Source organism: Lactuca serriola, chromosome 3 (genome assembly GCF_051521515.1).
Source record: "Lactuca serriola cultivar US96UC23 chromosome 3, Lser_US96UC23_V15, whole genome shotgun sequence".
Lineage (NCBI taxonomy): Eukaryota > Viridiplantae > Streptophyta > Magnoliopsida > Asterales > Asteraceae > Lactuca > Lactuca serriola.
Genome location: NC_136410.1, coordinates 19001628 through 19073716, shown reverse-complemented (window position 1 = coordinate 19073716; position 72089 = coordinate 19001628). Strand labels below are relative to the sequence as shown.

General features: G+C 34.6%; 5 protein-coding genes across 5 annotated transcripts; 2 read left to right on the top strand and 3 right to left on the bottom strand.

Moving 5' to 3' along the window:
* Positions 1-32339: 32339 nt before the first annotated feature.
* On the bottom strand, positions 32340-33518 carry LOC145091602 (uncharacterized). The gene is made up of 3 exons (XM_079029355.1): positions 33081-33518; positions 32733-33009; positions 32340-32638 (listed from the first exon to the last, which is right to left on the bottom strand). Exons 1-3 carry the CDS (start codon positions 33483-33485, stop codon positions 32439-32441), a joined length of 882 nt encoding a protein of 293 aa, XP_078885481.1. The 5' UTR covers positions 33486-33518; the 3' UTR covers positions 32340-32438.
* A 3803-nt stretch (positions 33519-37321) lies between these two features.
* Positions 37322-39210, top strand: LOC145091600 (uncharacterized). The gene is made up of 7 exons (XM_079029353.1): positions 37322-37671; positions 37774-37920; positions 38004-38102; positions 38186-38377; positions 38464-38583; positions 38664-38735; positions 38842-39210. The coding sequence occupies exons 1-7, from the start codon at positions 37432-37434 to the stop codon at positions 39064-39066; spliced, it is 1095 nt and encodes a 364-aa protein (XP_078885479.1). The 5' UTR covers positions 37322-37431; the 3' UTR covers positions 39067-39210.
* A 445-nt stretch (positions 39211-39655) lies between these two features.
* Positions 39656-40893, top strand: LOC145091601 (Phosphoenolpyruvate carboxylase family protein). The gene has a single exon (XM_079029354.1). The coding sequence runs from the start codon at positions 39707-39709 to the stop codon at positions 40772-40774; it is 1068 nt and encodes a 355-aa protein (XP_078885480.1). The 5' UTR covers positions 39656-39706; the 3' UTR covers positions 40775-40893.
* A 3117-nt stretch (positions 40894-44010) lies between these two features.
* Positions 44011-47022, bottom strand: MTA (mRNAadenosine methylase). Its single transcript, XM_079029352.1, has 6 exons — positions 45907-47022; positions 45638-45820; positions 45182-45537; positions 44885-45101; positions 44696-44775; positions 44011-44601 (listed from the first exon to the last, which is right to left on the bottom strand). Exons 1-6 carry the CDS (start codon positions 46987-46989, stop codon positions 44361-44363), a joined length of 2160 nt encoding a protein of 719 aa, XP_078885478.1. The 5' UTR covers positions 46990-47022; the 3' UTR covers positions 44011-44360.
* Positions 47023-59786: 12764 nt separating this feature from the next.
* OPT7 (oligopeptide transporter 7) lies at positions 59787-66087 on the bottom strand. Its single transcript, XM_079029350.1, has 5 exons — positions 65340-66087; positions 65086-65183; positions 61264-61833; positions 60897-61152; positions 59787-60788 (listed from the first exon to the last, which is right to left on the bottom strand). The coding sequence occupies exons 1-5, from the start codon at positions 65895-65897 to the stop codon at positions 59997-59999; spliced, it is 2274 nt and encodes a 757-aa protein (XP_078885476.1). The 5' UTR covers positions 65898-66087; the 3' UTR covers positions 59787-59996.
* Positions 66088-72089: the final 6002 nt, after the last annotated feature.

Below are 72089 nucleotides of genomic sequence, written 5' to 3'. Positions count from 1 at the left end.
CTCTCTCAACTATCATCCCGTCTTTCACCCGATCTCCCGAAAATGTAAGTGTTTCTCGACTTGATTTGTTGTTATAACATAACACCTAGGGTTTATACATCATTTCATCCATTTAATTTTTTGTTTTACTTAGATCTTCAAAACACCAAGAACACACACTAGTGTTCTTGGACCTTAAACCCCAAATCAAGCTTCTATCTTGTAAGTACACTTGCCTTAGCTTCTTGGGTGCTTAATATGAACTTGATAACACTTGAAAATCATCAAATAACACAAGAACAAAGGAGTCTATGGACAAGGATATTCTTGGGCCATAAACCCCTTTTTAAGTGGTAAAATGGACATTAGTCCCTTCCTAAGCCTTGGATGCCAACCTTGAACCTTCCTAGAAGTGTTTAAGACCTTAAACAACAATCAAAACATGTCCCTAAGAGAGTTTACAGCCGTGAACACATAAGAATATGGTCATTTTGCCGTAAACTCCACAAAGTGGTCTTATTATGCCCCTAATGCTTTCCTAAGGCTTGGACTTGATCATTTGATGACCAATCATGACTTGTAAGACCTCAAAACACAATTTGGCACTTAGTACCATGAGTTTACGGCCCTAAACTCATGGGGAAATGGTCATGGGCCGTAAACTCCATAAAGGGGTGGTTCATGGGCCATAAACTCCAATGCCAAGTCATACAACCCTTAGGTGCAACCCTTTGGTGCCTATAGCACTTGAATCAAAGTGTTTCCATGAACTAGGGTGTCTTAACTTGATTACTTAGTTATTAATTGACTAATTAGATTACATATGTGTTTATTATATGATAACTAGGACTATTGTGTGTGTTCAAGTCCTCACTTGACACCTAGCACCTTGTCTGACACTTCCGAACAAACCACTCACTGCAGGTGAGTTCATACCCCTTGAATTAACCTTTTAAATGTTTTTAAATGTCTATAAATGCTTTATGGGTGGGGGGGAATACAAGTTGAATCATGTTTAGTTATTATATCAATCACATGTGATAAATAACTAACATGCAAATAGATTTGCTATACGTTAACTTTTTTACCAAACAGATTTCTTCAAATGTTTATCTTAAACGTTTTTATATGTTTAAAACTCTTTATTAAACTGTTTATTATACACTGTAGGTTTCATTTCAAACTCTTTTACAATTGTGTTTCAAACAAAGGTTTCTTTATACTTAAACTGTTTTATCAAGCAAATACTTTCAAACCATTTTATAAACTGATATCAAGTCATCGTTTCTTAGTATTAAACTTTCAAAGGTTTTACAAAACTTCTTATATGCTTTTATATTGTCAAAAGCATGCGTAGATATGTATAGTTAAATAAATAATGTTTAAAGGACTTAGGATGGTTAGCTCGCTTTATTTCCTTTTCCTTGTTGGGATGTGGCCTTAGGGCATCGGCTGCTCATCCGAATGTCGTCTAAATATTAGTTATATATCATGTATACATATATAGACATAAAAGTTCCTCCAGTCAGTTCAGTACCTTTGGGTAGCAAAGGCATACTTTCAATTTTACACGTACACCATTAGTAACTATTATAGGTATAGTTAGGAGATACTACTTACCATTCCAAGTACAAGGAATCCCACAAGAGTCAGTTCATTCATGAGTCTTTACATAGATACGCTTACACGAATATGTTTATAGATACACTTACACGAATACGTTTACATAGATACGCTTACATGAGTACATTTACATAGATACGCTTACATGAGTACGTTTACATAGATACGCTTACATGAGTACGCTTACATAGATACTTTTACATGGATACTGTTACGTAGATACTATATGATGAGTTACTATTACATATTATATGTGTAGATACTATTATATAATTCTCTTTTTATCTTTATTTTGTAATACATTCACATAATCGATGAGACAGATTAGACTTAATATCCTAGTACCAAAGGATACTTTGCGGGACTAACCATTCCTATAACCTCTGTTAGCTACAGAGGTAAATGCACATCTACGAATGTCTACGGTTGATACCATTATAGGTATACTTTAAGGGACTAACTATTCCTACACCCAGCTATTAGCTATAGAGGTAAATGTACATCTACAGATGTCTACAGTTAACACTGTTAGTTATCCTAGTACAAAAGGATAATACTTAAGTTATTTATATTATTACCTTTATCTTGTGACACATTCACATAGCCGATGAGGTGAATTATATTTGAGTATCCTAGTACCAAGGGATACAATTTCTTATATTAATAATAATAGTTGTACAGTCGGGTCTTGGTAGAAGGCTAATTTCAAAAAGTCGGGTCTTGGTAGAAGGCTACTTTCAAAACAATCGGGTCTTGGTAGAAGACTACTTTCAAAACAGTCGGGTCTTGGTAAAAGACTACTTTCAAAACAGTTAGGTCTTGGTAGAAGATTTCTTTTATACTAATAGGAATCATATGGATTTCTAGGGGTTTTCAAACGCTTGCAACTACTTACAAACATTTTCATACTTATACTTTCTTTCAAAACAATTTCAAGTCTTTCATTACAAGTTTTACAAATCAAATACACATTAATACTTATGAATTTACCAGCTTTTTGGCTGATACTCGCTTTCAAAATAACTTGTATTCTCAGGTCACAAATAGACAGGTACGACGACCAAGTTTTGTGAAGACGGAGCAGTCCAGACTCGTCTTATATTCTAATTATTCATTTTATTGTTGTATATTATGAAAGAGCACACTTGTAATTAAAACTATACTATTAATGCAATGGATGATGTTGTTGCTTTTTTACTACTTTACATTGTTGTGATACATCACATGACGTCCTCCGTCCCAGAACGTTTCCGCCGTTCTCGGTTTTGGGGTGTGACATGCTTCGATAATACTTTATCTAGGTTTCTTAAACTCATACACCTTTCCTTAGATAGCTCACATGTGTGTCTAAACTATTTTAGAACTTTACAGCAGTAAGTCCTGAATGTTCAAACTTGTTGCCATTTCTCACAATTCGAACTATGAAGAGGAATTTTGCAATCATAATCGAAATTGAGAATGCAATTAACACAACTGCTATATCCTCAAAATCTTCTTAGTGAAAGTGTTTCCTCACAATCATTTTCATGAAGTGGAGAGAAACTTTATGTCACTTAGATTTTATGGTATATGTGTTGGATAAGGTGTCTAAGTCCATAACAATTTCTGGTAAATACTTGACCCGACCCGGCATGGTCCATTTGGGTTGCATGGCACCATGCAATTGGATAAACTAAATGAGAGAAATAACACATATGGTTTATTAATATATTATAAGTTCTAATATATTAATAATATTATTTAATTAGTTTTGATCAAGAATTAATTTAGAATTAATTAAGTGATCAAAAAAATAACTAATTAAATATATGGGTAGATTATGTAAATCTTCCATATCTTATATAGTGGGGTAAAAGGCTCCATGGATTATCAAGTTGGGTTCCACCCATAGGATGCTCCATGGAGTTAACCCATGGATTGAGAAATGAAGAGTCATGTTACATTAGGGTTTTACCTAATGCAACACACTATATAAGGACCATGTCTCTCCTCAAAATCGGACACACTAATGTTACACAAGTGAAACAAGAGGGCTTGGCCGATTTTGAGTGTGTTAGAGTATTCTCTCAAGTTTATACTTTGCATTTGGTGTTGTGTGAAGCATTTGAGGCATCACACTTGAGGTGCTAGGCTCACAAGGTTTCAAGGAACACTTACAACAACAAGGTATGTAATTCTATCTATGATTCAAGTTAGAATTGTTCCCCATGTATGCTAGATAGGATCATAGCCTTGGAAATCAACTTTGCATGATAATTAGACAAACATAGATCCAAGGTTATTAGGGTTGCATGTACACTTAGGAAGTGTTAGAATGCTCAAAACCCAATAGTGGTATCAAAGACTAGGCTTGTTTGTTTGTTATTTGTGCTAAATAGTTGAAAAAATCGATATTTTTGCAATCTGACTGATGAACTCGCCGAGTCCATGGGGGGACTCGCCGAGTTCATGTGTATCTTCAACCTACTCGCAGAGTAGGTTCATGCACTCGGCGAGTAGGAGCCTCAGAATGCAGATTTTCAACTTTAGTTGCTGGAAATGGACTAGAAACATTACCCTAAACTGTTTTGGTACTTGAAAACTTGTTTTAGATGGTGTAATGTCTTTGCTAATCCATTTACAACAACTAGTTATCAAAATTACAAGGTTTAAATGTAATTTTTGATTCATGAGAGTGTTCATATTCATGTTCTTGATCTTATGATGTTTAGATGATCGTAGGAATTATTTGTAACCTATGTGGTAGATTAATTCTTTATCATTATGTGTTTTAATGAAGTTCATAACTTGTCCTAAAGTTATGGAAAACCAAAAGTCATTTTGTTTAAAAACCATTAAAAGAACACATGGGTTATAAAAATGAAGAGTCTTCGTTTTAATACCCTAATAAACTCATAAGCTACAAGAAATGAAAAGTTTTGAAAGTTTACAAAACTTGCCCTCAAGTTTTGGAACAAGTAAAGTCTTGATTAAAACTTTAGTTCCAACCCTTAGAATTTTAAAAGTTAAAATTCAACCCTTATACTTATAATATTATAAGTTAATAATATATATATGTATAAGACCAAAGTCGTCTTACCGCTAGTACGTCTCATTCACGAAGCCGTCTATAAGGTGGGTATAAGATTGTTGCCTATAAAATGGCAACTTAATGGGTGTCCACTCTCACCCACCGCTTGCTTGACTGGTGGAGGGTCGTTAGCCGAACGGGTAAGACAAGGACTTATAAATTCTCATTAAAAGTATGATGAATATTATAAAGTAACTAAAAGTTTTATTAAATTCCCAATCTTAGTTACTTTAGGAAAAATGTGAATAAGGTGCTAATCCATGAAATTACACTTTACACTTTATCTAATTCGTTAGTGGAGCGTGTGTGGTTAACCGGCACACTAACTTGGACTTAACAAGGTAGGTAAAGGGTGACTTAATATTTATCATAGTATCGATGGAGCGTGTGTGGTTAACCGGCACATCGATTGAGGGATAATTTATTAAGGGTACCAAGTAATTTGCATGGTTACTTCACACCTCGTTTTGTGATCCTCGGCATCCTAGCCACAAAACTTGGAGGGCACACTCGAGATTGAAACATGCCTTTGAAAAGTTCATTGAATCTCAAAAGAATCTAGGAGTTTCTAAGAACCAAATTAAATATTTTAATATTTCGACTTTGGTGGAAATTGGCGAATCGTCATTCACCTACCTTTCAAATATGTTATTACTTAGATTACGGCATACCTCTTCTAAGTATAATATATTGTGATTGGGTCCTAGCCTTAATACTACATTTGGGTGTTTTATTAAGGACTATCTCTATTTCTAAACTAAACTTTTCTTCTCTTCAGATGTCTGCAAACACTGCTGATTCTGGCTCTAATCCTAGTGGCTCCTTTTCTCTTACAAACTTGTGTGGGAAAGTCACTTTTGATGGATCCAACTTTAATGAATGGATCAGAAACATCCGAATGATTACCCGCTACGAGGACAAAGAATATGTCCTCGATAAGGTGCTTAATGAGATTGATGAGACAGTTGCTACTCCTCAAGAAATCGCTGACTTTAGGGCACATGAAAGGGATGCCACCAAGGTGGCATGCATCATGATGGCCACTATGACAACCGATCTCCAAAAGTCCTACGAGGAATACTACCCTTTTGAAATGCACCAAGATTTGGTGGAAAGATATCATCAAAGTGCACGACAAGAGAGGTATGAAATCATCTCCTCCATGATAACAACCCGAATGAAGGATGGAGAACCCATCACGGGCCACATGCAGAAAATGCAAAGATTTGTGGACCGCTTGTTGAAGCTTAATGTGAACTTCCCTGAGGAGCTAGCAATAGATATTATTTTGCACTCCTTACCTTCATGTTATGATCAATTCCACATGACATACCACATGAACAAGGAAGAGGTCACTCTCATCAAACTTCAAGGACTCTTAAAGACCACGGAAAGTGGTCTTAAGGGTAAGGCGGTTGTTACTACTCTTACTCCTACAAACTCCGCCCCTGTCTTGGCAATCGGGAAAGGACAAGGGAAGAAGAGAAAGAGTTCTTCGAAGGGTACCAAGGTTAGTACCCTTGATGGCTCTTCTTCAAGTGGAACCAAGAAAGGTTTCTTCACTCCTTCTTCTGACCCAAAAGAGGTTGAATGCTTCTATTGCCATGAAAAGGCACATTGGAAGCGGAACTGCCCAAAGTATCAGCAAGATGTGAAGGATGGGAAAGTTAAACCCAACCATGCAGGTATTTACACTATCTTATCTAATAACTCACCCCATTCTAATTCTTGGGTCCTTGATACCGGTTGTGGTATTCATATCTGTTCTGGTTTACAGGGACTAAGAAGAAGTGAGAATGTGGAGCAAGGAAGAATAAACTTGATCATGGGAAACAAGAAAGCTTCACCTGTCACCAAGATTGGAGTTTATACTTTATCGCTAAGTAGTGGGTTTAGTTTAGATTTGAATAAATGTTGTTATTTTCCAGAAATGGCAAGAAATATTATTTCCTTTCATGCATTGTATAAACAAGGTTTCACCTTTTCATTTGATAATGAAGTTGGTTCGATTAATGCTTTCTTTAATAATGTTCTTTATTTTAAAGCATTACCTTGTGATGGCGTGTATGAAATTGTATCTGTGGTTGATAACTTAGGAAATAATGTATTGTGTGTTGATTATGTTAATAATAATAACTTGGATAAAGCATCATTATGGCATTGTCGTCTTGGACATATAAGCAAGAAACGCATAGGCCAACTCCAAAAGGATGGAGTCTTGGAGTCATTTGACCTAAAGTCTGATGATAGTTGCGAATCATGCTTACTTGGAAAAATGACAAAGTCACCCTTCACAGGTTCTTGTGAGAGTGGTGAAGGTTTGTTGGACCTTGTACACACGGATGTGTGTGGACCATTCAAACATGCCACAAGGGATGCTAATCGTTATTATTTGACTTTTACTGATGATTACAATAGATATGGATATGTCTACTTAATCAAGAATAAGTCAGAGACTTTCGAAAGGTTTAAGGAATTTAAACAGGAAGTCGAGAATCAAACCCAAACTCCAGGCCCAACACTCAAGGCCCAAAATGAGACTTAGCCCAAAACGTCCATAGTAAGGTTATGTGGTGCGTGCCTCCCTTGGTACGATCAGCGTACTCACCAATCCAGATTGGCCATTGGGGACCCTTGGTCAGTACGTGGGGCATATTGGAATTACTCTCAACGTACTTCCCAAATTCACTCTTTCTACTCATTTGATCTTAATCCGTTAAGACCTTGGCTTATATCACAAATCTGGACTCCCTAATAGCTCTTACTCCATAAAGTCAGTGACCTTAAGCCTTGGCATGGGTGATAAGTTCACAAACACACAAAACTCTCACTCTTCTATCACAAAATGCTCATATCTCATGCATGGCTTAACTCAAACCTCCAAGTCTTGATTTTTGTGACGACATTACACCACTAAATACACTAGAAGGGGTTGATCAAAGTCTCTGGAGCTCAATATCTTGTAAAGTCTCCAACTTTTGGAACAAAACCCTAAAATACTCTACTAAGATGCACAAATCAAAAGAGTGAGAAAGCTTAAAGCTTTATACCTCTATATGAAGCTCCTAACATATATATGCTCAGATCCAAGGGCCTGTACTCTCACTTCTTCTTCTAGAAAGCTTCTTCTTCACTCCAAGAATACACAAAAAAGTTAAAGGCTCTCAAATGCACTCACAAGCTCCATGAATGAAGGATTAGGGTTTAACTGGGTTTGAAATCTGAGGATGGTGGCCATAAGTGAGGCCATCTCATTCTTTATATAGGGGCACACCCAAAATTAGGGTTTCCACTCTATGCCTAGTAGCCAAGCGTACTAGGTGGCTCCGTTTAAAAATCACGCACATGAGTACGCTAAACATACACACACACGTTCGCCCAGTGTACTCAGCTGACACCTTTCTCAAATAAGGGACTTACCCTGCCACAACTTCAAACTTCCATTGCTTCATCGATATAACTCCGTTTCCAATGTACCTCATATCCATGGAAAGGTGACAAGATGCCCTACGCTTCTAGTAACTCGTCGCGACCCCGAGACTTCCTCATGCACGGGTTGCAGCCCACGAACCCTAATCATGCACTATCCGAAACAGGATGTTACAATTCTCCCCCACTAGAATTAGATTTCGCCCTCGAAATCCCTCCTTATAACACATAGATCGAACCCAATAACTCGAGAAGTACCACCGAAAGGACCTCATATCATAAAACAATTTCTTCCAAAGACACCTGAACCCAATAGGGACTCCCGACCACAAAGAAGGACAAACCCTTTTGCCATTGTGGTACTCGATTTGACTCTCCAGAACTTGAAAACTCTAGTGGTCTGTCTCCCTGCCAGACCACCCTATCAAAACATCATCATGTTAATCGCTCATCGACTAACAGATTCAAAGAACACTCTACCAACTTTGATTCTCTAATCGATCTTGGTCGAACTCACGAGGAACGGAAAGTTCATAACACACTAAGGACCCACCACCTGAACAACTTTCAGAAATCATCTAAAGGAATGATCCTCAAAACTCTGCCCTCAGACAAGGAAGCGGTCAAGCCATCTCAAAACCATCCTCCGACACCCTTAATCATAAGCCCCAATTTATCTCAAATGTCCCTTCCAACACTGAGCACCAGGTCAACTCCAACCCAATAGTTGAACCTCCAAAGTTTACCCACATCACACCCAATAAAACGACTTACCGACTTCCTTCTCACAATAACTATCTCAGCTCTTTGTGACACGCAAGCCACGAAGTTCGTTTTACCCCAAGCGAATACTGCAACCCCATCTAAAGTCGTCTTACCTCCGACCTCTGACGTCTACCATCTACTAGTTCCATGTGTCTTGTGGTTCTTCCCATACCAACGAAACTGACCCACTCCTGTCTGAGACATCAAATGGAGATCATTACCCCTCAAAATGAAACCCATCTGTGAATCCAGAACCTCATCTCACCTACTCAATACACGAATTGTCCCAAACTCAACTCGAGAGTCTGATTCCACAACAAAATTAGAACCACTCATTTCCAATCTGATACTCAACCCGAACCCGTAATTCGTGAATTTATGCACACACCATATCTCCAATTCCTTCCGATTACGATAATCCCTCCTCAACTCGGGATACAACAATGCTCGACCATAACGGAGACCCCAGTCTCGCCCTTGGTCTGACAAACAGGTTCTAGAAGACTCAAGTGGTAAGGCTACCCAAGCCTAAGAACTCCGCTGTATCATACTCTGACTAGTGAAGACTACAGCTCCCGACAGAACAATATTCACTCTTATCGACTACTAAGTGCTATGGTCCCCCCGTAGTCCTGTGACACCCCCTCACTGACTCATGAATGCTACGGCTCCCCGCAGTATCACAACACTCTCTCGCTAACCAGTGAGTACTATGGCTCCCCGCAGTATCACAACACTCTCTCGCTAACCAGTGAATACTACGGCTCCCCGCAGTATCACGACACTCTCTCGCTGACTCATGGATGCTACGGCTCCATGTATTCTTACAACACTCTATCGATCACTGACTCACCATGGGCTCACTCCATGGTTTTCCTGATATTCCCAAGCGATTATTCCCACTCAGATCCACTTTCTCTCTTATCACCCAATAATCTCATCATCAAGCCATCACTACACTGAGTTCACCAACTTATGCTCCGCAACTCAACATAGATAGGTGCTTACACCCACCCAGCTTATGCACCACCACTCCTGGTGCAAGTTCTCATAGGCAAGGCACTTTTCTTAGCATAGCTACACCCTTAGACAGTCCCACTCCGGTGACACTTAACTGATAGGTTCCCACTGGAACCAAAGTCTTTTGGTACTCCACTCGCCATCCCACAACTCGAGTCTCAACATGACCAAAAATTAGGACACCATACTCGGGCACCTCGGTACACCATCACAACATCTCACGATGTCCTGCCTCAAACACTGATCTTCCATTTATGCAACTCAAAACCTTGAAATACTCCCATCTCACAAGTTGAGACACGGAGGAATCATCAACGACTGAAAACACGTTGACGAAAATCCAAAGCTCCACCCTCTACTGATCATTGCCCATACAATTTACTCACACTGACTCCGAAATTTGATGACAAATCAACTGTTGCCCCTCCTGGAGTATAGATCACAATCTATACCTATACCCGCAAATCTCAACTATTGCACCCTGAACTCGGCGACCCAACCGCATCAAACTCAACATTTGCAAACCCGAAAAATCCCTAGCCATAATAAATTCTCTGACCAACGGCAATCTGCCGTGGATTCAATCATCCTTCCTTAATCACCTACTCATACATCATCCCGCCTTGCACCTCGCCTCATCCACCAATAACCCAGGTCTCATGTGTCCGCACCACGGATCTCCTAACCAGTTCTCTAACCGCACTTGAACGAATCGTTGATCCTCCCAATAGAATACTCAGTTCTCCCCCACTCAGGGTTCGAACCATTACCAATTGGCATACCAACAATCTACTCCATAGGCTGTTTCACCAGGTATATCACACTTGACTCTTGGAACGTACCACATAATCACTTCAATGATCTTCCCGATGGAATCAAGCAACTCCAAATATCCCGTAACTCAGACAAAAATCTCATAATCCTCCCAACGTGACTGCCTCTAGTCATCTTGAAGCCTCATACCGATATACCGCCGGATACCCCAACTGTTCTGAATTAGTCCTGACTCTCGTTCCGGAAATAATGCACTATCACGCACTTCGTCTCTAACTCCTTGACCAGCCTACCATCGTCGGGATCATCATAAAAGAAAGATACCTCACTCTCACAGTCGATACACAACGTAGACAACGAGGGCCATCGCCCCGATATACTCCTCTCAACCACCTGAAACTGCCGCTAAAAGTATGCCCCCCTCAATGAGCTTCCTCCTTGTTCTCTTCCATCTTAGACCCACAAATGACTCTCTCATGGTATAAGAAATACCTCGTAGCAAACATACTACCCGAGATACTCTGGTGAAAAGGTTGCAACCCTTTGCTACCCCACGGGGTTTGCCTCTAAACTCTGAAACCGGAAACTCGTGAAGAGATGGATTTCGATCGCATGATCTGAAGATCAGAATTTTGAGCTGCTGCTTAAGAGTTATGATAGATTGCTTAGGAATAGATAACAACATAGTTTTCATTGCATTGTAAGGAGAAGTTTTTCCACAAATTTTATACAGAAAGGTTTTTATTTATTTGAAGTACCCTTACAACGGCATTTGTGAAAAATTATTGTTTATGTGATTCCATTGATAGCAATATTGGAAAATGGATTTGATTCTTTCGTTTGTGGTAGTGTCATAATTTATCAAATAAGGAAAGATTTTCATCACCCAAGTTTCAGTTGGATAGAAACTTGGAGTCATGCAACTTGTATTGTATGATGAATGATAATTTTTATATTTGGGAAATTAAGACTAATTCCTTGTTCGCATGTATATGTGAGTCAAGTGAAGGACTAGGGGATCGAGTACACTTGGTTGTGCACTGGTCAAAGTCCACCACAAAGACCGATAAGACTATTCGTCATGATTTACCAAAGTTTAGTAAATATGGTTATGCTTAAAAAGTTTAAGTGTAATTTTGAAACATTGGAAAAGTTTCAATGTATGGCAGAACGAATGAGAAGAATCAAAATAGGCAGAAAGACAAAAGTTTCTCCAATCTGAAAAGATGGGAGAGTACTTTAGTTTCATGTTTTATGATCATCTTAAAGATTATGGAAACCTATATCACAAATTCACAATTGATTATCTAAGGACATGTTGTTGCATTTGCTTGGCTAAGAAGAGGAATCGTGAATTGTTGAAATGGTTAAATCAAGAAGATAAGTCATACTTCATTCCAAAATTGAATCTTAGAGTAACACTCTAAGATCGAGCCTTGAGTGACATAATGTTAAGAAGGTTTGAAACACTTATCAAATGTAGAGTAAAATGTTTTCTACTCTTGTACATTTGAAATTGGTGAGTTGTGATGTTTTGGATAAAACAAAGACCAAGTAAGGCCAATTGTGTGAAGTGTTTGTCTTGATAAGAATCCGCACTAAATCTTGTATATTTGCTTTGTCAAGGAATGGTTATTGACATAAAGAATCTTATATGCCAAGAGCTCAGTGGGAATCTTAAAGATCTTGGAATAGTTTCAAGAACTAATCAAGAGTAAACTTACTATCAATCACTGGCACACAACTTGAGGTTTGTAACCTATCGTGTTGACATATTCTTATTTCTATGTCCATTCCAGTTAAAGTTGACTGTGCTTGTGAGTTCTATGAGTTCTCAAATGTTTTTATAACAACCTGGAAGCAATGGTAGGCCCTTGTGCTGTCGGGTAGCAAGAAATTAAGATTGAACAAGTTCAGTCCATATGAGCTTGGATTTGTCACTAACCTTGTCTTGTGATTATGGTTTTGACAAATTCATATGGATAGGAACACATACACTATAAAAATCTAAGTTTCATAAGGTTTCTCTCTGAATCATGAAAATGATGGTGAGAAAACGCTTTAACTAAGTAGATTTTAAGGAGATAGAAATTGTGATATTCGCATTCTCAAATTCAATTATGATTACAGCATCCTTTTTCATAATTCAAATTGTGAGCAATGGTAAAGGTCTAAACATTTGAGACTATGATTACATCATCCCTTTTCATAGTTCTAAAATTGTCTAGACACACATGTGAGCTATCTAAGGAAATGTGTATGATTTTGGGAAGCTTAGATAAAGTCTTATCGAAGCATCTCGTATCAAAAACCTGAACTTTGGTAATGAAAGTCAATAAAGTATTGATTTCTAGAAGTCCAACTAATTTCTGGATACATGTCAAAGCTAGTGGGAGCATAAGTGTTATGTTGATAAGACTATAATTATCATGTTAGTGGGAGCATGATTATTATGTTAAGTGTTGCAAGTTAGAAATGTTAATTATAGAAAACAAATGTTTCAATTTGCAGAGTTGCAGGGTTTGAAAAGTTGTTTTTCTATAATTAAGGGAGAGGAAGTTATACTTCATTCCAATTCTAAAAGCTTAGATTGAGATCTTATTCAAATTTAGTCAAATATATATATGAATGTGTCACACCCCCGAACCAGACGGCGGAAACGTTCGAGGGCTCGCGTGACTTATATTGAAATATCATCACAATGAGTATAAATGAAACATAACACATTCATCACCAAACATTACATAGTACAACTGGCATTGTTTACATCAAGTATATGGTTTACATTACATGATCCTAAAATATAAAGTGTTTGATGATTAGCAACTACAAAAGAAACTTTCAACACACTGGAATGCTTCCTCATTCTAACGATTTCCTGAGAATACAAGTTATTTTGAAAACGATCAACATATATAATGTTGGTGAGTTCATAAGTAGGTTTGGTGTAAAATAGTTTCTGTCGTTTGTAAAACCCAGAAAATCCGATATTTTTTGTAATAAGACCTTTCATGAAAATGTTGTGATGATCCTGTAAGTATATGCGTGAATGATTTCAAAACGTGTATAAATGAGAAGTTTTGCATTATAGTTATTAAAAGAACAAGTGAACAAGATTGGTTTCCTCGGAAAACCCGATGTTTTCTGATAAAATATTATGATTGTTTTGTATTATTGTATCGTCACAGCGAATGAATATGATTTCCCCTGATTACTTAAATGGTACTGGATCTCTATGTGAGTCGTTATAACCATGCATGATAACGACTAGTTCGTGTGTCTTGGCATTCTAATGAACACCGGAATTGATCTTAAGATTTTGTGACCCTAGACTGGCCGAGTCTAATTGTAGCGAATAGCTTAGGTGTGGGGGAGTCACCCCCGTATAGATCTATACACAAACTCTCGCTCTCCCTCCAGGAGACTTTGATTACAACTACAAACTACGACCAACACTTATTGGTGTCCCCCATTATTACTCACTTAATCCAAATGAATTCGATTAACCTTAATTAATGACCTGATTTTAGTTTACTTGAAGATAAGGTAAGCCTTAACAGACGAGGAGAAGAGGACTACTAGGCCCTACTAATTATGTATGTTATTTAAGGCAGTCGAGTATACGAAAGACGCGTTGGCCCATTTCGCATAAGATTTTTTTGGACCTTACTAGCAATGTGAATGGGCCAATGAGGCCCAATAGCATGTAAAAGCCATTGAGGGTCCCTTAAGCATGTAATTGGGTCACATGAGGCCCAATAACATGTATTATTTATGTTCGGCCCAAAAGGCATGTTAATGGGTCACGAAGGCCCAATAAGCATGATTAGAATCTTTCAAGCCCATCAATTAGGATGTTTACTTGTTTTGTATAGTATTAGTGTTGCGAAAAATTTTAATCGATATGTCGTAAAAATCACCAATTTGTTTTATAACGATTCATAGATTTTAACAAAAAATAGATATTTTTGTATTTAACCCATAAGTTATAAAGCTTCATATATCTTGAACCAATTATTTCATTATTAACATAATTGACTAAAAATATTAGGTTGACCAATTCAGCCCCTTATTTTGGTAAAGTTGGCAATTTTTATCCCTTTTTATGAAAAATGACATATTAGGTCCTTGAACTATTTTTCTTGACATTTTTGACCTAAACACTTAATTAAATGATGTTTTAAGCCCAAAATTTTATTTAGGACAGTTTCATCCCCTAAGTTAAAAGATTTGCATTTAAATCCACACTTTTCGCAATTTTTACAACTTTTACCCAAAATCCAAAATCTTTGCATTTTAGCCCCTTTTGATAAATAAGGCCATTTTAACCCCTGAAATAGGTTTATATACGTTTATAGTCCTTGTTTTATGAAAACTTTCCATTTCAGCCCCTTAAATTTGATTTTTCGCATTTTTGGGCCTAAATAGTTGAAAAGCCCAAATTTTAGCCCATCAGGCTAAAATTTACATTTTTAGTCCTTTAAAAAGCCTAATATTTATAAAAACTCTTATTTTAGCTGTTTTGACCTTTTGATCCTTGTAGAAACCGTGAATGACATCTTTTTCCCCATCTTTTGTTTATTTATCAAAAATGGTCCAATAACAATTTTTTTATGTTGTAGTGTGTTTATTATAAAGCTTGTATGGTAGTTTATCTTGACATGTTAAGTGAAATATAACCTAGATCACATATTTTTCCTTCTTGAACTATAGATCTCGAAATATATTACAGTTTTAGCACATATTTACCACATAAACACAAGAAATCACACATAACATACAAATACACATAGATCTTTACATTTTACTTGTATTCTCCCCCATAAATCATATGAAAACTGAAAATAGAGGGGTATAAACTCACCTTAGGTTTGTGGGTTCGGTTTTGAAAAAAGAAATGGAAGAGTTTGGTCCTAGCAACTTCCTTGAGTAGATCTCGAACTCAAGAAGATTTCTAAGAGTATAAACACCAAAAACTTTGTGTAAAGGAATGATCTAAAAAGAGAGTGAAGTTATGAAGCTTGGATGTGTACAAACTTACCAAAGATTGACAACAATTGATGAAGACTCTTGAGTCCAAGCCAAATTTTCGATAATTCCTTGAAGGAAGGAAGGAGATGACCTTAGAGAGAAATGGAGAGAATTTTTGTGTAGTTTGTTGTGTGTCTTCGGCCAAAACAAGAATAGGGGTGAGGGGAGAGAGTGAGATGAGTTGACATGCATGGAAACATGAGAATGGTGCATAGATACCCTATTTATATTTGTGAGGTGGCACTACAATTGTCAACTGTAACGCCCGTGTTTCTGAGTTTGCCATTTTTAGCAATGTAATAGTCTAGGTTAACCTTTGTAAACCCAACTTGAAATAATAAAAATGTATTATTTGTGAATTATGTGAATTATGTGTGTATTTTCTTAATTATTATAATTTAATGAATTAAGAATAAAATAAGCGTCAAAATTTAAGTGTAAAATAAACTCGATATCTTTGCATAAAGTTGTAGTGGCCGAAACGAGGTTTCCAAATATATATAGAACGCCCAAATCTGACTTCGTATGGGGAAGTTATGATTTTCTGAAGTTTCGACTGGGCAGTATGCAGCCCGAATACTCGATTTGAGATCGAGAGGTTTTTAGCCGAAACAATCTAAACAAGAATCGAAGATCTCGTTGTTAGTAGCGAAACGATGAAAAGTTAGGCGAGAATGGACGTCAGACGAAGAAGTTATGAATTTATAACGAAGTTTTTCTGTCCCGGCCTTCTAAAAATAAATAATAAAAATAAATTCAAAATTAGCTGACGGAGTCTAAATGAAAGTTGTAGATTATGGTCTGACCTACGCGTGGATATAAAGAACGTCGAAAACGGAGCTCGTATGCGAAAGTTACGCAATTTAGAAGTTGACGAGTCAAATTACGCCGAGCGTAATTTGAGTACGCCCAGCGTACTCAGTCGGATGCAACTTGTCTGACCAATACTCGAGTGCCACCAGTCGACGCACGCAATGACGTCAAAGTACGCCCAGCGTAACCCGAGTACGCCCCGCGTAATTTGAAATTACGCCCAGCGTAATCCCAGACCCAACAACCTATAAATAGAACTCGAGATCAGCCATTTCCTTGCGATTTTTCTTACTTTCTCTCTAAGTTTTTGCCTCGATTTGGGTGCCAATCATATCCCGAAGCCCCGGTATTATTCCCGAGCCCTGAAGCCTCGAGGATCCCGAAAAGCGTTATTCCCGAGCCGAAGCTCTGCCCGCGAGGAGCCCGGTTTTTGTGAAGATCTTCCAGATCTACAGAGAGACACTACTTCTGCAAGCCGTAGTGCTTCCCGATCGTCTTCCGATCAGGTGAGTGTATAGTCCCTTTCAATACACGATGTTATACAAGTAATCGTTGAATGTATTTAAGAATATGGGAAGTGAGTGTGTAGTTATTTTCTTTCCAACGCAATATTATGAAGTATTTAATATAAAATACGTGCTATGTGTATATATTTTGTGGTTATATGTGTGAATGTATATTCACTCTCTTCTATCTCATAGATCTGCTATATTCTCTATGAAATACGTGTTATGTGTGTATGCCTCATCTGTTATGTGGAATATGTATTGATTAAAGCATGCTATACAGGTTTTTAAACAATGTATAAAAATGTATATTTTTATCTACTAATATGTTGGGTAGAACATGGGTAGATAATTGGTGTGTAATAAATAGATGAGAGGCCTCGGTGTTATTGGTGTTATTCTAGTCATTCAGCAGAGTATGGATGATGACCACGGACTACTCTAGATTGTCATGTGGAACACTAGCAGGCTCATTACCAGTAGGTGTTGTGAACGACGTGTTCACCGGTGTACTCTATCCCCCACATGGTTGCCTTTAGGACACTTAATGTTGAGGAAGCCCCTCTGCAGTAATGTCCGTCCCGATGAAAATCCTGAAATAAGTTCCTTATAATAGACGTTATTTTTAGGAACGTAAGGTGAGGATAACGGGAATGGGTAATCGGGTTTATTGTTGATTTTTGTAATTAAATATAATTATTGTGGGTTTGAAAACCCTATATGCTCACCAGGCTCCCAAGCCTGACCCACTCAGTTTATTTGCATTACAGGAAGTGGCGCAAGAGCTTAAGATGGGCGAATCATCAAGTTGTTTTTGTTTACAAGTCTGTATATGTATATATTTGTTGAACGACTTGTAATGTTATTGTTTATGCTTTATGATCTGTATCGGAACATGACATCCTGACTTTTGATTAAGAAATGAAATCATATTTCTTTATGAAACATTTTGATAAATATCTATTTTATCATGTTTTGTTTTTGGGAACAAATTCCACATCTCTTTTAAAACTAAAAGGATTTACTCTGAAAATGTTTAAAAAACATAAATGAAATCGGTCTTTTCTGGCCGAGATTTTGGGGATGTCACATCAACCCTCATTTATCCATTATTTTATATTTTTTTTTTGTTTTACTTGGGCCGAAATGGGCTAAGGAAGGAGGAACGAATCACTTTGGCCCATTCTTGCCTTGGCTCGAGTTCATGAGGCCCGTAAGGAAAACTTACGACCCATTGGGCCCTTAGGGTAGCTCACGGCCCTATTTTTGTATAAGTGAATGGATTTGAGTCCATTAAAGCTAATTAGATTAGTTATGGCCCCATAAGGCCTATTAAAGATAAACTAGTCCATTTTAGGCTTATAAGGCCCAAAAGGTAAAGTGTCATGAGAGTGGGTCCAATTAGAGCCCATTTTAAGAGTTCTAAGTCCAAAATAGTCAAAATGGAAGCTTATGGGCCCATTAGGCCCAATAAGGAAGCCCTAGTCCATATAGGACTTAAATCGGGATTTCTAGGGTTTTCAACTTTACTTAATGAATCTAGGTTTGAATGTGTTTCCATAGGTTGAGCTTCAAGCATAACATGAATTCGGGTTACGAGTTTACAGTAGATAATGTTTACAAGAGTACTGAATTTCCTAGCTAGAATGCTAGCTATGACAAAATGTTATGTTGGAATGGTTCAACATCAGGAAATTATATATATGGAAATGTTAATTGCGTTCTCAAAATTCGATTATGATTTTGACATCCCTCTTCATAGTTCGAATTATGAGAACATGGCTAATAGAAATAGAAATATTATAGCAAAAGATTGGTCTAGTATAATGTCTTTATGTGAGACATCATGAATCGTGTCCCATATGCTTTGGATATAGGATTGATTATATGTGATGTAATATTCATCCATTCTAAATTTTCCAAATGCCTAGGGCATTAAGAGGGAAAAGGACTAGAATTGGATATGACTAAAATGATTAAGCAATTGTCGAGGACAATCTAAGGCCTACCAAATATTGCTTGCTCATGGACAGTTGGAAGTATAATGTTAATTTTGGAAGGACCATATTGACATATTCTAGAAAGAGGCAACTCTTGTTTAGAAGTGATAGTCAAAATGGGAATATGGAAATGTTTCCATAAGTGGAATTCATTCTTTAAATATGTGTAAGATTAGAAAACGTAATGCAAGAAGGATGTTCAAAGAAATGTACTTTGAATGTGAGACTTCTTTTCCATGGAATTCTTCTCCATTGGAATACTTTGTAATGTCTGTTGCCAAGTCTCTGTGACTTTTGTGCGTAGTCATTACGAAAGGATCATTGCATATAAGTTTAGAATCTAACAGATTACCGGAAATGGCAAGAATTTGATATTCTTACATTTATAGGAAGGATTTGGGATTGTGAAATGAGTATCATTGAAATATTGGTAATTGATCTATTTCACAAAGTAAGGACCATAGACAAACATAGTGTGCATGCTTGGAGCATGGCATATCTATTGTTTAGATAAACATATTGTGCATGCTTGGAGCATGGCATGACTATTGTTTTAATTCAAGTATTAAGTTGATTATTTGAAACATTATATAATGAATAATGAGTAATCAATATGGCACTAAAATTTTTGGGGCCATATAGGATTAGCATTATTGTTGTGTTTCACTTTGCATGTTTTGACTTCCTAAATAACTAGGTGATTCAAACCATCCACAATCAATCATACTTTGGAAGTCGGTATTGAGGCAAGACTATCATGAATGGGTCTGTAGTTTGTCTAGGTGTTTTAGACATAGCTGCAATATTCATGAGTGCTCTTGGAATAAGATTCGAGTATTGGACTAAACTCATGCTCATTTGAATCACTTCATGGATTTTATCACGAGTGATCATGAGACGATAATATCTTATATTCTTGAAACGGAGAGATATGAGTTGCAGTCTACGAGTCACTTGCATATTGATAATGTGAAAACGCACCAGTAACTTGGTGTTATAAAACTCATTACTGTGTGTGATTTGATGAGTAGATAGACCAAGCATATGAGTCGAAGTTTATCCATTCCTTTTACCTTTGGAGGGATAAAAGTGATATCTGTGGGCCTCTCGATGATTTAGTGATGACAACCCTAGTGCTCGGCCGGGCCTGGACTAATTTGATTTGTTCAATTAGTCGGTCATCATAAATCAGAAATCGGGAAACAACAGATGGACAGAGATAATGATTATAATCCATGTCTCATTCCATATGATATCTATAATGGAGGAATATATGATCCCTTATCTAATGGACACGTCATTGACTAGGTTAGAGTTCGACATCGGCTTTTAAGAGCTACGATTGCTAGTCGGGATTTTGGAGTCATATTTGGAATAATAGTTTTAGACTTGTCCAATTGGGAGACTGTTGGATTAGATGTCCAAGCCCATAACTATTATTGGTATATACTCGACCCGAGCGTAGTATGGTCCATTTGGGTTGCATATCATCATGACAATTTGTTAGGATGGACTTTTGAGCAATGTTTTAAAACTCGGGTCGACCCAACTGGTTCAACCGGTTGGACCATGACCCAGGGTAGAAGGCGGGTCAATTGAGAACGGTTTTTTGTAAAAATACGGACCAGATTGAACCGACCGGGTTTCCCCTAAACTGCGGTCAAACCGTTTATGTCGAACCGGTTAAAACCGGATTGACCCGTTTTTTATTTGAAACAGGTGAAATCTGAAATTAATTTTGAAATCATTTCTTTTGAATCAGGTGACAGTTTTGGTTAGTTTACTGATTATTTATTGTTAATTGATCACTGTTTCAAGGTTTCTATTGTGTAGATTATGTAATTAGGATCCAATTAACATATGTTTATTGATTATAACATTGCTTTTCAATACACTTAAATATGGAATCAAGGGAAGAAGAATCATTACAAGCACAATCTATAACATGTTTTGATATTTTTTCAATGTTTAAACTTTGAGGACATTAAATTATTGGTTTTATATGTCTATGCATTATGTAGGAAAGTAAAAATATATGGAACTAGAAAAAGACCGTAAACCGGGTTGACCCGTCGGTTCAACCGGTTAACCCATGAACCGGTTATCACACCGGGTCAACTAAAAACTCGGGTTTTAAAACATTGATTTTGAGAGAAGAGGTTATTTATGATTTATTAATATATTATAAGTTATAATATATTAATATGAAATCATATGATTTAATTAGTATTGATCAAGAATTAGTTTGGAATTAATTTAGTGATCAAAAGAGACTAATTAAATCTAGGGGGACTAATTATGATAATTAGTTATATTTATATGTCGTGACAAAAGAGGCTCATGTCGTGAGTCCAGTCAAATTAGGGTTTCTGGCATGTGTCATGCTCTCAGACAGTTGTATCTTCGGAAGGTCATAACTTTTGCATACGAGCTCCATTTTGACGTTCTTTATATCCACGCGAAGGTGGAGACATACTCTACAACTTTCATTTAGACCCTTAAGGCTAAAAAGTACTTTATCATAAACTCACTTTTTACGATTCCCGGTGTCGTGCCGGTTTTGCCGCGAAACTTCGACAGGTCATAACTTCTTCGCTATAACTCAGATTTCAGCGTTCTTTATATGTACGGAAACCTTGTGACATATACTACAATTTAGTTAAGATTATTTATTCTAAATAATAATCCATAAAAAAATCATTTTTTTGACGATTATCATCTCTAAATTGACTAGCCCGAATTTGCGGGCACTACAGTATCAAAACATGCTATCTTCCCCAACCAGCTCCTTAGAATCCCTGGAATTTTCCTCGATTCAAGTACTGATCATGTGCTTCCAGTAGTACGGGGCCAATACTACCTTCCAAACCTATCCATACTTTCCTCAAGAATAATCTTGACTCCTCTAAGTCATCTACTCATAATAATATCACAAAAACCCGATAAACAGCGCACCATGCATACTACAACACTTCCTAGGCTATCCTAGGATCCAATTTTGTCAAAATCGCGATCCTGATTGTAGGATCGTAAGTATGAAAAACGAGCCAGATTGTAAACGGATCGTATTTGGAGTAAGATTGTAGGTAAGATCATAAGATCGTTGGTAGGATCGTAGGATCGCAATTCGATCCAATCCTACCTTCCTTTGATTTTTTTTTGGAAATTTTTTTTACCACTTTATGTCTTTTATCTTTTACCAATTTACCGTTTATCATTTTGTGTTGTGGCTTATGACTAATATTTTGAAGTTTTTATAACTTTTGAATGAAAATTTAAATGTTTGAAATATTTTTCATGTTTTAAAATTATAAATTAAAATTATGTTTTATTTCGTGGGATCTTAAGATCCCGATCCTGATCTTGCAAACCCAAAAACGATTCTACGTAGGATCCCGATCTTGACAACCTTGCTAGGATCCACACCTCACCCTGCCATGTACCACCGAAAGACCCTCATTAGTACCAGTTAACTATTTCATGAATACAATCACATACAACATAGATTAAATAATCTTAGATTAAAAGATTCAACCCTATACCGGTTGGACTCAGACAAGAGTTGTGCAATAGTACCAAATCCTTCACTCTAAAATTATTTAACCCATGCAACATGTGACTTAACGTATTTGATTAATAGTTAATTCCCACCTGAAAGAGTCCTACAAACAACAAGCAAGAAAAGTCTATAGGAATAAAGCATCATACATCAGACAATTCTATCATGCAATTCCGGAAGATCCCTACCCTACAACTAGCATGTTGTTCTACCATAAAAATCATATCAAATAATAGTGTGGGTAACTTGGAGTATACTTTCTTGCTTTGGTTGATCGTACACATCACATCCTTCGTTGGTTACTTTTGAAAACAATTTTTTTAAACCATTTTGAAAACTTTTTTGTAGTTCCTTAGTTTAATTCTGGATTCACACGAATGTACATCCAGTTCTCGCAAACCAAGGCTATGATACCAACTTGTAACATCCCAAAAATCAAAGTAATTTTTTTTTTCAAAAACAACCCAACAACCATAATTTTTACAAAACCGTTGTTTCAAAAGTGTTAATCAATAATCAGAGTATCCCAAAATCCAAATAACATAAATATGAAGGATGTGCACGATCACGCCTTCGCTTTTCCATGGTTATCTGTAGTGCCAGAAACAATAAAATGAAACTGTAAGCCAAATCGTAGTGAGTTCCTCCAAAGTACCACCACACATATGAACAACAACATGCATACATGAGCCTTCAACATGTCTGGACCGCCTTACAGGGCCTACAACCTATATGGACTGCTCTTCGAGCCTTCGTCCTGACTAGACCGTCTCTCAGGGCCTACAGACTATCCGGACTGCCTCGGGTATCTTTTCCTTCAGCACAAAGTAGGACCGCCTCAACCCCATCCACAATATGTTGACATATACAATAGATAAACATAAACACATATCCATCAAATACAGGTAATTATACAGATCTACCAATCTATCATATAACCAGCATAACATCATCATATATACCAGGATACATAACCTAGTGGGCCGACATTGGTGCATTCGACCAATATATACAGTGAGGAAAACTCAACTGAATCGAAGAACTCTGAAACACTGCGATACAATCCTTTTTTTCTTCACTGTTTGCACCTGTGAATCCACTAACACCAGAACCAGATAAACTCTTAATTAATAGTCCAAAATCCTCAAGTTTGACCCAAAGTCAAACTTCGTCAAAAAGTCAACAATCAACGAAAGTCAAAGCCTAACACTGGCTGTGTACGCTCAACGTACTTCACATACGCCCAATGTACGCGATTCAAGTCCGGTACGCCAAGCGTACTCCTAGGTACGCCCAGTGTATGTTGGCTGATCCCAACATTCCATTAAGCATTTTATCCCATAAGACCTTTTATCCAAAGCTCAAATCTAGACTCAAAACATTGACTTAAGTCATAAAGTTTCCACCGTTATGACTTTCCATGGCTAGAAAAGGTCCAAAAGCTAAAACCTAACTTATTAATCCATTAAGACATCATAACTCTTGCATGGAAAGGATGGAAGGACCAAGATCACATTTTTACGGTTCCTAATAGCTCCATAATGGATAAAGTTTCCAACTTTATCCATTAGAATGTTCCAAACGACCAAGATCTAGTTTTTTAAGTTTCAAAGGGACCGAAAGTGAATCCTTCATACTTAATCCATTAAGTCCAAGTTTCCAATCTTTAGATATTAATCAAAATGATGTTTAGATGGATAAAGTTGGAAATTTTATCCATAACAAGATCACAAAATTTCAAGATCTAAACTTTATGTACTAAAGTGACCAAATGCTCATAACATCCAAAACTAGCTAAGATCTAACAAATGCATCATCAAGATTCAAGCTTTATACCTCTAGAAGAAAGATCAAGGTGAATAAAGTTGGGATCTACAAGCTCCAAAGCAACCAACACTTCTCCTATTAGTTCTTTTTTCTCCAAGATGCACCAAGAACACTTCAAAGAACTCGAAAACACCTTTTTTTGATCTCAAGGCTCAAACTAGAGTTACGGTTTCAAGGAAGGTGTTGGAGAGGTAGAGGTTGAGAATGAAATAGGTTTAGGGAAGTTAAGGAGCTTAAATAAGGCTCAAACCATGAAAATGGGGTTTGGGTTATGATCACGTACGCCCAATGTACTCCAGGTACGCCCAGCTTGCCAGCGTACAAGACTAAGCCCAAAACCTTCCTAACTTCAAACAGTCATAACTTCTTTGTTCCAACTCCGTTTTTGATAATCTTCATATCCACGGAAAGGTATTGAAAATCCCCACAATATTATCTATATATCTTGGACTAAAAAATTCCCTAAAAAATCCATATTTCATGCAAGAAGTTCGAAACATCACTTTTCTCGTTTTACCCTTTGACTCCAACACAAACCAATGGCTTGGATCGCATAACCAATATTATTAACATCAAACATTGTCTAAACCCTATTCCCTTGAAGCCCAAGGCCTTTACTTGATCCATTTATTGTCCACAATCCTGAAATAAGAAATTTCTCGAAACATGATGTTATATGTTATTGGTTATAGGTATTAGTTTAAGGTGCAATGACTACATAAGCTCTCCTGGATATATTTATGGTACACAATGTTATGTCCTTCAAACTAAGAAATGTCATGTTTTTGTTCCATGATTTCACTAGGACATGGAAGTTACAAATACACTATAACATATATTGGCTCAAATAAACACCGAACCTCACATCGGATCGTCCCACACAACACTTGCAACCTAGGTTTCGATATAACAAAGTTTTAACTAGATTCAATGTTAGATTATTATTTCAAATCTTTCTAATAATTTTTTTTAAATCCTAGTCATTTTTCATTATTTTTTATCAGTATGCTTGCTTTCCTAAATTCAACCCCCTACCCCACACTTAAATGATGCAATGTCCCCACTGCATACTTAAACAGTTAAAAGAATATACAATTAAAGAAGATAAATTGGAACAGACTCCGTGGGATAGTAGTGGCGAGATCGAATTTTGAATCTTGTGTGGAAAAGCTTGGACATCTTGTAATAACGACTAGAAATAGTACTTATGGACACTTTTTGCGTGAAATGTAAATGTGTAGAATAAAAATAAACCTAAGAACCGTCTTGAAAAAGTGTGTTACACCTCATGAATGATGTGGGAAAGCAACACTACGTCGTGGTAGCGAGTAAGAAGGCATCATGGTCGCAATAAATAAGAACACCACGACATGGTCTAGTCCTGCCACGTCGTGGGTATAGGTCTGATAGAATTCATTCATGATAAAAACAAATGCCATTGTGTGAAGATGATGGCCACATCGTGGTAACTTCTTAGAACATCATTAAGAGTCAAATTTATGGATTGTTTCTTCTTAATGGCTTAGGAACATTCCTGAATTTTTAATTCTATAAAATTCCTTCAAATCTCATTTCTTCACCGATTGGGAACCCCACACTTATTCAAAATCATTTTCTTCAATTATAATCTACTAAAAAATCGCACGTCATTTACATCAATTAAGCTCCTTCACTTCTTCACTTTCGTTCAACACTATAAAATAAGATCAAAAGATTAGAGAAACACGTGATCAATCGGTTAAACTAAAATAAAAACTAAAAATAAAAACAAAAACTAAAAAGAAATCAAAGAGAAAAGAAAATACAAAGTCTTAAAACATCGGGTTGCCTCCCGATAAACACTTCTTTTTGAGGAGACATGAGCCGAATTCCTTCCACTCTACGTTGTTGCGGTTGGGAGTGGGATCTCCCTTTTCTTCTTTTGCTCTTTCCACGTGCACTTGTCTACTTGAACCCATCGAATGTGTGCTTTCTTCAAGTTTTCTTTATTCTTTTGATCAGTGCTTTCTTCATGTTTACGTTTCATTCCCTTGTTTTTCCCTTTCATCTTTGTATTCTTCTTCTCATCTTCTTTATGATCTTTTTTTTTCTGAATCCACCTTTGCAGTTAATACCTCCTTTAATTCTTCACCCATTTCTTCATCATTTATCTCACCATTATTAACCGAATCTTATTCTTCTTCGTCACTTACCTCTTCTACTTGAGACTTGGGTGTAGTGAATTTAAACACCTAAAACGTCATAGGAATTGAAGCTCTTGGTTTGGAACATTTACTTTTTCCACATGAGGTTTATCCCAAACTTCCAACTCTTCATCCATTAGTTTTTCAATCTCTTTTAACTCGTTAATACTTTCTTCTTCCAAATTATTCATCCCTAACAATTCATTTCTTGACTCGCCATAACTCACTTTTTAATTCATTTCAAATGTGATTTCTTCATTTTCTACTTAAAGTGATAGTTTTGAGTCATGAATGTCAACAAGGGTTCTTGCGGTACTCAAGGATGGTCTTCCCAAGCTTATGGGAAGGTCTTCGTCTTCTTTCATGTCCAATACCACAAAATTAATTGGAAAAAATATTTCCACACTTTCACCAACAAATCTTCAATGATTACATGTGGGTTAGTGATTGAGTGATCCGCCATTCAAAGTGTCATCTTTGTGTTTTGTAGCTTTGGTAGACCAAGCTTCTTGTAGTTCAAGGAGTGTACCTTAATTTTGAAACTTTATTACCATGAAATTGTTTCTAGTAGCAAAGTCCCAATGGAACATTTTGTAATATCATTGGCTCAGTCTCTGTGACTTAGAAGTCTCGACATCACAGAAGGTCAATGCATGTAAAGTTGGAATTCCAATACCTTTTAGACAGTGACAAGAATTTGGAATTGTGAAATGAGCATCTTTGGAATAGTGTCCAGTCGATCTGTTCACAAAGGAAGGACCATAGAGAGACATAGTATGCATGTTTACCACATGGCATGACTGATGTTATTTAATTCAAGTAGTTATTTGATTACTCGAAACATTATACAATGAATAAAGCCTTAATTATTATGGTGATTAAATAATAAGAGTTTTTTTTATATCTAATAAGTTTTGAGACCATAGTTAATTAGTTTATTATTGTGTTTCACTTTGCATGTTTTACTTCCTGAATAATTTGATTATTCGAAGCTCCACAGTCGCTCATACTTCAAGAAGTAAGTAGTGAATGAAGATTGTCATGAATTGGATTGTAGATTGTCTAAGGAGTTTAGACATAATAATTGTGTTGCCACAACGTTCATGAGTGCTTAGAAATGGAGATTTAAGTATTGGATAAACCAAACGCTCAAAGAATTACTTCATTGAATTTATCACGAGTAATTCTGAGACGATAATATCTTATAATCTTGAAACGGAGATATATTAGTTGTAATTTGCAAGTTGATTGAACATTTATAGTACGTAAACGCATCAGTAACTTGGTTTATAAAAAGTGTTGTCATGTATGATTTGATGATTAAAAGATGCAAGCATATGAGTCAAAGTTTATTTGTTTCTTTTTTGCCCTAATGGGAAAAGCGATATATTTGGGCCCCTCGGTGATTTGGTGTTGACTTATAGTGTTGGGCCCAGTCATGACTAAATTTATGTGTTCAATTAAAATTCATATATCATCACAAATCAAAAACGGGGAAACAAAGTCTTGAACAATGAGATTGATTTTATTCCATGTCTCATTTCTGAATGATATCTAGCTGAACAGAGGATTATATGATCACTTATCTTATGACACATAAGTGACTGGGTCAGAGTTTGGCAACAACTTTTGGAAGCTGCAATTTGCTGATCGATTCAGAAGTTATACTGGCAATTATAGTTATAGACTTATCCAAGTGGGAGACTGTTGGATTAGGTGTCTAAACTCATAACTAAAAATGGTATATACTTGAATTGACAGTAGCACAGTTCTTTTGGGTTGCCCTCAAACCTAGCAATTGGACATGATAACTTTTAGAGAGATAGATTAATTTATTATGTGATTAATAAATTGAAATAAATAGTTTATTAATTTATTATGGAAATAATATATTAATTAGAAAAAATGTATTATTTAATTAATAATTAATCATAAATTAATGGTAATTGATTATGAGATTGATTTGATTAATTAAAAGTACAATGACTGTTTGGTTATTTATTGAAACTTGAAGAAGGAAGGCTTTAGAACCTCATGGGACGAGGAGGATGAAAATCCATTGGGGGCAAGCGTAGAATATTTCTTCCAAGGCTCCTTGGATAAGGAGATTGGGCTGCTTGGTCACCAAGTAAATCAATTTATGGCTTATCCCTTAAACCCTAGCTTTGGCTGCAAGATTCCTCAACTATATAAGACCATCCATATCCCCATATTTCGTCCACTCCTTTCTTCCCTAAGGCTTGGACGAAAATTGTTACTCTCCCTTTTCTTTCTTAAGTCATCCTCTTGCTAGCTTGGGTGTGAACCATTAGAGGCACGACACTTGTGGTGCTTGCTTCCAAGAGGTTTACAAGAAGGAATCATTGTTATTTACTACAATAACATTTAAGGTATGTAATCCTAATCCCTAATTTGTAATTTTCGAAAATAACCTAGGGTTTCTTATATGATGTTCTTAGTTACTGGGCAGTTAATAGAGCCGAGATCTCGATGAGATCTCGGTGGGATAGCGTTTCACGGATGTTTGCAAAATCCCAGTTTCAAATAGCGTTCTGAAATATCGGTGTAGAGATTATCGCCGATATCGGCCGCTATTTCACCGATATTTCAATACTGGTATCCCAATTTTTTCCCGCTATTTGATTTTTTGGGCTTTTTATACTGATTTATAAAGAAAAATAAGTACTTTCATATGGATTAACCCACAACTTGTAATATTATAATCCCAATATCCTTCCTTTAACGTTTTAACCTAATCAGAACTCGGAAGAAACCAAATGGAAACAAGTTGGAATAGACAAAGATATAAAAACTCAGTTAATTTGCAATTATACCTTGGTTAATGCATCTACTTTGTAATTTTAATCAAACCTCAGTTATGCATTTAATTTGTAACTCTTTTTGTGCAACATGTTTTAGTTTTAACTTGTAAATAGGTTACCTTTTGTGATTATATATATAATTTTTAAAAACCGCAATCCCACCGCTATCTCATCGCGAGAACCGCTATTTTAAATCACGGCAAGTGACCGCTATAAGATTTTAGACCGCGATAACTGCATAGCTTAGTTATAGGTTCAATAGAGAAAACATAGATCATATTTAGGTTACATGCAAACTTAAGGGTTTTAAGTTTATTTGTTTTACCTAGATCCTATCATTTCCTTCAGTAGATGTTTCTGGCTTGCATCCTACTTCCTTCTTGCTTGGAGTCTTTTCAAAAAGTTCGAATTTTTTAGCTTGAAAAGTGTTGCTAGACTCGTCGACCTTCTTGTCTTTCTTCTTGCGGAAAGTTGATATGGATTTTTCAATGGTGGAATTATTGGAGTGTTGATCTTCGGGTCATAAATCACTGAAACAAAAAATAAAATAAAACAAAACGTATAAAACGAATGAAAATAAATAAACTAAATATTGATTGAAACGTAACCATGACATGGCAAAGATGACCACGACGTGGTTGTTGCTCGGACAGAAAAATAAATGCAGCAAAATAACTTTTTTTGGTTTTTACCCCATAAAAATGATCGAATAACTAAAAACAATTAAACTAAAAATCAAATAAGTCATTCTCGAAAACGGAGCCAAAACTTTGATGCGCACAAAAATACCTAGTTGTTTTAAATTTATAACTTAACTAACTTAACTAATATATGCACCTATAGACAGTGTACCTAGTCGGGTTATAAAATAGTTTGGGTAAGTCAGGTGTCGAACATAAAGAACGAAATTTAATTAATTAAGATAACTACTTCTAATTAAACTAAGAAAACAAACTTAAATTGAGTGTTTTTACTGATTTTGCAAGATCAGAAGAACTTAATTCAAATCAGTACCAAATTACCAACTAGGTAAGCAAATAAAAACAAATTTACTTCAAGATTAAAAAGTACTTCTATTCGGTTTCGATTTTCCCTTCTCTTATGGTTGATTTCTAGTGTATTAAATATATTTATTACCAATTTGTTAACTACCTATTATGATCAAATATCCAGACATACCAATTTATGAATTACCATGCAATGATCAAGCACAAGTTAAATATCACATCGATAACGAGCACAAATTGGACTATGAATGATAGTAGTTACTCTCCTATGATCAAGTTAAATAACCAAGCACAAATTAAGATTAACTATACTCTCTAACACAGTTAAAGTTACTAGCTTTAATTAATTTATCTAAGATGTGACTAATCCTAACTCTAATTATTTAATGATCATAAACAATTAGGTGACAAATTCATGCAATTAGAATGATCAACTATCACGCAGAACTTGATGTATAAGCAATAAAAACTAGAACTAAAACATGTTAGAGTTTAATTATCAAACACAAGTAAAATCAACATATATCATCCATAAATCGAAATCAACACATAAGGATTATGTTTATCTTCACCAAACAGAAGTATAAGGTTTTTAGCCTCTCATAATGGCAGAAAAACACACAAAATCCATGCAAATAAGAGTAGAGATCAGTATTTTAGCAAACCAATTAGATCTATGTAGAATTATATATCTCTTCAACTCTTGAGCTCCATTCAATTCCAGATCTTCTCCAAGGTTTCCAAAGGGTTTTAGTCGCAATCCTTTTCAAAAAATCGGTTTTTAGTCCCTCTATTTGACCTAATAACCGAATATATATAGTTTTTATATATATCTGGCCACCACGACATAGTCCGTGATATTTGTATGAAAGACTATAAGGGTAGCCCATGACACTTGTATGTAAGACCTTGGAGTAGCCAAGACACTGCAAGGGAAGACCATGGGGGCAGCCCATGACAATGGTATGAAAGACCAAGGGATGGCCCATGACATTTGTATGCAAGACCATGGGGTGGCCCATGATATGTGCGGTATTTGGTATTTTGGGGAACTCACTAAGCTTTGTGCTTACGGTTTGTGATTTAATATTTTTTAGGTTCTAGCTTCAAAGGGAATGGTTCGGCTTAACTGCACCGCATCCCTTGATTACTTTTCCATATTGGTTACTTTTGAGATACTCTGATTTTTTAAAAATACACCTTTACTTTATTTGGTTTTGGAACAATTGGTTGTATGATTCGATGTTTAAAATGAAAATTTTTATTGTCATTTTGGGACGTTACAAGTTGATATCAGAGTCCTGGTTTGAGGGATTCGGACACACTCTCGAGTATGTCTGAACTCAAACTGAGGAATCGATAATCTTTTAAAGAAAATAAATTTCTAAAAATATTTTTACAAAAGAAACAGGTGTGATACGTACAATCAGTCAAGCTCAAGTAAATGATTCTCAGAATACTCATACATGTTATGTTATATGTTTTGCATGCTAGAAGTTAACGTAGGGATATAAGCAAGGTTGCACGCTAGAATGCCTATTAAGAGAGATGCCTATTAGGAAGGATGTCTATTGATGCTTTTCTGGCCTATAGAGTTCTAGTGCTCGAATGTTGATTGCTTTGTAGGACTCATATCGAAGAGGGTGTTAATGAAGGAAATGTATTCTTGGGTTTTCTTTAAGGAAATAAAGGAAATGAAATGTGATATTGAGTTTTTTTTTTTTTTAAGAAGGGGAAGGAAAGGAAGAAAAAAGAAAGGATTATGTATTTTTCCCTTGGAGGCTATCTGCCCAACTGTGGACTGATCGGAAGGGATTCTCTCCCAATCACTTCCTTCCATTCCATTCCATTCTATTTCATTCCATTCCATTTTCTAATGTCTAGACCAGCAGCAACATAAAGGAAAATTAAAAGATTCTCAATAACACAAATTGTTCCTAATTGTCAAATACTATGGTCTTGGATAAAAAACACTATCACGAACCATTTTGCAGGTGGATGTACAAATGTCAATCTAGAGAAGCAATTAATTACATTTTAGTTCTTGAAGCTGAGGATTCAACTGGAAATGGACTTAATATCCCAATCTTATAGCATATATCCAAACCAGCAGCAGCAAAAATAAAAATCAAAACATTCTCAGAAACACATACTGCTCCATTCAAAGCATTTGACACCACGTTTCCAGCTTCTTGTTCTAAACACAGCCTTCCATCCAATGTAGCAAGTCCTGCAACACGACAAGTTTTCAATTTTCAACCTTCTTTAAATGATCCTTATAAGTATAACAACAAGATTGATGATGATTTGTTCAATTCAAACACCTTTGACGATTCCAAAAGCTGCACACGTTCCAATTTTAAGATGAAAATCATCCAAGTCTCTTCGGACAGCATACCGGAATGTTGCACCATACAATGCACAGATGCTTATGGTGATTGCAGTTGACACAATAAGCTCGTAGGAATTGGTCACATGAGTTAGGGAAATGGGGAAGCTTGCCAATGTCCCAACAATGCCGGAAATCAATGCAGCTTTTACGGATTCCAACTTCTCTTTGTTCTTGTATATCGTTGTTGTTCCATCCTCAGCTTCTACCGTCTTCAATGGAAACCCTAATTTCTGTTACCATAAAAACTCATAATTTTATGGTAAATAAAGAAGAAACGGACCTCAAAATCCCTTGTTTCAAGCTGATTCATGTATTCCATCGTCTTCCTGGCTTCAATTTCTTGCTCTTGGGCCTCGGCCAACTCTTTTTTGGCCGATTCAACTCTCTGTGTAGCTTTAACCAATTCATCTATTTGCTGGTCCGCTATACCTGATATCACGTTCTTCAGTTGACCGCCATTGGTAATGAAGTTGGAGCTTTTCGGATCACTAATTCCATTGATGTTAAGGGGGCTTCTGCAGTTCACGATCAACAGAGAATACCTTGAGGATGAGGATGATATTAATGGCGGTGAAAGCAGTTTCAATCGCGTGAGGAATGGAGTTTCTGCAGCAAAAATGGGAATGGGTGTGGTTGCCATGCTTTGTGGATAGCTGCCCTCTGTTTGTGGGGTATGTATTACCATTTACCAGAGCAAAGGAGTTGCTTTATTTTCTTATTGTTCTAAATTCATTTCGTGTTTGGGTTCTAAAGAATTAAATTAAATGATCTGTTTATATATATATTGAATTGAATGAGGTGTACTTATTAGTTATTAATTTCTATAGTTATGCTATAACTTAATATAAAGAAAATTACTAGAAAATTACATAATCAACACCATTTATTTTTTAATATAACGCAAATTTTCCACACATTTCTTTTATAAGTTGTTCGATAAAAGCCACGTATTCACGAAAATTCATGTGGTAAGTCTTGCATCATTCAACACTATGTGTATGCCTTAGAAAAGGTTGCAAACAAAGATTCATTGGAAGTTAGGATCAACTTTAATATGGGAGCGACATCCTACAAAGAAGGTTAAAGGTTTTAGAAACACAAAAATAAGATTTTCAGATAGAGAAATTAAATATCCTCCTAAAATTTCTTCATAGTTATCTTCCTACCATATCAAAGGTTGACATGTGTCATATTTAATGACATATTTAATGAAATTTATAATATTTTAATCCACTTGTCACCATTTAATGTGGGTATGAGGATAATAAGAATAAATTATAGAAGAATATTTAATTTTTCATTCAAATAATAACCATTCACTTTTATAGATGGGAAAACTTACTATCATCATCAAACAAAACCCCCCGCTACTTTTCGTTATTCTTAAGAAGACGATTGTATGGAAACTGTTAAGACGAGAGGGGTTTTTACGTATAAATGATAGAGTTTATAAGGCTCTGAGGAGTGAGACGACAAATATTGCGGCATGTCAAGGGAACACCGCCCCCTCTTCTCGACAAGAGGCAAAAAAATGTCTTGCTCCTTCCTTCCCACCAGGGCCGGTCTGTTGTTTTTTACTACCCGGGGTGAGATTATAATTTTGTGCCCTTATATATATAAAAAATTATCAAAATACACTAAATCTTATAATCAAACAAATAATACAAACAAAACCTACAAAAATCACCTAAATCAATGTTTGCGTGCATTTTTTGAAGCGAAAACATCTCTAATATTACAATATTCAATATTTTTTAAAAAACACTTTCAATATTTAAAATTTCTAATCCATTCAATCTTTCCTATCTTTCTTGAGTCATGGTACTTTGGAGATATGATTTCAAGAGTTTCAATTTTGAAAAATTTCTTTTCACGGAAGCCATTGTAACTAGCATCGTCAATAATCCATTTTAAGAAATTAGGTACATAAGAAATAAATCCGATTTTGAAACAAACCTAAATAAACACAATATCATATAAACTCACCCAAATCTGATTTCTAAAACAACCAAACCCAAATCTAAATTATGAAGGCAACAAAATCAGAAATATAGTTCCTTCTTCACATCACATAAACAATAATACAAAAAGATTAGAAATGATGTTTGTACATAAAATATTGAACACAAACATAATCAAATTTAAACTCACCAAAATCTTAAAATATGATTTTTGAAACAACATACACAAATTTGATTGCTTGTTGAAACAATATTGAAATCAGATACAAATACGATTTCGGAGCTCAAACGTGGAGAAAACAATAGAGAAATAACCCAAATCTGATTTCCAAAACAATAAAGAAATTAGATACAAAAAAAATACAAACTCAAATTCCAATAAATGAGAAGTCAATACATAAGAGTATTGGGTATGGACAACGGTGTTATGAAGCCAAATATTGTCACCTCACTTTTCAACATGTTATAACAAGAAGTGGAGTTGGTGTTTCCATGTTATAACATAGTGTTAAGAGGAGAGAGAAGAAAAAATAAAAAATTTTGATTGGTGGATAAAGGAATAGCCAATGAAAGTAAATGTTTTATCTCATCTTCGTTACCACTAGATATAACATAACACCCCCTTAACGAGAAGAAGGGGTGGTGTTGATTGTGTTAAGACGACGTTATGGCAGCCACCTCACCCATAACGCGACCAAAAATTGTCCCATACCATATAGTCTAATAAATTATTCAGATTTAAAAAAAAAAAAAAAAAAAAAAACTAAATAAACACAAATTTCGAATAAGTCTCTAGTCTTTGAGACTTGCACTTTTTTTCGTGTAATCAAATAGAGAAATTCAGATAAATAAAAAAGTAATCGGATTTCTAAACAAACCTAAATGAACATAGATTTCGAATGAACAATGAACTCACCACACCTAAATCTAATTTCTGATTCTCTGAAACAACCAAGAAGAAATGAATCACACCCAAATCAGTGAATCACTAAATCAGAACTTCTGAATCGGCTATGTTGTGTTAGATTAGACAAAATTAGACCTTAAAATCGGACACAATTAAAGAAATTGCTGCTAATATCATGACTAAGGGTCAACTTATACTAAGAAATTGAGATTTGAAAGATAGAGAAAGCAATTCGATGGGACTAATGTTCGATGGGAGAAATCAAAGCTACGTAAAATCAATTTATGGACTCATCGAATGGAAGTGAAAAATAAAGAGAACAGTTCTTACTTTTGATTTATGGGAGAGGTATTCCAGGAAGGCATTGATTTCGCCCATAGAACAAGGCGTACGAAATGAGTTTCTAAGCACGAGGCGACGGTTGGTTTCTCTAAGTGTATGATGGATGATTATTCATCACGTCTACTTTTTTTCTCATCCGTAAACTAATAAGAGATAACAAAGATATGAGCTAAATTTTTGGGCTATTATTATATATATTAGACAGAGGACTATTTTGATGCCCTTATAAACATGCTGCCCTGGGCCTAAGCCCAATTCGCCAATGTAATGGGCCGGCCTTGCTTCCCACTGTGTCATTCCTTGTGTGCCGGAAATATAAAGCAGGTGAACTAGAAAAGAACGGGAACTAGGTTGATCTATTCTATGTCGCAACATCTGAAGCATAACTGCATGCTCATACGATCATTGCCGACAAATAAGACCATTTGATGGATCCGGTGAACTACACTTGCTTCTAGATAGATGTGTGGAACAAAGGGATTTCGCAGATGACATCTACGAACCGAAAACTTCCATATGTGAAAATGTGAAATTGTCAATAAAGGTGCCATTTTAGTACAATTAGAACAATATTTATTTTTCATCTACTACCTTCATTTCAACTAAAAATATTTATTTTTTTACCTACCATCCCTATTTGAGTACTATATAAAATGTTTTAATCATAGCATTCTCTTATTCACTATAAAATAAGTTCACGTGAAATTGGTGTTTGACATTATGAAGAGAAAAGTTGTTATATTTGTTTCGATATTAACTCAATTCTAATGGCCCTAATGAATCATTGCCCGCTACGATAGATGCAGGTACTCAATGAATGCACATACATTTTAGTAACCTAGTTGCAAGAAAATCTAGAATGGATAACTAACACTAAAAGAAACTTAAAGAAACAAAAAAGTGGATTGATGGTGTGGATGCAAAGATTGACAAGTTTAGGGCAACCTCCTCCCTCCAACACACACACATTTGGTTTTCTTTTTAACGGAATTCATAGTCACTGAGAAATGAATTGGTTAAAAATAGGATGGTTATTATGTAGTATATTTGCTTCTAGAAAATAGTTAGCCAACCACTAAAGCTATCACAATGCAAGCAAGAAGCTTGAAAGACAAATCTATAAAAGATGCGTATTTTAAAGCCAACAAGGTGTTTCACTTTTTTTAAAATAAAGACATGGCTTTTTATCAATGACATCAAGATTTCAGGATTTTATTGGAGATTTATCTGATTTTTGACAATAACATTAGAAGAAAGCTGACCCAAAATGTATTTTATAAGGAAATAAAATGTAAAGAGGAGATTAACGACCAATTGTTGACCCAAAAGGGCAGTGGGCGATTCGTAAGCGAAACCGAAGAAATCAATAATGAATAAACCCGTATAAAAGTCGTGGGCTGCCTCTTTGAAACGACCTAGGCATGTTTACGGTCGCTACAAGATTACTCGCTCCAACTAGACTTCTCATTGCTAACAAAAACTTCACTTTCTCAATAATGGCCGCGGCTACTTTCTCCGCAAACTCGCCGTCTTACACTCCTCTGAAAAGGGTTGGCACCCACAATGGAAGCTTTCACTGTGACGAAGCACTGGGCTGCTTCATGATTCGCCTCACCAACAAGTATTCCGGGGCCGAAATCGTACGAACAAGAGATCCGCAGGTTTGTTGTAGCACACCAACTGTTTGTTGAAATGCGCAAGTTAAAATTCTCTCTTTTTTCATAAACACTTGACTTGGTGGAACATATTCTATCGGATTGTAGATGTTAGAGACTCTTGATGCTGTTCTTGATGTTGGTGGAGTTTACGATCCCAGTCATGATCGTTATGACCACCACCAAAAGGGTTTTGCTGAGGTTTTTGGACATGGGTTTACTACTAAACTTAGTAGTGCTGGTCTTATTTATAAGGTAGACTTCAAAGTTGAAACCGATGTGTAATTTTATTCCAATTCTTTTGCTTTAGCGATCTGATAAGCTGTTATCGTTTGTAGCATTTTGGAACAGAAATAATTGCAAAAGAGCTTCAGGTTGATGAAGGGCACCCAGATGTACAGAGGTTATATTTAGCCATTTACAAAAGCTTCATGGAGGTGATTGTTTATACTTTATATTGATGAGTTACATCTTGTTTTCTAGTTTCTCAAAAACTTGAAGAATTTTCTATTTGTTACAGGCAATCGATGCAATTGACAATGGAATCAATCAATATGACACTGATCAACCTCCAAAATACGTGAACAACACCCACTTGTCATCAAGGGTTGGAAAATTCAATCTAGACTGGACTGACCCTGATCAGTCTTCTGAGAAAGAGAATCAAGCTTTTCAGAAGGCAATGAATCTCGCAGGCACTGAGTTCTTAGATGTGAGTAATTAATATACACTATTGCTTTTGGTATGGATTGAAGAAATTTTTTCTACTTGCTTACATTTAATTTATGGTGTTCACAGAGTGTTCGATTTCATGTAAAATCATGGCTTCCAGCTCGCTCAATTGTCATGGAATGTCTTGCAGCAAGAACCAGTATTGATCCTAGTGGAGAAATTATGGTTTTGGATAGATTTTGCCCTGTAAGTTTTTTTTTTGTTGTTTTTGTTAGTGATTTAATGTTGATAACCAGAAATTTTGATTTGATTTTTATTGTTGACAGTGGAAGCTTCATTTATATGAGCTTGAGCAGGAGTTGAAGACAGAACCATCTGTTAAATATGTTCTTTACCAGGTATTCATTCATAATATATATAATATATGTTATGTTTATTTTTTAATTTAAATTATTAATATTATGTTCTTGTACTGATAACTGGAATAAATTTAAAACCTGGCAGGATGAAAGGAGCAAAAGCTGGAGAGTGCAGGCAGTAGCAAAATCTCCTGATAGCTTTGAGAGCAGAAAGGCTCTTCCTGCTCAATGGAGAGGGTTGAGAGATGATGATCTTTCCAAGGAATCTGGGATTCCGGGGTGTGTTTTTGTGCATATGAGTGGCTTTATTGGTGGGAATCATACGTATGAAGGTGCACTTGCCATGGCTAGAGGTGGCTTAAAGCTCTAAAAATGGCATCTTCTTCTACTTTATTCGCCCCATTTTCAGCTTTCCAATTAAAAAATTTTATTTATCTTTTCACAAAGTGTATTAGATTGTTATGCAAAGTATGAGACAGGTGGAACAGTTGCTTATTCAGAGTTCTTTTTTCAAGTTTTATGTTTTTATTTCATTAGTAAGCATTTTGTCTTGTTCAATGTTTTGGAAGGAATTGGAATGTGTATTCCGGATTTGCAATCAGAAGGTATCATGGGTTTGGTTGGCAGAAACCGGAATGGAATTTGTTTGGTTGGCTGGAATTGGAATGGAATTTGTGAGCAAAAAAAGGGAAACAGAGTTACAGATGGTTAGCTTGTGAAATTCTAGAGTTAAAAAAGTATTTTAACAATTGAAGAAACAGGAGAAAATGAATTCTATATGTTAAAATTCATGGGTTTTTGTTTCAACATAATTTAATTCCTTACGTTATTATTGGAATACAATCCCGACCGAACTCCATGAAATCTGGCAAACCAAATGTCCAAATGGCTCTAGACTCTAGTACGTTGTACAGTGTCACGTGACTTTCGCGTGCCATGTGGACACTATATAGGAAGATGTAATCAGATGTGCTCTAATCTTGACGTCGCTATTCTAATCAAACTCAGCTATGGCGACTCTTACTTTCTCAACTTCATCTCTTCACACCAAAACCCTAGCAAGAAAATCCGTAGAACATTTCCCCTGTAAAACCCTAATACACCTTCCGAAGTCCCCCAATTTTGAATCTCTGAGCTCTGTCATCAAAAGGAAAACGTTAATCGGTCCTCCGATCAGATCCACTACGACCACCATCTCCGAGAGTTTATCTACCACAACCGCCCCACAAACCCTCAAATCTCGGCTCAAAAATGGCGAGACTTTGTACGGTCTTTTCCTGCTCTCCTTCTCGCCTACACTTGCTGAGATCGCCGGTCTCTCCGGCTACGACTTCGTTGTCGTCGACATGGAACACGGTCCAGGCGGCATCTCTCAAGCTCTCTCGTGTCTCCATGCTCTCGCCGCAGCTCGTACACCGGCGATCCTTCGTTTACCTGACTCTGACGCAGCATGGGCTAAGAAAGCTCTCGATCTTGGACCTCAGGGTATCATGTTTCCCATGATTGAGAGCCAGAAAATGGCGAAAAAAGCAGTCTCCTATTGTAAGTTCCCACCAAACGGAGTCCGTGGCTCTGCTCATACAGTCGTTCGGGCCTCCGATTACGGAATCGACAATGGGTATCTAAGCAATTACGAAGAAGAGCTTCTGATCATGTGTCAGGTGGAATCGGAAGAGGGAGTGAAGAAGATTGATGAGATTGCAAGTGTTGATGGAGTTGACTGCGTGCAGATGGGACCGTTGGATCTGAGTGCGAGTATGGGGTATCTATGGGACCCTGGGAATAAGAAAGTAAAGGAGATGATGAAGACGGCGGAGAAGGGAGTGCTGAAGAAGACGGGGAAAGGTGGTGGTGGTGGTGGAGCTTATCTTTCTGGTTTTGCAATGCCGCACGACACGCCGGAGGATCTGAGGTCACGCGGATATCACATGATTTCAGGGGCAGTTGATATAGGCTTGTTCAGGAGTGCGTGTGTGGAAGATGTGAAGAAGTTCAAGATGAAATCAGCTGATTCTGATTCTGATGTCGATGGTATCGAAATTGCTAAAGATGGTGATGAGAAGTACTGGAGTGAATGACTTGATTTGTATTTCTTTTGCTTTTTCTTTCACTTACTTCATTAACCGAGTGATCCTTTCCTCTTTTTGTTCAATCGAATGCAAACTATTTGAATCCAATAAATCCCCAATTAACGACATGTCTGGCATAATCTTGATTAATAGACCAAGATTAATAGGTTGTAGACCAAAATTAGTAGTAATAGAGAAACTCTGTTAATGGAATGCAAACTCTTTAGCCATTTCTGTACATTCAGTGTACTCTGAGAATACGAATAGAGGAATATGATGGAGTTCAAGATAGTAAAATAAGAAACCAAAAGATTTCACTGAAATATATCTTTTTGATCAAAGGTTGAATTGATTTTCAGAAGAAGATTTCACTAAAATATATCTTTTTGATTGATCATCAGAAGAAGAGACGTCTAGAAATTTCCTGAAAAGCTAATCATCAGGTTCCTCTCTCCATCGGATGATGGAGAAGGGATGCTTATTACTACATTTGTTGAATGTGAAATATAATCAAAATATATCTTTTTGATCAAAGGTTGAATTGATTATTAGAAGAAGAATTGAGATTGTTTTTGTTTTACAAGATTGTAACTCTAAGATCGAATCAAGATCATAAAGTTAAAGAGTCATTTAAAACATAAAAATTACATTTCTATCCATCAATTAATAACAATAAACAGTTGAAAATATAAAAAATACATCTTCAATACACCATTTAACAATAAACAATTCAAAATGAATTTTTAAACTATTTAACAATAAACAATTCAAAATGAATTTTTAAAGTTTGTATTCGATGAACTTAGTTACAATCCTATTTTCGATCTTACCCAAAACAATCTAAAATTGATAACGTGATATCTTATGATAAGATTGCGATTTTAGCATTTGTTGAATAAATAAGAAAAAACAAAATTTGAAAAACACAGGGGCATGTAGATCCTTGGTCCCACGTATGGATTGGAATTGCAAATAGAAAAAAAATTCACCTATCAGAAAAATATGTTAGAGGTGACCTCATTTTCTTTTAAAAATAACCATTACTAATTTATAAATAAAGTGTAACTTATAAAAACTATAAATTGAAAAAAAAAACATATAAGCAAAATACGTAGTTAATATTTAAATGTTATAAATTTACTAATGAAATATTTCAAATAAATAAAATCATAAAAATTTAAAATAACAGTATATTCAAAAATCATGAAATCTCCAAAAAAAGTCCTAAAATTTTAGTCCAATTTATGATAAAATCCCAAACTAAATTTTGTTTACAGAATACCGGTTAAAACTTCAAAAAAACCTTTTTTGGCCGGTTTTGAAGATTTAGTCGGTATTCCGTCTTTTTTCGTTAGTTTGCTTAAAATTTTGGGACTTTTCCGGAAACTACCTCATAACCAAAATATTGAGACTTTTTTGAAAATTACCATGGAATTAATGGATATTATTATTAACAAATCATTTATAAACATAACAAATATTTTTATTATGAAAAGAAAATACACTTGTTGCTAATTTCTATGAATAAATTGGTGGTCTAAGTACTCCTCTATTGCTTATTAACCACATCAAACTCTCTACGTTCCTCTTATGCATCGTTGTGGGTATGATGGTGAGATGTACTCAGTGAGTGTTCTTCTAATGTTGGTGTGCTTCTTATGTTGTTTAACCTAACTACCACCCAACATTCATACCTCACACGGGAACAACCATAGGCTAAAACACATCTATCAAATGTGAAAAAGTGAATCGTGAATGATAGTTTATATGGAAAAAAAGTGTAGGCTGATTATCTATTTAAATTGTCATTCAAAGTTATTTTTCACTATATTTGTAACTTGATGGTTGTTACCGAATAATGTATGGAGGTTTATGTGGTATTTACATTAATGAACATAATGAAAGATCTATATATTCAAGAATTATTATTTAATGATATTTTTTAATAACATGTGATCCTATAGCGTCACACCTAATAGAAAGTAGATTCTTATTGATTGTGTATTAATAAATACTATCAACTCTTGTATAACGATACATAGGAGGAACATAAGGAGTTTGAAGTGGTCAATAAACAATAGACCATGTCGACCATTCTATTCCTAGAAATTAGAAACAAATGTATTTCCTTTGTTTATAATAAAAAATATTTGTTATGTTTATAAATGATTTGTTAATAATAATATTCATTAATTCCATAGAAATTTTCAGAAAAGTCCTAATATTTTGGTTAGCTGGTAATTTTAAAAAAAATCATAATATTTTAAGCAAACTAACGAAAAAGGACAGAATACCGGCTAAATCTACGAAACCGGCCAAAAAGGGTTTTTTCGAAGTTTTAGCCGGTAGTTTGTGCTTTTCTATAAACAAAATTTAGTTTGAGACTTTTTCATAAATTGGACTAAAATTTCGGGACTTTTTTGGAGATTTCCTTTCAAAAATCCAACCAAACCTTTTTAATAAAAAAAAACTAAATTTTTTTATGTCTTCAATCTATAAAATTAAACCAAATCAACTCATTTTTTCACATCCATTAGCAATCTAATATAAATCAATTTTTGTATTTATTAACTTATCGTTCCAAAAAGATTATTTAAAAAATATAGTTTATGATTTTTTTTATTATTCCACTAAAAATTTAGAAATATTAAAAATAATTATTTTATTTCAAAACAAATAAATATTTATTTAAAATATAAAATTAATAAAAATAGACATAATATTATTTTACATTCATCAAACATACTAAATAAAATTAGATAAAAACATCATTTTATATTCGTTAAAGAAATATCTTCATCGACATCTCGTTTATCGTCTTTCGAGTGTTTTTCGGTATTTTGTCAGGTTTGAATATTTTCAATTACAAAAAACTGAGAGCTTCATGGCCGTAGAAGTTCGAATAATCTTTAGAATCATCAAAATATAAAGAAAATTTGGATACCGAAAATGACCGTTTAAAAAAATGCCAGTTTAAAATCCAATTCATCAAATAAAACCCATATATGATATATGATTGGGTCTAATACCGTTGGTTAAGTCCAATGTTCGTGTTTATGACAAATGGGGTGGTTTCCGGAACCACAAAATCGGTCTTAGATCCCGAGTGGATCATGCAATTCACTTTTTGAATTTGATATTGGGCTAAATCTTACAAGGAACAACTTTGATTCTAGGCATAGACTGAAAGACATGAAAAACTAGAGAATTTGGATTCCTTCATCTACCAAAAACTTAGACAAATGTGCACTCTGAATCCCCCAACTCGTATAGAATCAAAGTTTGACATCTTACAAATTCTATTACACAAAAACTAGGTAAACACTAAAATCACCAACAATACAAACTGCTTATATAACTACTGTATGGCTAAGATGCTGCGTGGTTGTAACCTAATCATTCTTCATTTTCTTATAATATAATTACCACATGGTCAATAAATATAACACGATATAAATAATTTCAAATGTTGTGCAAGACATCTAAAAGCAAAAAAGGTGGAAATGTTGTTGTACGCTTTGGTCTCTCTTATAACAAGTCAACAATGGCTTCTTGCTTGGTAGTAGCTACACTGACAAGTGAGTGGTGTTATCAATCAAGATTCATCCATGGGCTTATTTGATTCAGCCACATAGTTGGCTTCAGAAGAAAAATGAGCAGACATGGGTTTTGATTCACTGAATGGACTTGGACTTGTTGTATCCACTTCCATAGCAGACGCCCTTGGCGGAGATGCTGGCTGCACCTCAACCTCCGGGTAAGCCGCCTTAAATCTTGCCCTCAGCCCATCATCCACCAGCCGTGCACCACTCAACTGATTACCAAGTGACATCCACCTAATCAATCAATCCATCATATATCAAAATTTTTCTACAAACTTGAAAAATATAATATAATAATCTAAAAACAAAAAAAAAAAAAATCTTTTACCCTGCATGTGTGTTGTGCATCCGAGCAAACAACTCCAGCTTTCTTGTTCTTGGACTTATCCTCTCCAACAAAGGGTACATCTGACACAAACATATATACATTTTTTTTTTATTTTTTCAAATAAATAAATAAAATCCCAGCTTTTTCTTGTTCTTGATGTATTAATGAAGGAGTGTGAATGAAGGTCACCTCATCAGGCTTACGACTTGTTTCTCGAACCTCTGCAACAATGACATCTGTATCAATATTCCTGTTGACAATCGGATCTCCTTTAATCCCAACAAGACAATGTTCTTTGCTATGATTCAACCAATGACCAGTTCTCCCTGTTCTTATTATCCTTTGAAGTTGATTCGTCTTCACCCATATTATTTCCTCCACTCTCTTATATCCCCAAAGTTCCAAACTACAACAAAATTAAATCAATGCAAAACATTCAGCATCATATATCAATATATCAAAACCATTTAAAAATTGATATAATACCATTCACGTCCTAGTTCCATTGCTCTTCCTGTTACCCAAAGAAAGATAAGACCATCAGTCTGTAATGCTTGGATATTCAGATTCCTCATCTCATCATCAGCCATGGTGCCATAAGGTAACTCCATATGAATGTCCCATGGTGGATCAGCCATTATCACTCCATATTGTCCTAGTATGTCCATTCTGAAGTTCCGAATGTCACAGTTAATCCACTGTGATTCACCAAGCTCCACTTCTGAACAATACTCAGCTCGCTGAGGCTTTAATGGCTTTGAAGGTCCAGAAACACCCATCATCATATTCATGTGTGCCACATCTGGTGTTGAATCAAGCTCGTAATGCACATACTTGCAAGTCTGCCAGATATATAAACACACACACACACACACACACCAACTCAATTACTCAAATCAAAACAAAAAGGTTTACATCATGTGATGATGATGATGATTTCACCTTCATGTGACGACAGGTGTCAAGAAAAGAACAGTCGCCAAGGTTCATGTCAGTGTGGACAGCAATTATCCGCCTGAAATGAACCTTTTCACAAGAGATGAAAGAACCAGATTGGCGTCTGCAGTCTTCTTTAGTCAAAGCTGTACAGTATTCCTTTACTTGAGAACCACCTTTGCTTTTGAACTGAAATAATCATAATCATGGCGTTATGAGTTATATTTTCTTATGAATGCCATTTGAAGATGAAAAAAAGAAGATGAAACAAGAACCTTTGCAGCAACGGCAGTTTCCTTTGCAGTAGGACGATGGATGAGGTCCAACAACTCCTCTCCTGTTTTTGATTTCTGTAACTCCTTGAAAGACTTCTTATTAAGTAAAGCTTCAAGATCTTTAAGATCGTCCTCCTCTGTTCTCGGTGGCTTCCCGTTTGAACCACCACCGCTGCTATGCATCGGTGAATACATCCCACCCATTGATGGTGGTGGTCTATGCATCGGGTTAACACCCATTCCTCGAGGCCTCCCTAGCATCCCCATCATACCCCTCGGCCCCATTATCTGACCGCCGCCGAACTGACTAGGGTCTCCTTGCCCCATCCAACCGCCATCGCCGATTGTCCTAGAGCTTTGCTGAATCGCATTCCCACCACTTGAATTATTTGAATTTGATTCGTTTTGTTTACTCTCTGGCAACTCTTTGACTAATTTGGTTCTATCGATCCCCTTCACCAAAACCCTAAATTTCCCATTCACTTTGAACTCCTCTAACTGAACCCCGCCGTTGTCCTCTGCCATTGACCTCAACGCCAACTCCACCGCTAGTATCGTCTCCCCTCCAGCCACCTCCCTCAACGCCGCCTTCTCCGCCACCGTAACAGACTGGAAACTATCGCTCTCCAACTTACTCAAAATCGACGCCGAATCAATCTCGGTAAATGGAACCCTCTCCAACAAGCAAACTGCCACCATTGACCTCACAGTAGCCAACGGCGTAGCTCCACTCCCACCTTCATCCCCTGCAAAACCCTCCGTCGAGGGTTTTGGGTGTAAATCATCGGAAAGTTTTGGGATTTTGATCGGAGGAGCAGGGGGTGGTGGTTGAATGCGTCGTCTAGTATTAGGGTTAGGAGCGGGAAGAGGGTTCGGAAGAGGGGTGAAAGGGCGGCCATTGAAGGAGGAAACGACCTTGAGATGGAGATCGAGAGACGAGGTAATGTCTGGAACTACACCATATTGGAGAGAAGATATAATTTCAAGCTGAGAATTGCGTAGCGTTTCAATACGAGACTGGATTTGTTGGCGAATTTCTTTGATGCTTGCTATTTCGTCCGTGCTATCTGATTGAGGCTCCATTCTTTTTCTTAGGCGACAGTTCAAGCAACGAGTTCCAAGGCTTTATACTAGAAGATATAATAAATTATGTGAATCGTCCTTCTGGTTTGGGAAAATATTCGCTTTCATCCCTATCCTTTTATCTCTTGGACGGTTTCTATGTATAAAGTGAATTTGCGATAAAATACTTTTTAGGCTTAGCAATCTAAATGAAAGTCATTGTATACATTAAGTCGAAAGCGTGCATATAGAGAACATCAAAATATGACTTTGTTAGAGGAATTTATGATTTTTCTAAGATTTGACATAGTAGTATGTAGCCCGAAAATCGAATTTTGGGTCGATCGATTTTTAGCCAACACAATCTAAACGAGAATTGAAGATCTCCTTAATAGGAGTTCAACGATATAAAGACAGACGAAAACAGACGTTGGATGAAAAAGTTAAGAATTTTTAACGGACTTTATTTGTCTAAGTCTGTTAAAATATAATTTTAAAAATAAAGTCGAATTATCTATGGAGTCTAAATGAAAGTTGCAGATCACGTCGCTACCTACGCATGGATATGAAGAACGTCAAAAATGGAGCCCGTATGCGAAAGTTACGAAATTTAGAAGATAAATAATTTTTGGGTTAAGCTCTAAAGCTGACACGTGACAAGATCTGGACCGTTGTCCGTTGCTTTCTCCCCATGCCTTGCCACATGATGGTGCCACCTGTCCATGTATGCCCAACGTAACTTACAGTATGCCCAACGTATTGCAGTACGCCCAACGTATCAGTTATGTACGCTCCGCGTACACATGATTTCCAGCTTATAAATAGAGACGTAAATCACCTCATTTTCTCACACCTTCCCCATTCTTTCTCTCTCAAATACCCCCTAGCCCCTTCCCTTCCCTAGCACTTCCCGAGTGTTAGAGGCGAAGCTCGGAGTGCTAAAAGGATCCGAGAAGAAGAGCTTTCGGCTCAGAATTTCTACCCCTGCAGAGCTCGATCCCTAGCTAAACCCCCCTGTAAGTGAATTATGCTTACCCTACTTTAAGTATAATTTATGTTTAAGTTCATTATCGTTACTATGAACCTATAAACAAGATTTATCAGTGAGTCAAAGTTATTATACTGATTGATCTACTTACGGAGATGATGTCTAGGCTGTGATTTAGTGTGGTGTTTAAAGTGGGCTTTCCAAACAGTATACTTCGTATAACAAATGGACCCTACCTTCGATATGATCCTACCTGGTTGTTCACTACTTGTTCACTACTTGATAGATCATGACGTAGACTATGAGTTAAGGATGAATTTAGACTAATAATTAGTCGCAATAAATATTAGACAAAAATCTAGTAATAATGATACTAAGTTTCGTCAAAGGAAAATAAAATTGTTAGAAGCGAAGCGCTGCCTGAATTACGAGTCGTCACTTTAACAAGTGAGTGCATAGTTACTTTCATCTTACACATAGATATGAAGTATTTAATATAAATTACGTGCTATGTGTGCATATTATCTGTGTTCTTGATATCTATGTTGGATGAACAAAATATACATGTTTTATTCGATTTAAACTGTATATGTATTTTATACCTATATGCAGAGGTCAAAAGATTCATTGCTTAGATTCCTCTTTCTGAAGCTTTTCATCATTTTTGTCCCTACATTAATGGCGAACTTTAACATGAACACAGTGACTAGTTTTTATCATCTTCTCGGATTTTCAACCAAAATTCTGATGCTAATCCTTGGATATTATGAGCAATGGGCAGATAGGATGGAAGACTATCTCAATAGGATTGATGAAGATCTTTGGAGTTGTATTACTGGTGGAGAACGTCCTAGTGAAAGATTACATCAAGTTGGAACTGCTAGTTCTGATCCGAGCGTTGCATAACAAGCAGAGAGACTAAAAACAAATAACAAAAGATGCTTGCATGAACTTCGCGGTGCTCTTCCACCGGTGGTTTACAATTATGTCTGTGGTTGTAAAACAACAAAGGAGATCTGAGATACTTTGAAAGAGAAGTATCAGGGAAGTAAGAAGACAAGAAAAAGTTTTGTTAAACAGTGTCTGCTTGAATTAGGTGAATTCAAACAAAAGGAAAATGGGAGCATTGAGATGTACTATAATCGTCTGAATGAATTAATCTTCAAGTGTAGTCGATCTAGGGTTAATCATTTGACTCTTGAGTATAATCTTACTTTCTTGATGGGACTTCGAAAGGAGTGGATGAACATTAGTTTAATGATCAAGACACAACAAAGCTTCGACAGCTATTCACTATGTGATCTTTATAATGTTCTAAAAGCCCATGAAAGCGAGATTAACGAAATTGTTGAATAAGGAAAACTGATTTTGGGTGGTCCACTAACATTGGTTTCGAATGTGTCTGGAAAAAAGCCTGATGTCGAATATGATGATGATGATGGTTCTGATAATGAAGGTTTTGTCATGAACTTGGATGACGAAGTTGTGGCATATTACTCAAATAACAAAGTCAAGAAGTTCTTCAAGAAGCCATTCAATCTGAAGTTCAAAGGAAGTGATTTCAAGGGAAACTCATCTGGGAAGAATGTAAGAGAAGAGTCAAAGTTTGAGAAGAAAGAGAGTAAGACTACTGAAGAGAAGGTGGAAAATAAATTAAAGGGAGATTCTGGTTTTGACTGTCACTACTGTAATGATGCGAATCATATGGTTGCAGAGTGCATGTTGAGGAAGAAAGGGGAGAAGAATGAAAGAGTGAAGGATGAAGCCTACTATGTCGAAAGGCTGGAGGAAGTGAGAACAAGGACAAAGGGGATGTCTCTTGTAGCTAAGGGAAGTGTTGATGGGGATGACACTTATCAAATCTGGTCTTCTGGATCAGATGATGAAGAAATGAGGAACCCCACACATGGATCCATGTATCCGAAGTATGAAGAGGGAAGTGAAGATGAGGAGAAGGTGACCGGAAAAAGCATCGTTTCTACTGCAGGTCACAAGTCTCCAATGACTTCAAAGGTATGTTCTCTTATCGAATCATTTAATATTCCTTCTAGTTCATATGATTTTGTTATATATGATTTTGATGACCATTACGTATGTTAATGACTTGCTTATTTTTGTTAGTAGTGATGCTGAAAAATCAAAATCTTTACCGTTAGAAACTAAAAAACGATTGGAGTCGAAGAAGAGTAGAATAGACAATCTAGAATTTCAGCTAAATAATGTTACTTGTGATAGGGATAAGATGCGATTGGATAGTTGTATTCTGTTAAAACAACGTAGCATCTACTATAACTCGGCTAAAAGATTGTATGCTAAATTGACTGATTTATATCTTTCCCCTGGCATAAGTAAGGAACATCATAGGTCCCAAATAGATTCAACATCCTATGACTATGAGAAGAAGATTTCTGAATTTGACAAGGTCCCAAATGATTCATATGTATATGGTATTATTAAGATACATGAATGTTTGGATGCTAAAGATTTGGTTCATCAATTTCAACATCAAAGACGTTTTTCAAATGGACAACAAGTTTGTGATCGAACATCTGTTGGTTATAACAAACTTTTTCAAAACCATTTTTTAACTCATGACAAACCATCATCTCCAAAAAGAGATCTCGAAAAATTGAACGTCAAAAGTACTAGAAACGAACCTTTTACACCAAATCAACCTTCATTTCGCAATCCTGTTTCGAAGCAGTGGATCAAAGCTTTATTCGTAAAAGGGAAGTCTGACGCAAAGAACATCAATCATTGGCTCGAAGGAAAAGGAAAATCCTATCAATCTGGAAGGTTTTCTCAAGAAGAAATCAAGTTTGCTTACGAAAGCTACTTGAATATGTCTCAGACTAAAAGTTCTTCGTCATTGGAACCCAATCCTTCAGTTTGATAATGGAAAGAAGTTCCCAAATCAAAAGTTGAGGCAAAACGAACTAGTGACGAAAAAGGAAAAGTCTGTGTCGAACCTAAACCAATGAATGATTTCATTTCGATACCTAAGTCTATCGAAGTTGACTTAATAGATAGTTTCAAAATCCAAGGTTCAGAATTGGGTGTTAGGTTCATCGTTTCATAATGCATTTCATTATAATCACCAAGGAACCAAAAAGCCATGGGGACCTAAATTCTTTAATTGATCACACGTGTTAAGTGACGAGCAATACGATGAACACTGGTACATCGATAGTGGTTGCTCTCGTCACATGACAGGTCGAAAGGAAAATATGCGAGATTATCGAAGTTTGGAAAATGTTGGAGTCGTAAAATTTGTAAATAATCAGAAATGCAAGGTTAAAGGATATGGGAAAGTCACAAATGGAAAGTTCATAGTCAATCGAGTGGCATATGTTGAAGGTCTTAAACACAACTTGGTAAGTGTTACACAACTGTTTGTGGACATTATTAATCAAGTGGTCTTCGATGAGGAAGGTACTATCATTTCGAATAAAGAAACCAAAGAAGTTTTGCTCAAGTATAATAGAAAATGTGATATGTTCACTCTCGACATCAAGCCCATCCTTAGAGTACCCTCTATTTTCTTGCTTTCGAAGGCTTCGTCTGATTTGAGCTGGCTGTGGCATCAAAGACTATCTCATCTGAATTTCAAAAATCTGAGCAAATTCGTGGTAAATGATCTTATTCGAGGCTTACCCGTTTTAAAATTTGATAATGATTCGTTATGTGCAGCATGTGAGCAGGGAAATCAACATCGTCAAGGTCATCCAATTGTCATCGATTCGAAGATCATTGAACCTTTGGAACTTCTTCACATTGACCTTTGTAGACCTTCAACTATTGAAACTCTCAACAAGAAGTACATATTGGTTATTGTCGATGATTTTTCACGATTTACTTGGGTTTATTTTCTTCGTCAGAAGTCAGAAACAGCTCAAGTAATGATCGATTTCATCAAACACGTTGAACTCAGTTTGCACAAGAATGTTAGAAAAATCAAAAGTGATAATGGTTCTGAATTCAAGAATCAAGTTTTTGACTCTTTTCTGGCTGATCGTGGGATTACACATAATTCATCTCCTTACAATGCTCACCTATGCGAATCTTCCATAGTATATCTAGGCATAAGCGGTTTCAACAACATGTTTCAATTAAAACACTCATTTATTCATTTTCGTTTTAATATCACCCCATATGAAATCATTAAAAATCGAAAACCAAATGTGAAAATTTTCCATCTTTTTGGTTGTAGGTGTTTCATAATGAATCTCAAAGATAATCTTTCGAAATTTCAGTCCAAAGCTGATGAGGGGATATTTTTAGGATATTCGATCAACTCAGTTTGCATATCGGGGGTTGAACAAGGAAGATTGAAGAAACTTTTAATCTAACGTTTGATAATTGCTATGTTAAGCATATCGAAAAGACTTTTGCACAAAAGCCAATCATCACTGAAACGAATGATGAGTCACAAATTATGAATTATTTGGATTTTGATTGACTTAATCTTTGGTGTTCCTGACAGGGCAATAGATGCAGAAATTAATGCTAATGATAATCAGATTCCTGAAGCATCGAAGCATTCTGATGATTCGACAATAACTGAGGTCAATGTCGATTTACATTCTACAACAAACTCTCTTATACATGTTGAAAGTCAAATAACGTTGCAAGGTGATCAGGTGGAGGGGGAGCACTTGAATTCGAATATTGATGTCGAGGGGAGCATTGAAATTCGAATGCTAATGTTGAGGGGGAGTATGGATGTTCGGCTGCAGATGTCGAGGGGGAGGATCAAAATGTCAATGCAATTGTTGAGGGTGAGTAAACTAGATTTATTCCTTCTAATTCAAATGATCAAACTGATGTTTTTCATGATATGACTGATAATGTGTCTAATGCAGGTGAAGGTTCAGAAACGGATGAAATGTTCGAAGATGCACCTTTGGATTTCGATCCTGCATATCCACCAATGGAAATATGGACACAAAATCATCCAAGAGAACAAGTTCTTAGTGATCCTCAAGTTGGAGTGTTGACAAGAGCTCAACTTCGTGCTAAAAATGAGGTATTAAATGTGTATAATTTTTTTTGCATGTTTAATGTTTTCATTTCGAAAATTGAACCAAAGTCAGTAAAGGTTGCTTTGGAAGATCCCGATTGGATTGTTTCCATGCAATCTGAACTTGCTAAATTCAAAAGAAACAAAGTTTGGAGACTCGTTCCAAAATCTGATGATGTCTCAGTTATAGGCTTAAAATGAATTTTTAAAAATAAAACTAATAAAGAAAGTAATGTGGTTCGAAATCATATAGATTTCTACTATATAAGGTTGCTAATGGTAAAATCATTGATGAATTCGAATTTAATTGTTGTTAAGGATATATTATGTGTTTTAAACAATGTTTATAATATATTAATATGATCAAATTGTTGAGCCGTTGGACAATACCAATTATGTCTTGATTAGAAAAAAACGATCATAGTCATTTTCAAAACTTTGTTGTTGTCCTTTTTCTTTGTGATTGGTGTATATTTTTTTATTGTATAACTTTTTCTTGGCTATGGTTGATGCTTATTCTGAAAATTGGAAAACACATCTTGCTGTCATTTTGTCAAGTTTATTGCTTCTAAACCATTTACTGTTATGATTCTAACAAATTTGGTGCTTAGACTAAAATACATGCTGCTATAAATCTGTCAAATTTGTAGTTTACTGTTTGTTGCAATTACTTGTTTATTTATTAAAGGGTTCCATTGGATCTTTGATGAAATCAAACTAAATTTTGTCTCTATTATGATACACACAGTTCATTGAGTTTGTGTTTGGGTCTTTGTGTGTTGAAAGTATCAGGAAGAGCAAGGCTAAAAATGAGTTCTAGAAGAGCGAGTTTGGATAGGCTGTCTTTTGCATGATGAGGCTTCTTGCACACATTTTCACTAATGCCTACAAAATCAAATTAAGTTATTCCGGTTATAGTTTTCTGAGAGTTTGAATGAAGACCCCACATGTGCCAAAATGGATAAATGAAGAAGTTATGTTAAGTTTTTGTGAGCTTGATATACAACTTAAAGTGTGATTTGCCTCTTAGTATGTTCACTTGCAAGACACTCACAAAATTAAGATTAAATGTGGATGGTTCAAATGTTATGAATGTTCCGTTTTGAGCCATACTTTCTTGTCTAAAAACCCTTGACACCAGTGTGTTTAGGGTACCTTTTGTCAGTGTCTATAAACTCATCAGTTGATGCCTTGTATCTTGTCAACTAAACAATTATGGACAATTTGGTAAAGGAAGTGATGGTGCTGGAGAAATTACAAACTTTGTTAGGTGGAAAGATATTGCTACTATAGTATCTTATGTTTTACTTGCAGTGCTAATTGGTCCTATTGGTTGTTGCATCATCATGTAATCTCTCTCTCTCTCTCTCTCTCTCTGTATATATATATATATATATATATATATATATATAGGGTTAGGATTAAATGTGAATGATATATATTATGTGAGTGTATGACAAGTTTTGGACCATTAGATTTAGATGTGTATATGGCTAAGATTATATGGTATACCATAATTACAATGGAACACAACACACATAAACATTTCTTTTTAATAAGAAATTAAAAATAATTATTATAAAGACATAATTTATATTTTGATTAATTCTCAATAAGGAATGTATTGAATGGATTTCTGTAACCGATTGCAACCACATTTAATTTTTGTAAAAAGAGAAGTTTAATATTATCCGTGCGTTCTTTAAAAATACGATATAATATATTCTGCATATTTAAATTCTTTAAGAATAACTTCATCATTTAGCATGATTTATTTTTTTAATATCATCAATTGGAGTATATTCTTTTAGAATGAGTGCTACCTTCGTTCTTGTATTTCAGTTTTGTTTATTATTGTTTGTGTATTCTTTAAGAATATGGTATAGTACACTATATATTATCGAAAATAATAGTTTGAATAAAAAAGTCTGTAACATGATTAATTTGTTATAATTGAAGAATTCTTTGAGAATTCAATAATTCTTGAAGAATACAAGGCCTAAAATTCTTTATGTTTCAACTTTTTTGGATCAATATCCATTAACAGTGACCACAACTAATATTCTTTAAGAATAATATTAACATTCTAGAAAAAAAAATTAACTGCAAATGGTTTGAAGAATAATTTAACATGGTCTATACAATAAAAAACAGTAGTTAATAAATAACAAAAAAGTAATTAGTATTCTTGGATGCTTGTAACCGAAACCATAATTTAAGGAAAATATACGACTTCATTTTTTGGTTAGTAAATAATTATATTCAAACTTCCAAAATTACCTTTTACTTATTTAATTAATCATTTATTGTTTTTTTAAATTCTCATTGGTTCACACATTCACACAATAATTAAGGTTTATATATGAACCTAACACTCTCTCTCTCTCTCTCTCTCTCTCTATATATATATATATATATATATATATATATATATATATATAATTAAGTTCACTTGAGAATAGTATTTACAGTGAGAATGTGAGAACAATTCTCAACCAATCGTTTTGTATAATTAATCTTTTAAAAAAATACTTAAAAGAAGTATTTTAGGTATTTGCTACAACCATTGATTCCATTAATAATCAGTTTAAATTCAAGCCCTATTTTTATGGAAGGAAAGTATATCATCTATTGATGTTCCTTATTTCCATCAAAATAAAATAAATATACCCATAATTTTATCCAAAATTTAAGTAAGGATACCATGCCTTTTGTAGTCTCGTTTCTCTATTTCCGTTAAAATAAAATAAAAGATATGACATCTTTTTTACATATTATCACTAAGATATTGTGTTTGAATGTTAAATATTGATTTTAAAAATGATAACACATGTGTGAATCTACATACTTATCTTTCTAATTCTTACGTAATATTAGTTTATTAGTAGACAAATATTAAAAATTATATATAATTCTTTTATGGATATTAGTTTAATTAGGTTATTTTTTTTCATTTTATTATGAATGAAAATATATTCTTAAATGCATATTAATTTGTTTTTTTAATGAGATTTTTAATATTCCATCATTAATATTGTTTGTGCATGTTTTCTATATATTCTAAATGGAAGATGATATCATTCACATAGATATATACTTATATTCATATGTGAACAACTCTTATATTAAATATTCCATGATGAATAACTACGAGATAGACTAATAAAAAACAACGTGATATTATAAGAAGAATATGTAGTGTTTATTTTTGATATTTTTTAAGATGAATATGTAGTGTTTATAGTTTTTTTAAATCAACATTATTATATTGTTAAGAATCTTAATTAAGTTCATTAATATAAGTTATTTGATTATATCAACATTATTATATTGATATAATTGCACTTTAAGTTCATTATTATATTGTTATTCTTAAAGTGCAAATTCTTTTTAGATAATTAACACTTTAAGTTCATTATTATATTCTTTATAAAATAAGTAAACCGCACTTAAGAATCATAATTAAGCACATGAATTTGCACTTTTAGTATATTTTGAAAGCTCGAAATATTTTTACATTTTAGAATAAAATAATAAGTATCCATTAAAAATCCCTTAAAATAGGAAATATATACGAAATTAATAAATTAACTATTATCCCTAAAAGTCGTCCTCCGTAACCTCCACTTTCCTTGTTAATATAGTTTTATTTTTGTAGTTTTATCCTTACACAATTAATTGTATATTCTAATAATATTTAAAGTATTAATTGATAAATATATATTAAATGAAATGATTGGCTGAGAATTGTTCTGACGTTCTTACATTATTTAGTGTCCTCATTCGAACTATATATATATATATATATATATATATATATATATATATATATATATATTGTTATTCTTCTTAGATAATTAACAAGAACTTGCCCAATTTTAATTGAGAAATGACACCAAATACAAGTTATTTGATTATATCAACATTATTATATTGTTATTCTTCTTAGATAATTAACAAGAACTTGCCCAATTTGAATTGAGAAATGACACCAAATACAACTTATTTGATTATATCAACATTATTATATTGTTATTCTTCTTAGATAATTAACAAGAACTTGCCCAATTTGAATCGAGAAATGACACCAAATACAATTTATTTGATTATATCAACATTATTATATTGTTATTCTTCTTAGATAATTAACAAGTTTTTACAGACTTATGTTAAACATTAATAGGGGACAAAACCTAGAACCCCTTCTAACAGAACCATACTAGTAAAGAAGAGACAAAACATAAAACCCCTACAAGTGAATACGGGGACATAACACATAACCCCTGCTAGTCTAGAAGTGGACATATCAAAAAACCCCTGCTAGTATGAAAGGGGAAAAAACAAAAAACCTACGAGAATAGAAAAGTACAATAGAGTATCCGTTTACTCTCCTTAAAAAAAGTTTTTACACACTATTTTGGATATTAACTAATTAAAAGGGTTATATTTAGGTGCTGTTTGTTTTTTCTGAGACAAAATGTCTACAGTCTGCAGACCATATCTGTAGATCTCTGTAGTATAAGAGGTGGACCAAACGTCTGCAGTCTGAAAAAAGAAGACTGTTTGCTTTTTTAACATCTGCGGGCTACTAAAATAAACTGAAATCTAAATAAATTGATTTTTTTAAACTTCAAAGTGATTTTTTAATATTTTTATAACTTTGTTATAAATAATTAACGAATCTAGATCAACTTTTATATATTATTGTATAAATAATAAAAATAAAAATAAAAATGGTATGAAATAACGTATATATTTGATAAAAACCAACAACTTTGGTTGCAAAATTATAACTAAACATTATAATTAGTGATCAAAGAATTTGATACATAAATGAATGGAAATAAACTTCGATTTTCCAATTAAATCCATTAAAAACGTACCATAAATATTTTCTCGAGAAATTGACGATACTGTATTAAATAATGTTTTATAAAATTTGGCAAAAAAATATAAGAATATATTATGATTTTTTTTTTCATATTTATATAAACAACTTCAACGACTATTATTGTAATAAATCTTTATTTATAAAAGTTTTTTTTTAAGTTTTGTAATTTTTTTTTTCAAATTGTTTATCATTAATAAAGTTAAAAAAATTATAAATTAAAAAAAAACTTAAAAAAAAATAAAAATATATATGTTTTTTAACTAGAAGAAGTCTGAAGATGTTAGAAGACTCTGGTCCACATCTGCGCCAAGGAGAGGGCGTACATACATTTTTAAATCTGCAGTCTTTTAAAAAACAACCAATCTACGAAGGCTAATGTCTGCACGGCACAGTAGCCCAGATAGAAAAGACCACGCAGATTGCATACAAAAAAAACAAACACTCCCTTAACGTAATAAGTATATAAGTGATGGACTAGCCTGCTTTTTATTTTAGTTTATTGAATATTATCTTAGTGGTTTGTACTGATCCATGAATCTGATAAACGATTCAAATCCAATCCATTCTCTTTACCCAAGAATGTGAATAATACAAATTACTGTCATGGATATCAACCAAACCAAAGCTAAACCCAATACTCTGAAAAAGCATACAACAATCATCCAACCAAACGAAGAAAAAGCAAATACAAAGACATAAAAGCAAATACAAAGATATGCAAATAATGATACCCTACGATAATCATTAAAAAAAAAAGCATAACTAAATACAGCCAAAAAGAAAAAAGCCCTAAATAAGCTCAAAGGGCAAGAAATCATTAAAAAATTGATTTAATTGAGACCATTGGGTCACGAAATCAGTACGCAGTATTCAATCTCCAAACAAAAACCAAATAATCAAGAAATTAAGCAATAGTGACTGACCTTTTAAGCAACAGAAACCGTTGAAGTTGAACCTTGATCGTGAATCGATTACCGACGAATTATCTGTGTTGTGTACGTATGATACGATTTGGGCTTATTGGTAGTTGGGCTATTCGGGTCAACCCAAAGAACTTAATTATATTGGGTAAATAACGATGTAGCAGAGATTTTAGTAATTTCTTTGAGACATTAAATATTCTTTTACTTTTTACAAATTTTCTACAAATTTTCATACCCAGTAAATATTAGTATATTAAAATATTATTAAATAAGTATTAAATGTTATACATGTTATTATTTAATTAGACAGGAAAATTTGTTGTAACAAAAAATAAGATGATATTTAATTTCTTTTTCATAAATTCAATCAATTTTCGTCGGGATAGTAAAAGTCAATAGACACTCATAATTATGAATTTAAGTCGGCTTGTCCTCGCTCCTTGCATTTACTTTATGGATTAATGCACACAATGTTTTAAACACGACATGTTTTTAGTTGAACCGATGGTTAAACCGGTTTCTAGAATTTATATGTGTTGTTTATTTTGTTATATATATATATATATATATATATATATATATATATATATATATATATATATATATATATATATATATATATAAAACCAAAAATTTGATATTCACAAGTTTAAACATTTAAAACACATAACAATAAGTGGTAGATCAATGTAAGCACATTAAAAAACACATAATTATAAGTTTTATATCGATCAAACCATTTAATTTGCTTTAGAAATATGCTTTTTAACAAACCATTTATCATAAGTTTCATATTGATCCAACTATTAAAGTCCAATAAACCGGTTTAAACTATCAAAATCCATCCGAGTTCGATCCGGTGTAGAAATTGGTATAAACCGATGATAGTTGAAACACTTATTTTTTAGGGTCCCTGTTTTTAAAAGATCGGTTATACATATGATATACCTGATTTCTTATTAAATGTATGGAAGGATGCCTAATTCTTTGAGATAGTTGTTATTAAAAATCGGATCAAATCAAATAACAGAATAATTTACATTGTCAACCGTCTTTTACAGGAGACCAAATTGTGTCGTGATATATAAAGGTATGTATGATGGAATTGATGGAGCAAATTAAATCACATGTTTGTAAACATTTGATTCACATAAATACATCATTTGATGGGATTTGGATAAACAACCTCACAATATTCACATTCATTCAGTATTGCAAAGCAGGGCAACCGTCGACGAAAACACCAGGAGCTGTAGGGCAAGAAGCTAGAGGGCAGCCATCAAGATCATTCCCCCACCAATCCAAACCAATGTTCTCCAACCCTAAACAAAGATACAACAAAACCCCCATAAACGCCAACCCTGCATCCAACGCTCCTGACAGCACATAATTATGTCGTTGCCACAAATCCGGCCTATATCTGAACATCACAAATCCCGATAAAAACCCTACAAATATCCAAGCTGTGTAGTTCACCGCCGTAGCCGGTGGCATACTCCCCGTCGCACCGATCAACACCGGCATGTTTATCAGTGTGATCCAATGTTGCGTCGGAAAAGCCCTGTGGGCTAACCACACCAGCACCGGAGCTATTGCTCCCATCAGAAAAGCCCAATTGATCATGCTGTAGGTTCCTTGGTCTCCAAAGATCTTCCGTGGACCAATCAAACCCCATATCACTGACGCATCGTAGAACACGTGGTCACTTGGGCAAGTCCACACGTCAGATGCCGGTGTACAGATGTCCGGAATCGTCTCCATTAACCACCATGCAGTGCATAAGTACACTAAAGCCGCTATCAGGGTTCCCACAATCTGTGCCATGAACATAGATCTTGGTGGGATCTTCATGTAATGTCCCAGCTTGAAATCTTGAAGGAAAGTCACTGCTTGCGTCATGCTGATGTAACCATACACCTTGAAGCACATATTTGCGACTGGATATCCCGGATAAATGTACCCGATTATATATTCCGTGATGATATTCAAGCCCGGAGCCTGAAATTAATAAACCAGTGAGGTTTAATTAGCTAGAACAAATTAAAACATGCATGCAGGAATTAAATAAAATAATAAAGTAAAATCATCGGAGAAGATGAAGTTTACCTGGTTAGTAATGGCTGTGAGAATGCCGATTGGGAGAGTGAAGAAAATGGCGATCGCACAAGCTAAAATGACACCCCACCATGGCAACTGGAGCTGATCGTTGTAATACTCGCAAGCGAATACAGTGAGACTAATGTTCACAACGAGTATACACCAAAACCACCATTCAGGCACCTGTCTGTATTTGCTCATGAGTTTTGTGTGTATATCCATTTTCCTATCTTTGAAACTCGATCTGCTTTGCTCCCATATCTCACTATGTATGCATGATTAACAAAACAATCTAGAAATTAGAATCTATTTCAAGATCATCATAAAAGTGTACGTACAATGATATGATCGGTTTATAATTAACATAATTACGTACCTTCCATGGAAGAGAAAGACATGAACGACCATGGAGGAGAGAGCAGCGAATCCGACGCCATAAGTCATGGCGAAGAAAGTGCTGAGATAGAGAGGACCTTCTTTCTGATAAGCGTCGTTATCGAAGTGAAAATTTTCGTCGATGATGGCTGTAATGTTGTACTCTTGGCCGTCGGCGGTGAATAAGCCATCGGAGAAGAAGGGGAAGTTTTTGGCGTTGTAGAGGTTGAACCAGTAGGCGAGGGGAGTGATGATATACATGACCATGAAGAAACCGGCGGCGACATTGGCAGTGGCGAACCATGGGCTTGCTAATGGGCTTCCGAGGTATGCTGAGATACTGGACCAATCGAGCCCAATAGCACCTATTCCGAGCCCATGGAGTCCGGATCCTATTTGTTGGGCCATGATTGATGAAGGGAAGATCCAGCAGACCCATGAGAGAGACGTTAACATTTGGAAAAGATAGCCAGGGAATATGTAGTATGCGAAGCTACAAATGAAGGCAATCAGGAAGAATTGGGTACGTGTTAATCCCCCTTTGGGTCGTTTTTCTTTCTCATGCAAAGCCCTGTTAAAATAAAATACAAATGATATAATAATTAATATAAATGAGGACAATATATATAAAACCAGTTATATTTTGTTCAAATTTTATGGTTTGCAGATCATTTTGAACATTTGTTACAATAAAAACTTTGACAATTTTCTATATTATGACCATTTTAACATTATATAACAGGTCAAAGTGGTTTCTATATCAAAATTGAATAGTTCTATAGACAATTTTAATTCACAATTGTTAAATAGTTCAAAATAACCAAAATCTATTTTCTTCTATGGCTGAATTCTTTTTTGAATTTTATGTGGTAGAAAAATAGTCAAGGAAAGGGAAATTGGATCAATGATCAATATATTACTCACTGGTTGCATGCAATTATACATATTTGTCATTTTCATGACGTTCGGATGGTCCCTTATACTTTTGAGTTTTGTCCACTTCGAGATTTTTTCTAGAGTTTGAACAATATTCTTTTATTATTTCAGATAAGTTTTAATAATAATAATAATAATAATAATAATAATAATAGAAAATTACAAATTTAACCATTTTCCTTAATTACTTTGTAAAATATAGCAAAAAAAAAAAATCCTAAATTACAAAATTAGTGACCAAAATCTCAAATATATTAGAACCATGTGAGATTTGGCATTTCATTTGTGAATGTACAAATATTTAAAACATTCTAATTCATTTGCGATATTGGTGCCTAATTTTGTAATTTGAGTTTGTTTTGGTTATTTTTTACAAAGTAATTAAAGAAAATTGTTAAATTCGAAATTTTCTATAATAATAATAATAATTATAATAATAATAATAATAATAATAATAATAATAATAATAATAATAATAATCACGTTTTACATTTTTATTTCCATGCACTAGAAGACAACCACCTTTGAATTTTGTTGCTTGAATTTGGTAAACTACTACATTTGCAAATCAAGTTTTGAATTTCAAGTATAATTGTTATACTGTATTAGTTTATTGAAAGGTACACGTTATTCATATTGATATTTCATAATTAAATATGTTTTAGTGGGTGCACTTCAAAATCTTGAAATCATGTTTATTGATCGATTAGAAAACTTAAATTTTATTTGAATCGTATAAAACGTTTTACATAGAACCAATACAATAAGTATGTTAGTAGTAACTCTCATTTTTCTCTCTCTAATAATTCACATTTTTTTTATCTCCATTCCTTGAAAAACTAAAAACGCAGTGCAAATAAGTGTATATGAACGTGTCGATCATAAATTTTCTCAGAGCCCATTTTTTTTTTAATTTATCATTAAATTTATGAAAGTGATAGAAAAATGAATAAATATAGTAATAATTAACACTAGAGTTATTATTATATTCATCCATTTTCATGCATAAACCTAAGGTAGAAAATAAAAATAAGGTGTTGTAATTAACTAGTTGTAAGTCAATACTTTTTTCTTTTTCTTTTCTTTTATTTTTTGATAAATCATAATATACTTCGATTCCTCTCTAGCTAGGCCCCATCATGGTGGAGACAAAATCATGAAACACTAGTATATTTATTTGCATTCCAGTTTTGTACCATAAACATACTTTAAGATATTATGTACTCAAGGTCCTCGATCCTTACATTGAGTAGGCAATGATATTTAATAATTTTTTTTTTTTAACTATTTAAAGCCATTTGTACAGTTTTTTCGTATATAACAATTTATTTTTTCATAAAATTATACAATACAATATTTTAAAACACAAATTATTGTGTATAAATAAAAAATATTATGTATGACCGTGTTATACTCAAATGGTTAATTTTACTTAAATGATAAAAATTATAATTTTTCACCTTAAATGATTGAAATATATTAGATGCATTAGTAAAATGGCAATTAAATCTTTAATTTATAATACATGCATTAGTAAATGACAAATAATCTTATTTTTGGGATTAACAAGGATTGCCTTCACTTCCAATGAGTCCTCTTGCTATAAATCAATGAATAAAAATCAATTTCAATAATAAAGCACAACTTAAACTAATAATTGGTCCTTGAAATATGATGTTAAACTAATGGGTATTGTATTAACTATTAACGTGAGTGAGGAAGCAAGTCTACAAAATGGAAATAGAATATCACTTGGTGCATGTCAACTCATGGGTGTCACGTCTTTTTGTACACTTCAAGCAAATAATAGAAAAATCAAATTTGCAACATTACGTCAACTCTTTTAACTTAAGCAATTCAAAATTAATTATTCTCTCTCTCTCTCTCTCTCTCTCTCTCTCTCTCTCTCTCTCTCTCTCTCTCTCTCTCTCTCTCTCTCTCTCTCTCTCTCTCTCTCTCTCTCTCTCTCTCTCTCTCTCTCTCTCACAGAGAGACAGACATACACGTCAAAGTATGAGACTTTTATGCATGTATACTTTGCTTGTAGATTCATCTTTAAACAAATAAAAAATGTCATATATTAATTAAAACATGTTTATCCAGAAAGGAGAAATATACTTTAAGAAAGTGAAGGAGTATTTTCAATATTACCGATATTAAGGTGTAAAAGATATCCGAAACCCAAAATTAAAATGAAAAACCGTCAAACAATACCGATTTTTTCAATTTAAAAACAAGATCAGTTTCTTAGGGTTTATGTTTTTGGTTCGGTTGCAATTTTTGTATTGATCATATATATGAGGCCGTTGTAGTGTTAAAACTTTTGCCTAATTGCCTTTGTTATAGTTTTGTTAAGAATCATAAATTTTTATAAAGTTATTTATATAAAAGTAAATAGTACAGTAGTATAATAATAAAATATCATTTAATCATGAAAATGCAAATCAATTCTGATTATATTTTGGGAAATTTTACCCTTTAGAGTGAAGAATGAAATAGTATGTATCCTATAATTTTGATAATTTATATGAGTGAGTATAATAACATTTTTCTTTTAAATGAAGTAAATGATCATCATCTCTTTCACGATTCAATTGTACTAAACAAAGTGAACCCATTCCACATGACGAACACGGGTATTAATAATTGTCATCTTCTTTATATACACACAATAATTTAATTTTCAATACGTATATATTTTTTTAGCTTCCATCATCTTTTGACTTATTAATTAGCTATTGGTTTATACATAATCATTTTTAATACGTATAGAAATTTTATAACCTTTTCAACCCTGCTTAATATTAAAATTTGAATCCAATTTTTGTTATTTCTTAATTAAAGTATCTAATGAATATGGTTAAATATTAAAGATGTGGTTAATTACCTGAACAACGAAACTTGGACGAGATTAGATGGCCACCACATCTCAGCTGGCTCCACCAGATACCTTCTGAATATTCCAGCCCATCCAAACCCCAGCACCTAATCACATCCACCACTCCTCTTCATCAGATTCAATCAAACACCATGTATAATTATCTAAACCAAACAATCTCCATGATCTAGATTTACTTATCTGTTTATGTTATCAAGTTTTGAGCACAATTATGGAGGAATTAATGATGATGATGATGATACCTGAGTGGTAAGAACAACGATCAATGATACAAAGAAAGTCATCTGCTGTTTGTAGAAGATCTTCACACCTGTAACCACGTGAATCGCATACACAGTCCCTGCCCCTGAGTTTGCAAATATGGTGATCAACACATGTTCCTTCACATTGAATGGGCCAGGGTTCATGGTGAACTCCCAACGTGACCCTTTGAAGAACACACGATCAGTGATTCTGGCCGCCATGAGTTGACCGAGTGGAACGACGGCGATCTGAGCGGAGATGGCGGTGATGCTAAGAGGCTCGGTTCGGTACCAGAAGAACTGGTTGAGGAAAGACAAAAGGGCGCAGGAAAGCGTCCCGAGGACCCACATTCGGAAGGTGAGAACTGGAAGGGATGCATCGTCGGTGGTAGGTACGGTCAACGCCACCTGCTTGATCGGAGAATTCTCCTCCTCCTCCATCTTCTTCAGTCCTGTCATGTCCGTCGGTGACGAGGATGACGGAAGAGAGGCATCTCCGTCGTTGTAGACGGGTTGTATGAGCGGAGCTCGGATCTCATCGGAAGAATTTTCTTCCATTTGTGAAGTTGAAAGTTTGGTTGTTTTTGGTTTGGTGGCTTCTAATTTCGATGCAGGAGATATTTTAAACAGCAAAATAATTAAGAATGAAATTCGTAAAAAGAGAAAAGTATGTATGAGATTGAGGATTTAGGATTGAAGAAGAGCCACCTAACAACACAACATGATTTCATTTTCAACTCCAATAACCGCGGTTGATTACCACGTGACCCACAGGCCACATCAACCAATTGAATATCCCGGTTATGCAAAAAGGGTATGAGATGGACGGATGCAAAATTCTATATTAAAAAAAAAAAGATAAATCTAGTTTTATTAAAAATCGTAAGTAATTAGCAAGAAGCAAAATGCATGAATACAATTACAAAGACCAACAATATATATGAGAATTACACTAATCTTTAATTTCCAACTTAGTCTATTTTTGCTTTGTGTGCTTTATCTCGTTGTACATGCGTATGAATTTTAGATCTCATTGGATAAGGTGGATTTTGAGGAGCCTTGCATCCGGAAGGGCATTAATGTTAGTCAACGGGTCCTAATTACCCCCTAAGAATTCCCCTTAAAGTGAGGTGTAAGGGCATATAGAGTTCGATGTATTGTCATATCATCCATTAAATATCTATACAACACCACTTATAACTCATTAAACATGTATTCAATCCTAATCACCATTTTATTCCTTCTATTGATGATCATTCAACTCTACTCAATGTCATCACCCACACTCCATTCAACTCTTATTCAATCATAATCATCATCATATTCAACTCTTATACTTAGTTGCATTGTGGATACTCTTAGACAAGGAGACACTATATTACATTTCTTGTTTATCATTTGCATTTGGTAATGAAAACTCTTTGTGAAAAAGATATTTTCCATGGTTTATCCCTTCCTAATAATGGTCCGATTCAGTCCAATTATATATATGCTGATGACATTATGATTTTAGGAGAATGGTCACCGGTTAACATCCTAAATATCAAGAGAGTTATTCGATGCTTTTACCTATCCTCCGGGTTAAATGTCATTTATAATAAAACCAAAGTTTTTGGTATCGAGACAAAAGATGTTCAAATCACGAACTTGGAAAATCATCTCAATTGTGATTTATGAGGCCTCAAAATTCTTGTTTACTTGTCTTGGTCTACAAATTGGGGAAAACATGAAACTTGACAAGAACTGACCCCTAAGGTAGATAGGTTCAAGGCTAAGCTCATCTTGTGGAAAGCCAAAACCCTTTCTTTCGGTGGTAGGTTTACAATTAGAAACCTAAACCCATTGTCAAAAATTTTACATGTTAGTTCTAATCTAATAATTAAATTATTAGAAACCTAAACACATAAAATCTCACTTTCTAAACTAAGGTAAGTGAGCTGCCTTAAAGTATTCAAATACATATAGAGCACCTATAATTCAAATATAAACATTAATTCTAATACGTAGTCAACTTAAACAAATGTTCTGATATCATATCTAAAACACCTTTTCTCTTTTACTCAATGTTTAAATCATTTATCATTTTATAACTGTCATTTGTGGAAAGAAGGTCACATACAGAGCCGGCCCAAGCCTAGGGCGAGCTGGGCCATAGCCCAGGATAGCAACTTATAATGGGGCATCAAATTTCTGAGGCCTGTTATTGGTAGGTCATTTGGGCTAAGGCTTTTCATTCGCTAAAAGTTGTAGTCCATACCACTTTCCAAATGAAAAAGGCAACACGCTAGGAAGATCTAATAAAACTGAAGGCGGGAATTTCAATTTGCAAGTTATATTTGGCACGCTTTTGAATTCTCGGTCTCCTAAGCAACACAACTAATAAATGAAGTTGAGAAGATGAGGCGTATGAGGAGATGGGTTCTGGGGAAGATGATTCAAATAAGTTCTCTTTCATCTCATATATTTAAGCATGGTTCTCTAGAGCTAAATAAAGTTCTTGATATTTTTTTCTTTTTGTTTTTTGATTATAAAAAATAGTTTTATATGAGATTGTGTTTGTTTATCCATTATCTAAGGTCTAATTTAATACATATACATTTTGAGACTTTATTTGTTTTCAGAGAATCTATATTTTCTTTATTGAGCTATGTGCAAAATTTGTATTTTCGTTACAAGTTTATGTATTGGTGAAATTAATGCATATTATTCTAATTGTTTGTGTGTATGGAATCTATTTTGGTCGATTCCCTCATATACATTGTGTATTGGTGATAATCCCTCAAAGTAAATCTATCATTCTAGTGGTTTGTTGGGGCTTTAGGCTGATGTGATTTTGTATTTACTGAATTTCTTGTTTGGTAGATTTCCCCTCGAGTACATTGTTTTTTTGGTGGTTAATCCACGCAGTTCCTTGTTGGTTGTGAGTAATATTTGTTGCTAATCTTTTGCTTAGTAAAATTTCCCTCAAAGTAAATTGCCTTTTATAGGTTATCCCACAAAGTTCATTGCCATTTTTGGGTTCATGAAGTTTAGGATTGCTCCTGCTCAGTAACTTTTCTGCTTTGTTTTAAGCTCTTTTTTTGTTTGTATTAAATTGTTGTTGGTGGTTTTGTTTCTCTTGTAATACTTATAAAACACTTGTAAAAAAAATTCTTTTTTTCATTTGTAAAATTGATAAAAATAGTTGTCGGGTTTTTTTTTTTTTTTTTTTTTTTTTTTTTTTTTTTTACATTCTTGCAAAATACTTTTTATTAAACTATAAAAGGTTATATGGAAGGGTGATTTTGTTCTACAAAATACTGAATGCACCGACAATCCATTTATGAAGTACACTTAAGATACCTATAATCTATTAATTTAAAATTTCTAAATTACTAATAGGATAAGGGTAGTTATTTGGTTTTTAGAGTCAATTTAGATTTTAGAGTATAAAAATTTCATTTTTGTTTGCTTTTCATTTATCAAATCTTTATTCAAAATTTCCAACTACTTCGATCATGAACATGAAAAAGACACTTATTATATGTGATTTTTGTATAGATGTGCTTTTGTGTCAAAAGACAAAACGAAGACATTATTTTAAGTGATTTTTGCAAATTTTTGGTTTTTGTTTGGACAAAATACTTTTGAATAAAGAATGTGGCACATTTTTGTTTATAATGATATATTGTATATATGTTTGCTAAGATTAAAAGGAGGCATCATTAAGTCCTTTCGCCCAGGACATGGTAAACCTATGGACCGGCCCTATAGTATTTGAATTACAAGTTTAGTAATATCAAATCTTAGGTATTAAGAATGTGAAACAATTATGGCATCATTACATAAGTTCAAAAAACCACACAACCAAATAAACTTCTAAATATCCAAGTCATCTTCTAAGTCTTTATTAGCAACTATCACGTGAATACATGTCAAAATATTGGTTAGGCATTGAGAATGCCTAGTAAGTAATACTGGAATTTCACACGTTTAAAGTCAAGAGACTTTGCACATTCTCGTTAATCAATGGCAAATCCCTAAAAATTATTTATAGAAGACCCCTGGTAAAAGTTAACTCTAAATTCATCTACAATTGGGAAAGTCATTAATTCCTTGAAAAACTCTTAAGTCCTTAATCATTGATAAAACACGATATTTCCCAAATAAGTCATAAATTATTATCTATAATATAACCAAAAACAAAATAGCATCATTATATTCATAATAAAAACACATCATTAAAGTCAAAATCAATATCTCACCATTTAAAAAAACATTCTCATATGTCCAACCTAACAAGTCATAAGTCACAAAGTGAAAAGTGTCTCACTTAGTCATCGTAGGAAAGTATCCAAGAAAAGAACGCCTAACTGCCTTACATTGCAAGGAACCCCAAAGTTATATGCACACTCACAAAGTCTGTAACGTCCTAAATTTCAAGGCAAATTTTCATTTTATTTATTAAAATATAAGTCTTACAACCTATACAAAAGCTACTATCATACATTTATTTAAAAAAGTGTTTTAGCGATAGTCTTAAAACAAACGCCTTCGATGCGAGTATAGTCATGCACGGGCTTTTCCTCGATCCGAAGAACAACCTGGAAATCAGTTATTAAACAACTTGTAACATCCCGATGATAAGGTACTTCTAATTTCTAGCCAATAATTTCATTATGTTGCATTTTGGTCCCTAAGTTCAAGAAAGTGTGCAAAAGGAGCCCTAGTGTCATTGTTGTAATTTTCGCCTTGGGAGTACGCCATGCGTACGTGGTGTACGCTGGGCGTACTAGGGTGCGCCGTAGTACGCAGGGTGTAGATCAGTATACGTTGGGCGTACTTTCCAGATATGGAAACCCTAATTTTTAGGGTGTGACTCATATTTTAGCACTCTTATGGCCTCATTTCATCCACCTTATCTTCCTTCATCCCTCTCATATGTCCATGCAACCCTAGTTTCACCTTGAGGAGCCTTTTCAAGCTTAGAGTGTGTATTTTGGTGCCTTAGAAGAAGAAGGAAGGAAGCTAAGCTCATCTTGAAGGAGAGAAAACACTTGGATCTGGTATTTCTACATAATTTGCAACCTTCTTAAGGTATAAAGCTTGCAACTTTATCCCTCTATCACATAGATCTAGTTTTGGATGTCTTTATGGAGCTCTTTGGTCCTAAAAAGTTACATTTTGACATGGCATGTTCTTGACCTTTAAGTTGTCCTTTCAGACCCTAGTACTTTTCCCTCTTAATGCTCTAGGCATTTGGAAAAATTTAGAACAAATGAATATTATAGCACATGCAATCGATCCTATATCCAAAGCATATGGGACACGATTCATGATGTCTCACATAAAGATATGATACTGGACCGGTCTTTTGCTATGATATCTCTATTTCTATTTGCCAAGTTCTCATAATTCAGATTATGAAAAGGGATGTCGTAATCATAATCGAATTTTAGAACGCAAATAATGGACCCATATATAGAATTTCCTTATGTTGGGCCATTCCAACATAAAATTCATATATATATATATATATATATATATATATATATATATATATATATATATATATATATATATATATATATACTTGACTAAAGATGATTAAAACCTTAATCTAAGCTTTTAGAGTTGAAATGAAGTATAATTTCCTCTCCCTTAATTATAGCAAAACAACTTTTTCCCAATTGAAACTTTTGTCTTCTATAATTAACATTGCTAACTTGCAACACTTATCATAATTATCATGCTCCCACTAACATGAGAATTATCAACGTAACACTTATGCTCCCACTAGCTTTGACATGTACTCAGAAATCAGCTGGACTTATAGAAATCAATACTTTATTGACTTTCTTACCAAAGTTCAGACTTCTGATACAAGATGCTTTGATAAAAAAACTTAATCAAAACCATACACCATTCCTTAGATAGCAAACATGTGTGTCTAAACAATTTCAGAACTATGAAAAGGGATGTCGTAATTATAGTATCAATTGTTTAGACCTTTGTCATTCCTCACAAGTCCATGTTAGTGTGCTGGTTAGCCACACACGCTCCACTAACGACTTTGAGAATGCAAATATCACACTTTCTATCTACCTAAAATCTACTTAGTGAAAGCGTTTCCTCACCATCATTTTCATGAATCGAAGAGAAACCTTATGACACTTAGATTTTATGGTGTTTGTGTTCCTATCCATGTGAATTTGTCAAAACCATAATCACAAGACAAGGTTAGTGACAAATCTAAACTCATATGGATTGAACTTGTGTAGTGTTAACTTCTTGCCACCTGGCAGCACAAGGGCCTGCCATTTCTTCCAAGTTGTTATGTAACCAATTGAGAACTCTCAGAACTAATATGCAAAGCCAACTTTAACTGGAATGGGCACATAAATGTCAACACGATAGGTTATAAACCTCACGTCGTGAGCTAGTGAGAAACTACAAGTTTTATTCTTGATTAGATCTTGAAATTCTTTCAGGATCTGTAAGACTCCCACTGTCCTCTTGACATATAAGACTTTCTTGCCAAATATTCAAGAGATAGTGCGGATTCTTTACCAAGGCAAACACTTCACACAATTGGCCTTAGTTGGTCTTTGTTTTATCCAAAACATCACAACTTACCAATTTCAAATGTACAAGAGCAGAACACATTTTACTCTTACATTTGACAAGTGTTATAAACCTTCTTATAAGATATGTCACTCAACTTACACTCTTGGAGTATGACTCTAAGACTTGTTTTGGAACGAAGTATGA

Excerpts from the sequence above, each read along its gene's own strand:
- OPT7 (XM_079029350.1), bottom strand. The coding sequence starts at position 65,897 with ATGGAAGAAAATTCTTCCGATGAGATCCGAGCTCCGCTCATACAACCC. Across the intron at positions 65,184-65,339 it reads TCGTTGTTCTTACCACTCAG|GTGCTGGGGTTTGGATGGGC; the intron begins GTATCATCATCA and ends GGATGTGATTAG. Across the intron at positions 61,153-61,263 it reads GTCTTTCTCTTCCATGGAAG|TGAGATATGGGAGCAAAGCA; the intron begins GTACGTAATTAT and ends ATGCATACATAG.
- LOC145091602 (XM_079029355.1), bottom strand. The coding sequence starts at position 33,485 with ATGGTAATACATACCCCACAAACAGAGGGCAGCTATCCACAAAGCATG. Across the intron at positions 33,010-33,080 it reads TTGAAACAAGGGATTTTGAG|ACGGTAGAAGCTGAGGATGG; the intron begins GTCCGTTTCTTC and ends TTTCCATTGAAG. Across the intron at positions 32,639-32,732 it reads AGCTTTTGGAATCGTCAAAG|GACTTGCTACATTGGATGGA; the intron begins GTGTTTGAATTG and ends GTCGTGTTGCAG.
- LOC145091600 (XM_079029353.1), top strand. The coding sequence starts at position 37,432 with ATGTTTACGGTCGCTACAAGATTACTCGCTCCAACTAGACTTCTCATT. Across the intron at positions 38,584-38,663 it reads TTTTGGATAGATTTTGCCCT|TGGAAGCTTCATTTATATGA; the intron begins GTAAGTTTTTTT and ends TATTGTTGACAG. Across the intron at positions 38,736-38,841 it reads TTAAATATGTTCTTTACCAG|GATGAAAGGAGCAAAAGCTG; the intron begins GTATTCATTCAT and ends AAAACCTGGCAG.
- MTA (XM_079029352.1), bottom strand. The coding sequence starts at position 46,989 with ATGGAGCCTCAATCAGATAGCACGGACGAAATAGCAAGCATCAAAGAA. Across the intron at positions 45,538-45,637 it reads ACACCTGTCGTCACATGAAG|ACTTGCAAGTATGTGCATTA; the intron begins GTGAAATCATCA and ends TATATCTGGCAG. Across the intron at positions 45,102-45,181 it reads ATGGAACTAGGACGTGAATG|TTTGGAACTTTGGGGATATA; the intron begins GTATTATATCAA and ends ATTTTGTTGTAG.
- LOC145091601 (XM_079029354.1), top strand. The coding sequence starts at position 39,707 with ATGGCGACTCTTACTTTCTCAACTTCATCTCTTCACACCAAAACCCTA.